General features: G+C 31.6%; 7 protein-coding genes across 20 annotated transcripts; 4 read left to right on the top strand and 3 right to left on the bottom strand.

Annotated features, from left to right (window-relative positions):
* Window positions 1–553: 553 nt before the first annotated feature.
* LOC113853842 (probable serine/threonine-protein kinase PBL7) lies at window positions 554–4600 on the bottom strand. 2 transcript variants are annotated; one of them, XM_027484510.1, is made up of 6 exons: window positions 4320–4600; window positions 2993–3231; window positions 2680–2815; window positions 1399–1657; window positions 1123–1255; window positions 554–941 (listed from the first exon to the last, which is right to left on the bottom strand). In XM_027484510.1, the coding sequence occupies exons 1-6, from the start codon at window positions 4471–4473 to the stop codon at window positions 666–668; spliced, it is 1197 nt and encodes a 398-aa protein (XP_027340311.1). In that variant the 5' UTR covers window positions 4474–4600; the 3' UTR covers window positions 554–665. The 2 variants fall into 2 exon arrangements, with proteins under 2 accessions (XP_027340311.1, XP_027340310.1); XM_027484509.1 differs by having other exon boundaries at window positions 2993–3237.
* Window positions 4601–6915: 2315 nt separating this feature from the next.
* LOC113855227 (multiprotein-bridging factor 1b) lies at window positions 6916–8884 on the bottom strand. The gene is made up of 4 exons (XM_027486775.1): window positions 8665–8884; window positions 8122–8205; window positions 7349–7431; window positions 6916–7233 (listed from the first exon to the last, which is right to left on the bottom strand). Exons 1-4 carry the CDS (start codon window positions 8804–8806, stop codon window positions 7114–7116), a joined length of 429 nt encoding a protein of 142 aa, XP_027342576.1. The 5' UTR covers window positions 8807–8884; the 3' UTR covers window positions 6916–7113.
* Window positions 8885–9669: 785 nt separating this feature from the next.
* Window positions 9670–17370, top strand: LOC113854848 (plant cysteine oxidase 4-like). Of its 5 annotated transcripts, XM_027486113.1 has the most exons (7): window positions 9670–9921; window positions 10055–10071; window positions 10609–10807; window positions 10980–11125; window positions 11248–11395; window positions 16052–16255; window positions 16380–16795. In XM_027486113.1, the coding sequence occupies exons 3-7, from the start codon at window positions 10705–10707 to the stop codon at window positions 16496–16498; spliced, it is 720 nt and encodes a 239-aa protein (XP_027341914.1). In that variant the 5' UTR covers window positions 9670–9921; window positions 10055–10071; window positions 10609–10704; the 3' UTR covers window positions 16499–16795. The 5 variants fall into 5 exon arrangements, with proteins under 5 accessions (XP_027341914.1, XP_027341915.1, XP_027341913.1 ...); XM_027486114.1 differs by having other exon boundaries at window positions 10055–10807; window positions 16380–17370; XM_027486112.1 differs by lacking the exon at window positions 10055–10071.
* Window positions 17371–24352: 6982 nt separating this feature from the next.
* Window positions 24353–30236, top strand: LOC113855877 (probable transcription factor KAN2). The gene is made up of 7 exons (XM_027487507.1): window positions 24353–24683; window positions 24913–24989; window positions 25309–25345; window positions 25480–25642; window positions 25736–25874; window positions 27688–27837; window positions 30213–30236. Exons 1-7 carry the CDS (start codon window positions 24353–24355, stop codon window positions 30234–30236), a joined length of 921 nt encoding a protein of 306 aa, XP_027343308.1.
* A 4006-nt stretch (window positions 30237–34242) lies between these two features.
* On the bottom strand, window positions 34243–37336 carry LOC113856506. Its single transcript, XM_027488339.1, has 3 exons — window positions 35512–37336; window positions 34577–35410; window positions 34243–34488 (listed from the first exon to the last, which is right to left on the bottom strand). Exons 1-3 carry the CDS (start codon window positions 36538–36540, stop codon window positions 34459–34461), a joined length of 1893 nt encoding a protein of 630 aa, XP_027344140.1. The 5' UTR covers window positions 36541–37336; the 3' UTR covers window positions 34243–34458.
* Window positions 37337–43691: 6355 nt separating this feature from the next.
* Window positions 43692–62202, top strand: LOC113853840 (probable serine/threonine-protein kinase SIS8). 9 transcript variants are annotated; one of them, XM_027484505.1, is made up of 17 exons: window positions 43783–44222; window positions 46220–46617; window positions 48239–48442; window positions 48735–48923; window positions 49194–49438; window positions 49975–50082; window positions 50286–50375; window positions 51434–51529; window positions 52848–52946; window positions 53663–53783; window positions 54653–54941; window positions 58970–59093; window positions 59190–59209; window positions 59464–59620; window positions 61111–61399; window positions 61487–61559; window positions 61643–62202. In XM_027484505.1, exons 2-17 carry the CDS (start codon window positions 46369–46371, stop codon window positions 61723–61725), a joined length of 2436 nt encoding a protein of 811 aa, XP_027340306.1. In that variant the 5' UTR covers window positions 43783–44222; window positions 46220–46368; the 3' UTR covers window positions 61726–62202. The 9 variants fall into 9 exon arrangements, with proteins under 9 accessions (XP_027340302.1, XP_027340306.1, XP_027340304.1 ...); XM_027484503.1 differs by having other exon boundaries at window positions 43885–44222; window positions 49194–49453; window positions 61643–61989; XM_027484502.1 differs by having other exon boundaries at window positions 43939–44222; window positions 48247–48442; window positions 49194–49453; window positions 61643–61968.
* A 1250-nt stretch (window positions 62203–63452) lies between these two features.
* Window positions 63453–64401, top strand: LOC113855878 (trihelix transcription factor ASIL1-like). The gene has a single exon (XM_027487508.1). The coding sequence runs from the start codon at window positions 63544–63546 to the stop codon at window positions 64399–64401; it is 858 nt and encodes a 285-aa protein (XP_027343309.1). The 5' UTR covers window positions 63453–63543.
* The last annotated feature ends 7047 nt before the right edge of the window (window positions 64402–71448 follow it).

The raw sequence follows: 71448 nt of genomic DNA on the forward strand, positions 1-71448 counted from the left end.
TAAAGTGATCTAAATTTCTATGACAATGACCATTGACTTGGGAGCATAGAAATATGGATCGATGATCGATTGTGGCAAAGCAATTGTCTAAACACGGATTCTTATTCACGTACTAGAATTAGAAATGGGGTTAAATATTTGAGAATCTTACATAGATTTCGTCAATCATATTTACATATTTAACCAAACATGTACTAATGATTTCTCCCATGATACGTTTAATAGTCTTCCACTTTCTATTCTTTTGCCATAATGCGGACTAGCAGTAGCAATATATGAACCTATGCCCCAGCCAGAAAATACGAGAATCCCCCAAAGGCATGTTGAATTATTATTATTTTCATTTTTGTTTTGTTGGTCTTCAAGGATACAATAATTGAATATTGAGAACCATAATGATTAGTAAAGCACCAAACAACCAACTATAATCCGGCTTATCTTATATTGGAACTTAAATGGAGATCCTTAAGAAGAACCTTCAATCACAAAGTAAAATATAAACAAGTCTAATATTTCATCAATTGAACCATATCAAGGGCACCATTTTTTCCCCTCTTCAAAAAGGCATCATATGGTTTAAGATTACAAAGAGGCTGCAACTACCAAGCCTACAAATCTAAGTTTGGTAACCGTGTACTTATCCTTCACTTAAATGTTGATAAAGATTACATATTTGCATTAACTTGATGTTGGGCCGGGGACAACTTAGGGGAATGGAAACTAGAGTAGCTGCCTACCATTGAGGTGGACCTGTGAGTCTTCACCAGTGGAACCAATGACTGCACAACATCTGCCATTAGTGGTCGATAATCCGCCTCTGGTTGCACGCACATTGCAGCAATTGCAGCTACCTGGACAACCTCTTTCATAGAGTACTGTCCCTCCAACGCAGGATCCATAATCTTTGCAACCTTTTCTCTATCAGTCAAAAGGGGCAAAGCCTAAACACAATAAGCACATGCAAGTTTGTTAGAAAGATCAAGTGCTGAAATACAAATGCAACTCAACTAATATTCTTCTTCCCATAAACGGAAATACTGGAATACCAATTGAACAAATAACTTTCACTGAGCAGTACAAAATCAACATAACTAGATTGGTGAAAAGAATTAACAAACACACCCACGAAACAAGAACACCTTCCCCAGGTGATCTCTTCATATCAACTGGCACTCGGCCAGTAAGCAGCTCCAAAAGTACCACACCATAACTGTAAACGTCTGATTTTGTTGTTAAATGCCCTGTTAGTGCATATCTGCACAATCAACCATTCCACAGTACAAAACATAAAATAATCATGAGATGAAATCACTCAAAGAACAACTCCTACAATAAAAACCAATATTTTACTAGCAGAATAAACAAAACAATTTTAACAGACTGAGTTAAGATTTGTACTCAGGGGCAACATATCCTTGGGTGCCCAAAACTCGAGTTGAAACATGTCCACCAGCTCTATCAGGTCCAAGCTTTGCCAATCCAAAATCAGAAACTTTAGCATGAAATTTCTTATCCAAGAGGATGTTGCTGCTCTTAAAATCCCTGTGAATCACTGGGGGACAGACATGTTCATGAAGATATTCCAAACCCTTAGCAGCTTCAAGTGCTACTCTTAATCGAGTTTCCCAATCCAACTTCATGGGAGTAACATTAGAATCTACAAGAAAATCAACACGTCAAAACCAACCCAAACATACAAATAACCAACAAAAGTTAGCAACCTTAGTTGCAGACACAACACCCTGGGAATTTTATACTAACTAGTTCACTATCTAAAGATTTTACAAGAAAATGGGAGGAGACAAAACAAGTTAATTGATGATGTTGTATTATCTGGAATAAGAGACTAACACTTAAAAAAAAGAAAAGAACAAAAAAGCTTCAAGACATACTCCAGAAATACAGAATACGAAACAATTATAACATTTTATTACAAATCATCACAGATATAAGAATCATTGCACCAGGTTCTGATCAAATTCTCATAATAGCTCAAATTGACAAACAAAGAATACAAATTTTATGCTAAACAATATACATGACCCATCAAACATTTCCTCTAATATGTCAGGCATTCTACATTTTCAATTTTCAATTTTCATCCTCATTCCACATAACTAGATGTTCTAGAGTTCAAATGTTAGTGTGGTGTAAAAGATAAGGCTTATGATGCATTGGTTCATACTTCATACATTCTGTAGACATTGGTTTGACGGATAGTAAATCGATTGCATATTGCTTTTGCTTATCATGTTGATTTTCATTTATTTATTTATAAATATTTCTGTACAAGGTATAGGTTAACACAAGAGTTCAGGAAGGAAAGGTGTTAACAAAGCGTGCTGCAAAATATGATGAATACAACATATTTATCTATCATCTAATACATTCCAAATATATTTGGAAAGTGTTGCTCATTCAGACTAAAAAACGGTTCTACTTTTATTTTTTCCTTGCTGAGCAGCTGGGGTGGACTAACATATGAAGGAAAGCAAAAGCAGAGATTGTTATATCAAAATTCCAGGGACATATGATATGTCTATCCTATCATGAGGATATGAGCTACTGACTGTCAGGTAAGAAAAACTATATGTAGCCTCATCCATTCACAGCATTCCAAATTAGCAAAGAACAAAAACTTCTCAGCATATATATATATATATATATATCATTACTTACTGCTGACAGGATAAAGATGTTCCTGCAGTCCACCATTTGCCATATATTCATATACCAGCAATTTATGATTATTATCAGAGCAGTACCCAAGCAATGCCAGCAGATAAGGAGAATGCAACCGACTTAGCAATTCCACCTACAGTGAGATGTAATTAACCAATTCAACTCAATCCCCAAAATGAATTGCATTTCCAAGCTATTGATTGCTATCTAATTTATTAACTCATGGTCATAAAAAGTATGAAGATTCATAATTTCCACAGTTTCTAGAAAAGAAACAGTACTGGCCAAAATGTTCTAAGAGGCAACAAACCTCTACTTTAAATTCTTCTTCTCCTTGCTTTCCTGCCTGATCCATGAATTTAATTGCAACTTTCCTGCCATCATTGAGCATCCCCCGGTAAACAAGTCCAAATCCGCCATGACCAATGACATTGGACTTGCTGAAGCCCCCCGTTGCTGAATGCAGCTGCTTGAAAGTGAACACCTGAAGTCCTTTTTCAGCAACAACTTGCAGATTTGCAAAGTCACTTTTCTCATTAAGGTTTGCATCTTCAACTAACATAAAGTGAACCATAATCTGTCAGTAAGTGGGCCATCGATTTACTCAATTAAGGTAGAAAAAGAAAAGACAAAATAGTTATAAAGTAAACAACCAAAAGTTACTTTCAAACCATTCAGTTTCAAAATTTGAAAATAAAAATCAAGAAATGGCAAATCATGATAACATTCAAGATATACTTCTTTTCTCTATCTATCCCTTTTCTTGAGTACTTTCGGATAGTTACAATACAAATGAGTAAATACACCCCAAAAGAAAAAATAAAATAAATGAATACCAAAGAACAAGCAGTATCAATATTGGGCATGGCATATTTCGCTTTTTTACAGTTGTAGAGATTGATATGTGATTGTCAAAATAAAATTGAATACAAAGGAAATACAAGGCCAGCTTGGCTTGAGAAAAAAATATTTTGTTTTCATTTCTTGTTTTAAAAAATAATTACAAAACCGTCACCTTTGTTCTCACTTATTTCATGTTGGCAATGATTTTGCATAGGAATGGCAATTTCACCATTGCCCGTGTCAATCTTTGAGAACAGGAAATAAAAAAAATAAAAAATACCATCTTTGTAATCATTTGTGAACTCAGAGGAGGAAACAGAAACCAAAATTTCAAACAGGCCTTAATATGTCCTGCTTGATATGCGAACATCACCAAATTTTTAGACAAGAAAGGAGCACATATAAATAGTACAAACAACACAGTTGCAACAAAAATCAGTTCAACAAATGTTCTAGTGCATTTCATTAGCCAAATTTTCCATTTTAAGATGAACATGCATGAAACTAAAAAAAAAAAAAAAAAACCAACCCCTCAAAAACACATTTTTTTTTCACCAATTTTCCTGAAAAAAATAATTGCCAAAATTTCCACTGGACCCAAATCCAGGAGGGAGAAAAATGCAAAAAAAGAAAAAAAGAAAAAAAGAAAAAAAGGAATACTACACAAAGAAACACCACCCCATTATAAGTGGCACAAAATCTAATACATCCCTTCAATCACTCTTTATTTCAGAGTGTAGAAAACAAAACCTTCCACTCTCTATTTTCTCACATTTTCACAAAGAGACCCAAACCTTTAAAGCTTTTGCGGAGCTTGGAGACCTTGTTGCGGATGTAGCAGTAGTATGCGAAAGCAACAACCAAAGCAAAAACAGCGATAGATGCAACCATTAAGATACCAACGAGAGCAACCTTTGCCTTCCTTCTATACCCATCATCTTCCTCCATTTCGAATTTTTTCTGAGGACCAAAAAAAAAACCCTAACCCTAGAAATGCTTAAAGCATGACGAGAAGAAGAGAAGCAAAATGTAATGGTTGCAGCTACGAAGTTTGAAGACACACTCTGACTCACTCTCCCTCCCTCTCTGTTCTTTTTCTCTGGCGCGTAGAACACTGATACTGATACTAACACTTTTTTTTGCTGTTTCGTCCCCATACTCATTGCAATTTTCCATTCCTTCAAGTATTTTAACAATATTTTCCTTCCTTCCTCTTATATGGACTAACGCTAACTCTCAATATGATACAAGATGTAATTGGTGGGGCAAAATAGTTTAGAACCAATTTTTAAAATATTTTTATTAATAAAAAATGTTTTCAAAAGTTCATTGATGAAAGGTTTAGGAGAGAGGGGTGAAATAGAAAATAAAAGAAACAGAGGAATTTGGTTGGATACTGTTTATATTTAGTACCTATGATTTATTTTTTTAAAACATGTAACTGCTTGTTTGGCCAACTTTCTAAAAAAGGTTTACAAAAAACAAGTGATTACTTTTCTGCAGTAATCCATCACTAAACATAGGCTTTGTATAATTAGCTATGCAAGAGAATATATTATTGAGGTAAAATACAATATTATATCTGGTTAAAAATGTAATAACAATTTTTTTTAAAAACTATAATAACTTGTTGATATAGTAATGGTATAATATTATTACTTTTATTTGATTTTATTAAGAAAAAAATAATATACAATATTAAAAGAACACAGGGTTGTTAATTTTAGACAAAAATCACTCACATTTGATAATGTCTCTCAAATAATTATTATTTGCTAAAAAATGTTAAAGGATAAAATTTAGGTATAATTTCTTTAATATTTTTCATATTATTTTTAAAATAAAATTATATAATTTATATAACGAAAGTTGACATTTGATATCAACATAGATTATGTAAAAATTAATTTTAATTAAAGAAAATATCAAAAAACTTTTTTAAAAAATACACTTAAATTTTGTTGATTATGAAATAGCTGTACAAGCAAACCTGCCAAAATGATTTAGGAAGATGAGTTAAAGATACAAAGCACTGAAAGCAGTATTAAAACAATTGGGCCTTTTTAGAATTTTAGAAAGAAGGATCCCCAAACTCCAAATAATATGAATGGAATGTGAAAGGAGAAAAGAAGGGAAATGTGAGGGGCGTTGGGATGCAAAGAAACAACGTTGCCGGCACTTTTATGAGGCTTGATTGGATGGATATCATTATATGAACCAAACACAAATAGGACAAAACTTGCCCATTCATTATGCCCTTGGGTCTCAGGTCTCACTCTACTGTGGAATGACCCTCATCAAACAAGCCCTCCCTTGAGTTAAAAATATATAATATGACAGTAATGTTTTTTGAAAATATTTAAAAATAATAAAAAATATATCTTTTAAATAAATTCAACTAAACATATGTAGGTAAAACAAGGTGCAATTATGATAACGACAATAATATGATACTGTGGAGAATTCTTGAACTTGAACTTCTATTTAATCAAATATGACTTACTACACCAAGAGATATGCCAATTAAAGCAGCATACTATGCTATTGTTTGTCCGATTTCTCGTTGAGGTATTTGTTGCTCATTCTTTTAATAAATTCTGCATTGAAGTATGCTTACATTCAAAATTCAAGTTTATTTTCTTCAAAGCAAATAAAAATCTACATATATTTTTTAAAAGATCATTCTTAATTTTGAGTGGGGTCGGCAAATCCTTTGTTGGACAGATACCTTCAACGCCGGAGAGGCCGGCAACACAGCTTGGATTTCTCTGATATGAGTTTCGGATTAAAACACAAAATACGCTTTATTTTTTTATATTAGAGGGAATATGATAGATTAAACTGCGTTGAGTTTTTTAAATAATTTTTATTTATTAATTATTTTTCAATTAAAAATAATTGAAAGAAGAAAAATTGTTTCTCTCCTAAACCAGCCTTTAATTGTTAACAAACATCATAACTAAAAACCAAAGACAAAGTAATAAACAAATAATGGTACCTAAGACACTAGATAACTCATGAACCAAAGACACTAAATTTTTCACAGTTGAAATTCAAAATATTTTATATTTCATTTTTAAAACAATAGTAGAATTTCATGGCATTCTTAGGTGAAAATTTATTTTCCTTTTGATGCCATTCGCATGTTAATTTTATAAACATATTTAGATTATCTCATGTTTCTTAATAACATGATATAATCATGTTAGAAACGCATTTTATATCAACTGTAATTAATAAGACCTACAGCCAATCAAGATGAGTTCGTATTGAATAAAAGTTATCTATTTCTTTTCACCATGATCATACGATCTTACTTATAACACGAGAAGATCCAAATTCCAAAATTTAAATCCTCGCAACACTAAAGCGTCCATATCATGAACACAGCATCACTGCACCAAGGTAAATTTATGCTGAAAATACATCTTTATTTATGAGAATACACAATGTTTCAACAAGTAAAAGAGTGCGGTTGCCACACTAGTTGTCTCTCCTGCATACACACATAATCAGCGTGCAAAAGCAACCAACCTGGGCAGTGACATAAAAACCTAAACTAGATACATATGCGTTAGATTTGCTTCCTTATTTCTTGCCACGCAGTTTGGCACCAAGGGCTCTCTCCAACTTGCCAATTATCTGCTGGTTTGGAATGGCTTTCCCTGACTCATACTCCTGGATCACTTGAGGCTTCTCATTGATCAGCTGCAAGCAATTGTGCTCTTCGTCAATAATCACAAACAATAAATGATGAAGATAAAGTCACACAGAATATATGTGGTGGGTAAGAGGGAGCAAGAGAAACAGAATAGAGCAATACTTGAGCAAGCTGAGACTGTGTAAGTTTCTTGTCCATCCGAGCCTGCATTATAGCTTTCTTGAGTTCAGTTGGTACCCGATCATCTGCGCACATAGGTTTAACTGGCATGAGCATTGAAGTAGGACGCGGTGCAAGTCACACACACACACACACAAATGAAATTTTGATCTTAGAAAGGATTAATAAAAGATCCTTCATTGAAGTTCAAAGCTATATCGATATAAAGCTCCTCTATTCTATCTATAACAATATGTTATCCAAGAATCTAAATAATTCAACCATTTTTTACATTCATAGAGCCAAGGTACACAACAGCGAAAAAAAGAAGATTGCCGATGCAATTATTAAATCAAGCAGATGGAAAACTATAATCTACACATTGTAGACAAGGCTCAGTTTTATAATTGCTGCAGTAAGATGATATTAAAATCTAATTTAGAACTTGCACATCAAGTAATAAGATGGGATATCAATTTGCACAAAAATGTTTGCTTAGAATTAGCCTTTGTTGATTCTGAATCCAATTGCACAAAAGAATATGAATTTTCCCTGTATGGAATGCTGAAAGATAATATTTTCATTAAATATTAAAAAAGTTAGCACAAAATAGCACAAGCAAATAAACTACTGTATAGCATGCAGCCAACCAAAACATGCTCCAAGCAAAAAATTTACTGTTGAATCCTCCAAAAAGCTGGAATGAGATTTTTTCAACGGTAGAAATTAGAAAATGTAAACAATTGAAATAATAAAATATATATAACTACACTCACGAGATAGATTCTCTGTATCATCATCCAACCTCTTAGTATTCAATGAAGTGCTACTAGAAGCAGATTTGTTCATTCCAGCATTATCTGCATAGAGCAACTCAACAATAAGCACTCTGACCAACCAGATACAAAATAGCCAATAAAGATGAAAGAGTGAGAAAGGTTCATAAATTTAACTCTGGTATATTAAAGCACCCACCGTGCTAAACGATCAACCCATAAGAAAATACCAATAACACGACCACCAAAATAAGTTATATTATTTATTAACTATTATAAGCAACGATAATATGAAAACCCCATACATTCCTGTTTCAGATAACTGATCAGCATCACGATTATCAACACATAAATCATCATCAAGTATAAAACCATAAAGAAAAAGGGGAAAATCATCAAGCATCAGTAAAAAGCAGTTGAGTTAATCCGAAATTATACAATGAACTCCGATCAAAAGCATAAAAGAATCAAACAATAAATTGATGAACATATTTTTCCTTAAAATCGAAACTAAGTAATCGTAGGGTTAGGGTTTTGGCCAACATTTTTTGATGGTATCGATTTCGGCGCCGGTGCGGCGGGCGGCGTTGACGGCTTTCTCGTCCTTGCGGGCGGCGGCGGTGGGAGCTTTCTTGCGGAGCACCACTGGTTCCCAATCCTGCGAGACAGGTCCTGCTCCTGACATTTTCCGAGGTTTGGTTTGCTTGTGTCGGAAACTGCTTCTTCTTAGCGTTGTTGGGTCGGTGAAGCCTTCTAGGGTTTCTGCGATGAGATTTGAATGTGGATAGTAGCGTGGGGCGCACGTCTGGGTCCCACCTATTTGGGCCCCTCACCTTATTGGGTTTGGGCTTTTTCGGTTCGAGTTTTATTGCATGATGTTGGTGAATTAATTATTCATGGAATTTCCATCCTAATGATAATAATCATAATATTATAAATGGGAATGAATATCGCCTTTCAAAAATAAAATAAAAAATAAAACTGGGGACGAATATGAAGGAACTCTAATTTTAAATACTAGAATGACTCATAGTAATTAGACTTAGTTACTAAGAGAGACAACAAAAGTGATAAAATTTGTTGACATTGAGAAGTGTAAAAACTAAAATATCAAAATTGCCTTTCATTATTTGTTTGGGAAATAATATTATTTTGAAGTAATTAATTTTTTTAAAAAACTTTCCTTACAAATTGATAAAAAATTTAAATGAATTCAATCAAATATGCAAAATGGTACCAAACATTATATAAAATTTTTTCAATTTATGATTTAGTTTTAGTTTAAATAAACACAACAGTGTTTTTTAAAATTTTATAGGATTTTAATAAAAATAATGTTAAACTATTAAATACAATTAATATAAATTTAAATAATTTCAATAATCAACTTTGTGTTAAAAATGTGTGTCACAGTCTATGAAATTGACTTTGCTAGCAAATGAAAGAAGCACCTAGAAGAATAACCAAGACAAAAATGAAATTATAGAAGAAACAAAAACAAAAAGTGAAGATGCCATGACCAAGACCCAGCTGGAGTTCAAAAAAATCATAGAAAAGTAATGTGCCTTTAACCTCAAAAATTAAAAAGGAAAAATAAATAATAAACAGTGTGATGACGTGTTGAAGATCTTCCTTGGGCCTCTCCATCGTCTCTTTTCACCTTCTTCATCTTTTCCCCTTCCTCATCCACGTTTTTTTTTTTTTTTACTTGGTGGCAATCCCTTCCTTACTCCAACCTCTTCTATCTTCGTCTACTTTTGCACAAGAACCTTCTTCTCCTCCCAGTAATGGGTTACACAGGTACGGTTCTCTCTCCTTAACTTTCTTCCATTTTCTGCTTCGCCTTTTTGCTTATTTTTTCTATTGGAATCTCATGCCCCATTTATGGTTCTCATCCAAAATTAATATTTTATGTGTTTTCTCGCCTTTTCAGCTCACGTCTTCTATTGGGTCAGTCTCTATTTTCCCAGTTTTTTGTTCACTGTTGTTCTGCAAAATTTTCCTGGTTTAACAGTGTATGCTATGCTTCTTTTGTTTCTGGGGGAAAATGAGCGCTTTGTTCTTGAAAAATCACATTGGATTCTGTAGCATTTGTACAAGAACGGAAGTGAAAAAATGATGAAGGGATTTAATTTTTATCTGTGCATAGTTTGTGGGGCTCGTTGTTTTGTACAGAAAAATGGACATTTTTTTATTTGTATGTGTGGAGAAACTATGGAGCAGAATGCGATTGAATCTCAGTGTTTTGGAATAAAATTTCTTGCTTCCCTAATGCTATATTTAGATCGAGTAGTGATTTGCTATTAGACTTCTTGTGATATCTATGAAGTAAAACTCATTTACTTTTGGCTCTGCTATCACTCTTTTCTTGTTCAATAGGCCCTTAAATTAGATTATCTGTGAGGGATCATCTGCAGCTATTCAGATTCATAACCATTGGTTTCATTCTGAGACTAAAATACAGTTATTATCCAATTGTATATCCAGTCCCTATTGCAATCGATAAGCTGCTTGCGAGGGTTTATCAGTGTGCTGAATTTGGGGATTTGTTCTGAGTAGATTAGTTGATCACACCTCTACAAGATGCCATATTATATACAGAGACTTTATAGGCTATGCAAAGCATCCTTTTCACCAAATGGACCTGTGTCAGAAGAAGCTGTTGCAAAAGTTTGTGAGAAGTTAGGTATGCTGATTTATGAGTCTTAAAATACACAATCACATCACACGTTAACTTCTTTATCATACTTTTGTTTCCCTTGGGGTTTTCTACATCAAATGATTTTGATCTTGCCACATAAAAGTTTTGTTGTCTAACTGAGAATTTTGCTATAACCTTTAATTTAATGTTGTTTCAGAAAAAATCAAGCCATCAGATGTAGGTCTTGAACAGGAGGCACAAATGGTTCGTACTTGGTCTAGTCAAATGCCTGAATGTAATGGGAACCATCAACCACCACCACCAATCAAATACCTGCATTTGTATGAATGTGACAGCTTCTCTGTAAGTATTAATTCTCAGAACTCTGTGTCGTTTCAGTCAGCAATTTTTATAAAATATGATTCTAAGATTCTTATATTGGGCATAGCTAACGAAGTATGATTAATAATTTTTATCTTTATCAGATAGGAATTTTTTGTATGCCCCCCTCATCTGTTATTCCTCTCCATAATCATCCTGGAATGACAGTCTTAAGCAAGCTCTTATATGGTTCAGTGTATGTAAAATCCTATGACTGGATCGATTTCCCTGGCCCAACTGATCCATCTGAAGGTTTGTTCTTTACAGCTTTTACATACTATTTTGTTGCTTAATCCAATTTTTAGTCCTCTGTATCTACGTGGTAATGCATCAAGTATTGAATGTGCTTTGGCTTCCCCTTCTTTGTCTTTATTCTGTCCAAAAAAAAAAAAAAAACTGGGACCATCATCCTTATTGATGTAGGACAAGATGATATTGTGTCATCATTCTCAAAAATAGTTTGTGCCCACATCCAGCTAAAAGGGAAAAAGCAAAGACCTGTGATTAAAAGTCAGCTGTTGATATCTGACTTGTTGATGTTGATATATAGTTAAATACATGCTCTCAGTTAAAACTCATAACTATTAGAGGCAGATTTGGGAGTGCTAAATTTGCTAGAAACTGTAAACTGACAGATTAAATGTTGGTGAATGAAAAACTATGGATAAAGGGTGTCAAAAAGGATAATTCGCTGTTACTTGTTTGATTCTTGCTCGATTCCTCTCTAGTGAAAAAGGCCTTCCTACTCATAAAAATTTAAGGCTACTTTGCTAAAGATGAAGTAATGGAACTTCCATGGTACAGCCTTACTTATGCTAATGTAACACGAACTTTAGTTCTTTATGCCTAAATTTTGCAAGAGGATGGCAGTTTGTCTTATTTAAAATTTAGCGATCAAGAAGCATGGTCTTTAGGTTTTTCTTCATATGCTAGTTTAACACCAACATTAAGAGAATTGAACTTCCCATGAGTTGATAAGCTCTTTCATTTTTCATTATCTCATTGGTCCAGGGATGACCAAGGCTATATATATATAAATATCAATACCTCAGCAGGTAAGCTACGGCCTACAAGGAATCCAGTATTGCACTCGAATGCACTCTGATGAAGTTTGGATTCACTAAAGGAATCTGAGAGGGGATAGGTATTATTGTGGCAGACAACCTAGAGGTTACCAGGACAAAATTAGGGATTCAGCATGGAATCCTTTGTATAATACTTGTGTCAAAATGTAATATGTACTGCATTTTTCTTTTAACAAGGTCTTTTATAGGCATATATAGCTTGATCACAAAATAAATTAATAAACTATGTTATAGAATTTTTCTAATTCTTATAGCCTCACAACATGATTTTAAATTTTAATTCTATCATAATTACCCTAAACCCCAATAAAATCATTATCTTCCTAAACTCTGAAGGCTTGTGGATATAAAACTTTATAATTTCTTGAAACACAGATACTAACTTTTTCTTTGAATGATTTATTGATAAACTGAAAACTACTTGAATGACATTGAAGAAGTGAAACTGGATCTACCAAAGATGTATAATTTCTTGATTCTTTGCTATTGGAGAAATTTCAATGTACAACAGTTTCATTCTCTAGACTTTATGGTTGCTTTCCAAGCTCTCCATATAGTACTTGCTTATTTTTGCTTCTAAGCATGTGTTGCAAATATTTGAATGTACACCAGAATTCATTAAATTCTTACTCTACTTCTTACCATGGCTTTTTAGATTAAATTCAGCTATGTCACCAATTGACAAAGGACAGAAGTGTGAAAGGAATAAGGAGTCTAGCTGTTGATGTATCATATTACCTAGAAATTACTAGATAGACATAGAAGGTATGGAGTTTACCAAAAATCTAGGAAAATTCTGATTATAATATCCATAAGTGGAATTGTTAAATATAAGTTATATCTTATTATGTTTGGAATCTTAATCTTGCAAGGTTGTTAGTTTTATTATGCTGAGCCAAGCTCTTGATCTAATTATTAGTATAATAGGTGTTAGAGCTTTGTATCATATCACATCTTATACCAAACTGTTTTTATATTATTTAGAGTATCCTATTCTCTTCCTCCTGCTATCAAAGAGACCAAAAGACAATACTTTTTATTTGGTGCTTGGTGGCTGTCTAAATATATCCTGATAGATACTGGTTTAGAGAATAGGAATTAACAGAAACAAGCAAAAAGAATTTTATTGAACAGACTTCTACTTCTCTAGATTAGGGAAACCTGAAGTGAAGACGAGTAAGGAAACTTACACTAAAAGATTCCAAGGATTTGAGAGCCTGGTCTTGCCCCACAACTGAATAACCTACTAGGCAACTAACTCGCTCCCTTTGCATTCCTGAGTCTATTTATAGCAATGTAACCAGTTTACTAACATGGATTTACCAACAAAGTCTACTCTAAACTAGCAAGGCCTAGCTAGCAGGCTGGCCCATGTGATTTGTTGGGCCCATCCTTATTTCTCCTAATGTAACCATTTATAATTGGAATTGGGTGCTAACAACACTGTGCCCAAAAGATTCACCTTGTCCACAAGGTGAAGGGCCTGGGAAGTCTTGTAATAGCTTCAAGGGATCCCACCAAGGTCCCATTTCTTGAAACATGAGCAGGAGTGCATGACTCAACATGAATGGAAAATGTGCTTGAGCTTGATAACATGAGGTCAGAATAAGTTTTCTGGGATTTCTTCAGCAAGATTGACTTGATTCTTAACTGTGCAACAAGCAACTGCATATCAACATGAATCTTCACAACATGTGTGAGCTCAAATTTGGATTTTCTAGTGGTGGTTGAGGTTGGCTGGGTTGCATAAGTCCCCTCGCCCCCTTTTTTATGCATGCCAAACTGTGGTGTGTGGATGAAGTTGGGTTCAGTTGAGAATTCTCCAGAGATGCCTTATGTATCTTTGAGAAAATCTTCCTTAACTTACTTGTACAATTGAATTTGGCTTTGTGAGCGTTACCCATTAAATAAGAAAAAGAGCTCAGCCTTTGCCTTATTCTCTCTGCCTCCATCTCTAAGATGCATGTCTTTGCCAAACTCTGTTGGGCCTGACCCATTAGTATTGGGAGAAAACTCCCTTCAGTAGTCAGAACCTAGTGCATTAGGTAAAAAAATTAATCAAATTTCTGTAATTCCAATTTTACCTCCTCCCTCCTATTTGCAAGCAATCTTTTCTTTACTTGATTATGACAATGTTTCAAAATAAAAAAATTTATCGTCTGATTATTGCCTGTCATTACCCTCTCTTTATTTCCAAGATGAAATTGCATTTGTTTCTCCATCTTGCAAGCCAAAAGATGGTTGTCACTACCCTTATTCACTGCTCTGTTTTGTGTTTGTTCCTTCTTCACCATTTACTGATCAGCTTTTTCCTCTGCCTTTCTTATCATAATGCTTATTCTTCTCACTTTTTTCTACTTCCACATTATCAGTCTATTCTTACTACCATGGTTCTGCTTTTTTTTTTTCTCCAAAAAACTTCATCTTCCCTTTGTTTTTCACACCCAAGATTCCCATTCCTCATCTTGGATGCAAGCTGATAGATTCAGATTATACTCAGGTTTGAACAGCTTGAGCACTGTCTTCTCAAACGTCCACCAAGTTGTGTTTTGATTGCCCATTTCCATTCAAGCTGCCAATTGAGAACACCACTTCTCAGAGCCCTCACAAACACAACGATTGGTAGCTTCTCTGCCTTGGGTGTCCCAGTGGCATCAAAGTTTTCCTCAATGTTTATCAACCACCTTTAAGCCTTCTGTCTTTCAAATGCTGTAATCATCATTGAAATTTAGTACTTGTGGCTCTAAGATCAAAGCTCTAATAATACTAGTTGATAGATGTGTCAGGAAATAGGATTTTTTTTCCTTGTTTGACGAGGGAGAGAATAGGAATTAACAAAGGAAAGAACAAAACTTCCATTGAACAAACCCTCTGGATTAGGGAAACCAAAAGTGCACGAGTAAGGAAACTTGCAGTAGAAGACTTTACGGATTGAGAGCCTGGTTACTCCCCCCATCTCAGCAATCAACTCACTTACTCCCTTGACATTCCTTGACTCTATTTGTAGAAACCTAGGCATTTAACTAACTTAACTCAAACAGCTAGGTCTACTCTCAATTACCAATGCCTAACTAACAGGGACTAGTCCACTTGATTTCTTGACTCCATTCTTATTTCTCCTAATGTGTACATTCATAATTGGATCTGGCACTAGACCTCTTCTGCTTGAATCATTTTTGCTTGATAGCTCAGCTAATTGAAGTTTTGAAGGTAGCATTTAATAAGCATTTACATGGATCAAAAGTGCAATTATACCCACTTTTGATTTGTCATGAGAATGAAACTAAAAAAAGCCAATACCCAGTAAAGTAAATATATGCGGAGTTAAAGAAGAGAAATCAACCTTTGTCATTGATCATTCACAATGGAGAGATACGTAGTCATTTTGCTTGATGCTCATAGTTACTCTGCCATATATAATGATACATTAGAGATTCAATCACCACAGATGCTGGGACATATTGTGCGTATCATTCAATGCAGCATGATATTTAATTCATCACTAGGCATAATTATAGTGTGCATAAAAACCAATTTACTATTTAATGTCTGTAATGTCTTAGCCAACAACACTTAATATTTACTTGTTTAAAATTTATTTCCTGATGAAAAAATAAAGATTTTTATTATCTTATTTCACCTACTTGCAGTCTTTTTTATCATTTTTTTTCATGGTAGGTTTCCTCTTAAAAATGCTATCTTTTTTACAGAATCGTGTCCCTTTTCAACCTCTTATCTCTCTTTTCCTCATCTGGGAATTGATAATAATGAATGATTAATAAATTTTAATTTATGGGCCCCACAACCAATTTGTTATTGACAGCTAGAGCAGCAAAGCTTGTCAAAGATACAGAGATGAGAGCACCGAGTCCAACAACAGTTCTTTATCCTACCCTTGGAGGAAACATTCATTGTTTTAGGGCAATAACTCCATGTGCTATCTTTGATGTATTATCTCCACCTTATTCCTCAGAACACGGTAGACACTGCACTTACTTCCGGAAATCCCAGAGGAAAGATCTTCCAGGTAATCTGATTTATATGCATGCACGCATGCATGCGTGCCTGCTTGAGTGATTGATGGTTTCACATGTGAATGTTGTGTTTTGTTAACCATACCATGTTATTTTCAACAATCATTTTAATTTCAGGTAATGCTCAATTGAATGGAATTACAGTTTCTGATGTGACATGGTTGGAAGAATTTCAGCCCCCCGATGACTTTGTGATCCGTAGAGGGTTGTATAAGGGTCCTGTCATTAAAACTTGAAGATTCTCTTGTTTTCTGTATTTTACCTTGAAAAAGAGTAGGTTACATTACAACAAAGAGAATTGTGGAACGAGTTGTCAGAAAGCCAATACAATAATATTTTATTCTTTTGGCTATGTCAGTTAGGCATTTGGTTTGTACATAACAATGCGGTGCTATTTGTAGTCTCTTTTAAGTCACTGACCTCAGCTTAATCCAGTAGATTAGTTACGGAATTTTAAAAAAGATGATGAGTGGGCTTATTAAATTTTGTTTCTTTATTGTTGAGAATAAGATACAATATCATATCATTTTTGTTTTATCTTTGTTTCTTTGCCATGTGTTTACTTGTGTATCTTATGCCATAGCTAAGTATCGAAGTTGGAGGGAAAGTAATTAGATCTGAAATGTTACTCTAATCTTGATTTTCTTGTGTGAATTATGGGTGCTTTTAAATACGCTATTAACGTGTTCGAAAGACTTTTCAAACTGTTCACAAAAGTTAATTGCGTATTTTCTTTTAAATATAACTAGCATATTTGCGTTTTATCCATTATACTGAGGTTAATTCCGTTCAACAAAATTTAGCCTCTGTTTTAAAATCAAATAATTCACATGTGCACTGATGAAAATTACACGTACTTTTGTAAATATATTGTTTGGATCAATTTAAATATATATTTTAGTATGTAATGATTTAAAATTAATTTTATTATATTCTAAATGAGTACTCATTATATGAATGTCATATTTTTAATATAAATTTCAAGCAAAATAATGGCACGTGCGTACTATTTTGTTCCCCGAACACATCTCTTACAACTGGATCCAGATAAGTGTCCTTTTAATCAAATATTATGATGTGTCAAACTTTATATAGTTTACGAAAAAAAGAAAATACCTAGTGTCACAATGAAAGTTAACTGAGACCACGTAGTTCTAGATTACTAAAAAAATATAAGTGTGAAAATCTTACATCGAAGAAAGTTAAATTACATGCAGATATAAGTTTTGCAACCAACTTAAACTGTACCAAGATGGACTGTTAAGTCAAATTTCTTTCCTGATTTTCATAATCAAAATACATTATCTATAGCTCAATTATTTCTTTTTTCCAGGGAAGGAATTTCTTGAGATTCTGACTTCTAATAAAGAAAGTTACAAAGCTACATATAAGATAGCCAGCATCAATTTGAGTAATAGCACGAAGTCTACAGCTAGTATTTTGAAGCCAAATGAACGATACTAGTAGCCAAAATTCTTGCAAAGTTTAACTAAGACCCTCCGCGAAACATGGGCATGTGATCAATTATGATCTCTCTAGTACAACTACACATCATGGCATTATTCTCTTTCTCTCTCTCTCTGTCTGTGTCTGTGTCTGTGTCATAATTTTCTTATGAAGGTTTGTATTTGCTTTGGCGAAAGAATCGCCGCAAAGGTAGGCATTGTATATGCAGACACACCCACGCGAGTATGTGAGAGAGAAAGCACTTAAACCTTGAAACGACCTAGAATCTTTCCATGCATTATTATTTTATGAGAAATCCAATCTCACAGATTACTAGGATGAGTAACAGCCAAAATTCTTAGACTTTGTAATCAGATACTTGATCGAGAACATGGGAAATAATGCTGAAAATTAGAAAGCTCATTTACAAAATTATGCTATAGAGGGCTCTAGTCTCCATAGGTCTATTCCATTATTTTTTTTAAAGACAAAATAAGTCTCACCACGTTTTAGAGGAATATTTGATCGTATATTATTTAGTCTAGTGGTTGGGTTGCATTTATATATTTATTCCAATATACTTCTTTATTGTTAGAATATGCTCTTAACTCCTAAAATAGATTTTTAGTTGCATTCTAACTATTAAGACGAGGAAATTTGGGTTCCATTGATTGGTCAAATTCATAAATTTCATATGGTATAGTTAGGATTGAAACTTTTTTTTATATGTACCAAGAGTTTCTCTCACCTGATAGAGGAAATTAACCTTTTTGAGACTAAGAGATCTGCAAAGTGGATACCTCTTTTAATAATTTTTCATATGCATGGCTAAAATTTAAACCTATGTCAACATATTTAAGGGATTCAATTATCTATCAATTACGCCAAACTTGGTTGGTTGGTTAAGATTCAAGATTAAATCCCATGCCATTTACATTTGTTAGCTATTAAAAGTAGCTTGCATGAAGAAAAGGAACCTTAGTATTATGGAAATCTAAGGACTATGAGAACCAATCTGGTACTAAAAGAAAAAGCAAATCTTTTAGAGCCTAGTGGAAAAGGTTATAATTATACTTGGAGAGAATAAAAGAATGATACCGTTTACATAACTATGATTTTACATTTATATATTTTTAGTACCTGATTATTGTATATATTTTCTTAGATTTTGTGTTGAGAAAATTAATATGACCCTTCCTAATATGCGCATCACTCATTTTCCTAAACAAATCCTAGACATCTAGTAACACTGCTAGCAGGGAGCAACTGTTTAAATATTACATATTCTCACGTAGGCACTATGCCTAATTATATACACATTGTTGCAGATACTATCTAGTAGGTAGAAACTAAGGAAGTAGGTTTTATGTTCTATTCCCCATGTTTTTTATATTGTTTTGTTTACGCTATTTCAATTTTATGCACAAATTAATTAGTATCAGAAAATGATATTCAAGCGTTATTTTCTCAAAACAATTATAGTGTGTTGGACCACCTCCCTTATAGTGTGCTGCTCTTCTATCGTGATGCAAATAGAGGAGGCAAGTGTGAATAACTACAAAAGAATTCCTGCAAAAAAAATTCCAACTTTCAAATCCATAGAAATTCTAGCAAAATAACAAGAGAGTGAAAACATTAATGCTTGGTTTGACTGAGGCAGTGCCATTTATATTATTGAGGTGCGAGTGAGTCACAGTTAGGTGGGTGACATAAGTCTCCTTGACCTTTCCTAATTGCCCTTGAGATGTCGGGTATTGGCAAAATGGTTAATTAGAGCCTAGGTGTAGGAGGTATTTCTCAGGATAGGTATAAAAATCCGGGTCAAATTGATCCATTTTATTGATAAAATTTGGATTCACTCGACCTGAGAGTTTGACCCATCTTTGATATTGAGCATGAAATTTTTTGGTCCGTCTAGCATAATGTGAAAGAAATTAGTAATTTAAATATAATTTTATTGTTAATTCAACATTAAGTGATATAATCATTATAGAATTTGGTTTTAAGAATAACCACAACTACAATTAGAAGTGACAAACTAAGTCAATTATATAATATTAGTCTAATTAAGTTTGTTAAAATATAGACCTCAAACTTTACATTTTTTACTCAAATTAATTTTAAATTTTTTATTCAATTCATCTAAACTTTTCTTTGATTGAGTTCGAATTGGTCTTGACTCGTTTTGGTATGCAAGTTTGGCTCGAGTTTGAGTTTTAATTTGTAACCTATATAAAATATAATTTCTTTTGCTCAATTAATGAAACTTGAAGTCCGAATCAGGTTAAGTAGCTAATTTTACTACGTCTAACAACAATGGATTCATGATAAAAAAAAAAATTATCGCAGCTGTAAGAAACAAATATGTAAAATATGAAGGAAAATAATTATTATAACAGATAAGGGAAGAAAATGACTTCACTACTATTACAGATATAAAATATATGCGCACAAAGTGACTGCAATAGACCAAGCAAATTGAGTGAATTATATATACAAAATTAATAATTAAATGGGAAGGTGGTAGACCTTTGCCAACGGGCAAAAGATGTTATCATATAATAAAACCTGTAATTCTGAGAAAGATTCTTTGCTTCTCTGCAAGTGTTTCTAAAATATAGAACATGTCAACTCCCATGCACAGAAAATGACAAACAATAAAGTTTTTGTAAAAGTCGGTACGTAGAGCTAAGAGAATTCTCTTTTTTTCTTGCAAATCCGCACGAGAACCAATTTCTTCTCTCCTGCGTAGCCTTTCCAATCCAATCACTTTGTTTAATCCTTCGAATATTTGTCTTCATTAAGTTTCTCTCTCCCTATGAGTCCTCCAACGCGCGTAAAAATGCGTTCACACTAATCTATAGGCAAATTTAGGTGTCTTGTAGCCAAAACCTAATCCTTGAAAATGATTCCTCATTGGGACCTACACTCTACAAGGGATTGAATAAATATATAATCACCATGATCTCATGACAAATGGCTCAAATTCTCTCTAAGATGCTGGAGAAAGTAATTCCTTGGACAATAGGGAAGACGATTTACAAATGAGACAATGTTGGGGAATATCAAATATGAGACAAGTTTGTTTTATATATTTACCATGCATGCATAATCTTGCATTTTAGTCATTTTGGCTATCGTTTTTACCCTATATCCTCTCCCCAATACTTTTTAATGTACGTTTGAAAATGAAGTTCAGAGTTCAAATCACATGCATGCATACACACATATCAGATTTACTAACCATTAACTTAAGGTTTTTTTTAAGTGAGATTTTAGAGAAAAAAAAGAAGAAGAAGGGATGATGATATTTTTTTAAAATTAAGAAAATTATATAAAATATTGATAATAAATAAATAAAATGTTAAATTTATATTATTTTTATTTTTAAAAATTAGTTAGAGGTATTAATTGAAAATAACAATTTATCCTCCTCTTTTCTTTTAAAATTTCGCTCTCAAATATAATTTAAAGATATTGATTAAAAAATAAAAAAATAAAAAAATATTCAGTGTTTATTTTTCAATATCGTTAGAAGTATTTAATACAGTGTAGCTCCTTAACTAGTCCTTAGTGTACTTGTTAATGTGTGTATATAATTGTTTTGATTCGTAGAATTTTAGGTTATGCAACGTTGGTCCTCTTTCCTGCGCGCAGCTCTAGAAAAGATAGGTGTGCGACTTGTTGATTGGATCCACAGGGAAAAGAAATCATGGGTTGAGTGCAAGATTTTATCTTAATGTTCAAGTTATCATTTTTATTAGCAATATTAATTTGTTGCCATACTCACTTGAAACACTATCAGCTGGGTTCTTGTATCATGTTCGCGGTGGAAGAAATATGCAACTACTTACATCACCTAAAAATTGCATCTAACAACCAAGGTCTTTTCAACATTTATATTTGATTATCTATATTATAACATATAGAGAAGCAAAAGAAACACCCGCGATTCTATTAATGATGGTGGCTACTACAAATGAAGTCAAGCAACAACTTTACATGAACGGTGACAAGTTTTCCCTTTGTTGGCCACACTATCTAATCAATCGTTGTAGCTACCTTCTGTGTTAATTTTCTTTCCTACGCTTCGCTTACTAGGGAGCCAAATTTTCTTTTTCATAACCGTAGCCATCATAAAATGATCAGAATTTGATCATAGAGATTAATGAGATTATTGTAAACATTTTCTTGGACATACAAGCATTCATAGTTTTGGAGTTCAAAGAAGCATATAGGACAAAATACTTTTGCCCCTACATGATCTTTACCCCTATCATTGCCAATGTCTCCAATATTAATAATTAGTTAAGACATACTGACATGAAAATTTCGAGGTTAGTATATCATATATATATATATATATATATATATTGGTTAAATTTACGCTTAGGGATTTGAAGTTCATTATATTAGTATAGAACTTGCTAGGTATTTTCCTTTTCCTAATAGAAAAAGAGAGACAAGAATCGAAACGTGTGAACCAAAAAAAACAAAAAAACTAAATATCTTACCAGCAAGACAAAACTTTGAAATGACTAAAACATCTTCGTATTCAAGTAAGACACTTAGTGGGTCGTGTGTTCAGTCATAGGCCAGGAATAGGATAAATTTATAACTAATCTATTTACGTGTTATCTGATAAATTATACTCAACATATATAGAATTATTGGGTGGCTATAATATGTGTTACCTCTATGTTTATGCTTTGTACGGGCTATAGTAAAAGAATTAAACACGTCCTTAATTAGGTAAATTTTTTATAGTTATTATTTCTTTTCCAAATTTCTCAGAAAATTGATAAAAAATAGTTTTACAAAAATTCAAAGTAAATTAAAGACATAGTAAACCAGTTAAGTTATGTATAAAACTGCATCTAAAATGACTGTAAATTAACCAGAATAGAAAGAAAAGGATTGGAAGGCGATAGAATGACAGTAATTAATATTGAGAAAAACAAGAGTAAGAATTTAAGTTGAGAAATGAATGTCTTTGTGGACTAGAGCTCAATGGTATCAATTAATCTTGGTCAATATATATACCCTTCAAAACTGATGTTACTATGGCTTCAACATAAGAATATTTTTATAACAAAAACAAACGGTAGCTGTTATTAACAGAGGTCAACTAATAGTATTAGTAATAAAGATCATCTTGGAGAGGTAGGCAAGAGGGAAATTGGAAGAGGGAGGGGGACACAACCTGTCAAAGAAAAATTGGAAAAATAAAAGGGTTAAACAAATCACATGATTCTCAATAGTCCAAAATAAGGGTCATATGTGTGCCTTTGATCTCTATGTTAGCTCTGGCTAGCTACTTGCTAATTCAAATGTTTAAAATCAAAATGTTAAAATATTATAAATTAGAGAAATACAAGTGGTTTTGTCCGACCATCGTCTTCTACATGTAAAATATTTTATTATATTTGAATATACTAATTTGTGAGAATATTTGATTTGATGTGCGATGACTAATGGTATTTTATGCTTAATTTCCTTACATTCCAACGATAAGTCCCACTTGCTAATAATGCACCTTGAGCTTCTTAAAACAGAAAAGAACCTTACCACGCAATCTCTCTCTGAGCACGTATATAGGGTTTCCTTCATCAACAGATATTATTGGATCTATTAACACAAACGGATTCAACAATACTTCACTTGCAACACTGGATATGATTGAATCACCCTCTTCTTCTTTTGATCAGTTGCAAAACTGATTAATTTAGGGGTCTTCAAAAGAATTGGCTTTGTTGGATCTTGGAAACAAGCTTTGGCTTCTGTTGAATCTGTGGTTCGGTCGCAGTTATATCTTTGGAGGGGATACTAAAGGCTGCTATTAAACTTCATCATCACCAATGGTTTGCACAAAAACTACTTCATTACTTCTCTCGTTATATATATGTCTCTGGCATCTTATGAGCAATTCAAACTGTTTAGTTTTGCCCGTCAACATGTTCTTAATCTTATAGAATGACATAATGTTGACCTATCTTTTAGGAATAACCATTTCTATTTGGCTTCAAGTCTTGACTTCTCTTGGTTTTGGATCTCATCTTTTGTAGCACTTGAATTTAGAAAGGATATAATTAATTTCCTTTCAGAATACTTAATTATTCATCTAGTTAATCATGGAAAGTTCAAATGTGAGCTCTAGACATCTATCCATACCTTTAATTTTTTTTTAAAAGTAAAGAGTACTATATACAAAAAAAAAAAAACAAAAAAAACAAAAAAAAATGTTGAGCACAAGCAAACACAGTAAAGAATTAAACCTATATAGGTCAAGTACTACACTTACACTTAGATAGGTATCTTGTATATACGTGTGTTGAAATTGTAGATTATATTGGTCAGTGTGGAATTTCAAGACCTAGGAAAAAGCAAAGACTTTAAATAATTTTATGGCACAAATGTAAGAAGACAGCTAGTTCTTCTAAAACATCATATATGGTGTCTTCAAAATCAGTACAACCAATTAAAACACATTTATTTTTGCCCACATATATGTAACATAATATCTTGGCTAGCTAGTATATATAAATAATTTTATCCTCTCTGAATAAGCATTTTTCGTGTGTTCATGACCTTCACTCTATACCAGGAAAAAAGGAGTATTTAGAAGAATTATTACTTAAACAGAAATGGCTGATGAGAGAACTTGTATATCTGAAGAAGACAAGAGTGAAGGTAGCAAACCCTCTTCTCCAAGTCTTAGAAAACGTTCATTCTTTGACTTGAACGAAGAAGCTGTGGATGATGGAGATGATACAATAAGTGATGGTCCCCTCAGTAACAATGACATATCATCTCAAGAAGGTAATTTGAATAGCAATAATAACTCAAGTGATGAAGGGAAAGACCGTCCGACTACGGTTAGACAATATGTGCGTTCCAAAATGCCAAGACTCCGTTGGACTCCTGATCTCCATTTAGCTTTTGTTCATGCTGTTGAGAGGCTTGGTGGACAGGAAAGTAAGTGTAACTCACTTCACCCTTATGATAACTTACTTCAGGTGATGAATATTCTGATTAATTATTTCCCGTGTTCAACTTATTTTTTTTATTGAGGAATATAAGAAGTATTTTAACCTGAAAAGCTTCCAAAGACTTTTATTTCTTAAAATTAATTCATTCCCAAACATGTTATAAATTTTTCTTCTTTTCTAACCTTACATTTTCATTAACCACATATTGGGTACAGGAGCAACTCCCAAGTTGGTTCTCCAGTTGATGAATGTGAGAGGACTTAGCATTGCACATGTAAAGAGCCATTTGCAGGTATATAAACTCATGTATACGACACTTTTTGAGTGAATAATTTGATTATTTTTGTTATATAAATGCTTATGTTATAAAATTGACCATTTAGAATAAGTTAAAAAATATTTTATTTTAATAAATTATAACAAATAATTTATTAAAATAAAATAAAAATAAAATCATAAATTATTTATAATTTTTTTAAAACGTCCCTCTAATTAATTGATTTTAATTTGTTGCTTACTCCAGTTAATTAGAAACAGGTCCTTTAATTGCCAAATAATTTTTTTAATTCGACCTTCATGTAAGGCATTAATTATATTTTTTTGGAATTCAGATGTATCGAAGTAAAAAGCTTGATGAGTCTGGCCAAGGTGAATTTTCAAAACCTTGATGTTGTTAGCATAACAATGTTAATTTTGAGCAAATTATTGCACGTGGCATGCCTATTTCATGTCTCCAATGGTTTACTCATGCATAATCGATTATTCACTGCGTTTTATTTCAGTTTTATCACAAAATAGGGCAATGCAAGGAAGGGATCATATTATGGATATGTATGAAAGATTTAATGTCTCACAACACTTTGGGGTTGATAACGGGCACTTTCTGCCATCATCTCTGCTAACAAAACAACCACCTTATGAAATCAATGATCATGGCTCTTCAAGGTATATATAGAAATAAAAATCCTGTGTGAAATTTAATTAATTGTATCTAAGCATAGTTAAAGTTTTGATATAACTTTGATGTTCTTTCGGTAGATTACACCCGGCAGGGTTTTTCAATAGTCACATGATGATAAGATCAAGTTCGGTGTGGGACAAAGAATTATATAATTATCATTATCAACGTAGTTCCTGCACTCCTAGCTGCACCGGCCACACCAAGTTTGATGCTGAGGTAAAAAACTGCTACATTAATTGCTCACATTTTTGCTTGCAATCGGAATTATTAGATTAATTTGCATATAATGAGGGGTAGGAAAATTAAAATATTTTCTCACATAATCTTTTCCCTAATTCAACATTTTTAAAAAACTCCCACGTTTAATTTTTTTTATGAAAATATATAAATTAATTTTAACTTATAATTTTTTGTCATAAATATTTTCTAAGAATTTATTCAAATTAGTTTTATATACAACTAACTTTATTACACGAGTACCCGTACTTACCTTTTAACCCCCAATTTAAACACACACACACACAGAAGTCTCTCAATTATTCTTAGATGGATTTATTTATTTTTAACCAAATTCTTAGAATATAGACAATTTTTTTTTACGAATACTGGTAACATAACTTAGAACATATTTGATTTCTATTTTTTTAAAAATTATGTTTTCAAAAATAAAATATAATACAAATTTGTTATTTAACCAATAAAATACACTGACTTATTCATGATCAGATTCGAACGAAGAGAGATTGTAATTCGATAAGTATATTATGCGGTCAAAGTGTATAATTTCAATAAGATTATATTATAATTTTATAAGAAATAATCACGTATAATATTAGTCATTTCGAAGATATGTTTCAGAAAAATGCAAACATAACAAAATAATTTCTAAATTTATTTGTACAAACTTTGAAAGGAAGTTTTCCTCCACTACCTCTTCCTATATATATATATATATCAGTTGAATGGTGGAATACTGATTAATTATTTGAGTTAATATTTGTGAAAAATTGAGACACGTCAATTTTTCTGATTTTTTATACTAAATTTTATATTTGTTATATATTATAATAATTTTAAAATTTATTTATTAACAAAAACGTATTCAACTTAATATATTATATCAAGGTTTAAAATTTAAAATAATTTAGAATTAAATTTTAAAAATTTGTTTGAAAGAAATTAAAATTATAAACCGGAAAAGATAAAATAAAGGCCTAAGATTGGGAAAGGTATATGACTTAATGAAGATGAAAATAAATCTTAACGATACTCTCACGTTAGAATGATATCAATTAAAATTTATAACAAAAATTAGTATTTATTAAGAATTTAATTTTATATTTGTCTTTATTAGTATAGATTTTTTTTTAAGAAATAAACTGTTAGTATAGGCATTGTAAATTTATACAAAGAAAATAATTTATATCAACAAATAACTTTTTAGTGTATATATATATATATATATATATATATATATATATATATCATTAAAACATTAAATGTTAGTATAATACATTATTTATCATAAACTTTCAAAATCTATACCAATAGTTTTCTTTTTTATATATATAGACAAAGATTATAAAAGTTATCCTAATGTGTGGCATTTTTTGTTTATTAGTAGATGACAATTTTTTTACAGTGTAAAAGAATATTTATATTATTACACAAGAATCAATTAAGACAACAGTTTCTACATTCAATTGTCAAAATATAATAATTTTTTCTTCTTTCTTTAACTCTCGCCCGCTTCAATTTGGAGCTTGACAATAATAGAATGTGTACTATTGTTTGCAAGGTTCCTGATCAGTTGTTTCAAATCTTTGTACACCTTCCATCTTTTATGAAAAATATGTTTGACTCTAGAATCTCTACAACATTTATATGATATATAAATTAATTGAACAATAACAATTTTGAATCTGCTTGTAATGCAATCTTATTTGTTATCTGGTTAATTTATTTAGATTCATTTGGCTGATACATTTTGCATTAGTTAAAGTAATGGTTACTTTCTTTTGAGTTGTAGGTTCATGATTTGAAAAATCAAATTTCAGAATTCGCAAATCAAGTTCAAGTATCAAAACAAACCTACTTCAAAGCTCAGTTAGAAAAGTTGAATGAGAAGAAAGAATCACCAAGTTTCTTGGAGCTAAAGCTAAGTCAAGATTCAGAAAAAGTAAGCGATCACCGTATGAACAGAGAATTAATAAGTGAACAAGAAATCAACACAAGACTTTCTCTTTCGTTGTTCTCTTCTTCTTCCTCAAATTCATCGCAACGAGTACAATGTGGTGAAAAGTATAAAGGCAATACTCAAGTTCAGAATTTGTGTTTGCAAAATTACGCGCCAAGAAATTGTTTAGGTTGAGTACTTACTAGGATCTTAGCATGTCAAATAGACTATATAGGAATGATATCTTTTTAAGTACTTGCTTTACCAAAACAAACATGCATGCACGGACCTTTAATTGGTTCATGCAAGTAATTTTAATTATATTGGACTTATTTGAATAGATGACATTGAGTCATTAGTAACTTTAGATCCTAGAAGGGTCGCCTAAAGTATAGATGTTCAAGGAATATTTTACTTCAGGTTTAGAGTAAAATTAATAAATCACAAATTAAATTTAATAGAGTTGGCTTAGTTTAATTTTAAAAAATAATTAATTTACGATAAATCAACATGATTAAATTAATTGGATTAGTTTGCAATTAAAGACACCGGTTTAATAGAAAATGTAATATTTTGAAAAGTTTAAAAATAAAATGTAAAAATGAGTAATTCGGTTGGTTCAAATTTAAAATAAAAAATCTAAGATATGAACTGATTGCAAGTACTTTGATTTTGGTTTCAATTATAATTAACTAATTAATTAAACCAGTCTGAAATAATTTAATTGATTTGGTTTGAAATATTGGTTTCATCAGACGAATCTCATTCGATGAACTCTGCTAACTCACATCAAAGCTCACCTAGAAAGGTAAACGAGAATAAACGTCAGCTAGTTTCCTAGAGTAAAAGGAAAATTAAAATTATAGAAAAATTAGAGATCACCAAATGGAATCGAGACTTTCTTTTACACTGTTCTTTTAATCCTCAAATTCAATGCAATGAACACAATATGGTCAAAAACATAAAGACAATACTCAAATTTAAAGTATCTTTACAAAATTATTAACCAAGATTTTTGAGGTTTAACCATATCAAATATATCATAGGAATAAGATCTTTAAAGTACTTGCATTGCCAGAACACATGCGCATGAACCTTGCTTAATTTTCATACAAAATAAAAATAATATATTAAATTTGTTTTAATGTAATCTACGCTAGAATTAGAGAGTGAACTAATGCCATTTAATTTGAATTCATGACATTCACTCAAACGTAAAATTTAACCATAAATTGTTTGCTTACAAATTCATTTTTCATATGACAATTATATACTTATCCATTTTTCATACTATTTTATATAATTAGATTAGATATATCTTATGATGAGTTATTGCAATTGGTAGTTTAAACTTTTGTTAATTTTCCATTAACTTCACCTAGTACACTAAATAAAGTAATTGTTTTTAGATTTATATCAAGAAAATTTTATCTTTTGAACAATAAGATAATATACACAACATGAAAATTACTTTTTATCCTATGACAATATATTAACAATAAATCCAAATAAACAGTATTAAAGTTGATAAATTACTCATGTGACAACAAAATAGTATGACAAATGATATATCTTTTATTGTTGTATTCTATGATCTTTTAGTTCTTATCACAGATAAATCTCAAAGTTCTCAACGTTTATAGTGGCTTTTTTTTTTCCTTGTTGGTGCATTATTAAATGGTTTTGCCATCAATATTAAAATGCTCATAGTTGGTCATGTATTACTTGGTCTTGGCATGGGATATTGTAATTTGGTAAGAACTAGCATAGTAGATAACATGTGCTTTTAAGTTTTAATGCTTGAATTTAAAATAAAAAAATTGGTACTTAGCCTAAATTGTTATTTTCTTTTTTTACATTATAATAGTCCATTCCAATGTATTTACCTGAAATGACTCTATTAAATATTAGAGGAGCAATTCAATATTGGATTTCAAATGATGATCACAATAGGCATCTTGGTTGCAAATCTTATAAAGTATGCAACTGCCAAGCATGAAAATGGATAGAGTTTTTTTGGGTATTGAGTTTTTCCAGCAATCATATTGTATCTAGAATCCCTTTTCTTAAATGACACACCAAACTCCATGATTAAAAGAGGATAACATGAAAAAATTGAGGCAAACTTACAAAAGATTCATGACACAAATAATATTGATGAAGAGTACCGAGTTTCTCATTGATGCTAGTGAGGCAGCATAAAAAGGTGAACCACCCATGGAAGAGCATTTCACAACCAAAGTATAAGCCTCAACTCACTTTCTGCTCCTTCATTACATTTTTTCAACAACTCATAAGTATCAATATCATCATGTTTTATGCACTTGTTCTTTTCAAGAATTTGGGCTTTGATAATGATGTTTATCTTATGTTTGCAGTTATCACAGATGGTGTTAATCTAATTCTATTTTTACAGTGGACAAGTTTGGACAAAAGATATTATTCTTTGAAGGAGGAATTCAAATGCTTATTTGTTAAGTAAAAATATGTATCAAATTATTTAATTTTTCACAATGATCATATATTAGCTAGTGATTTAATATACAAATATAAAATGAAAATGATTGATGTAATAAAAATCACAATCTTTACTTGTAGATTGTTATTGGAGTTATGATTATGATTGTTTTAAAGTTGCGTGTAAGTGGTGAAGGTTTGTTTAGGAAAGGAGAAGCAAATCTCTTATTTTTTATTTGTCCATATGTTACAGCTTATGCTTCGTCTTAGGTCCATTAGGATACTTGGTTCCAAGTGAAATATACTCTCTTGAGATTTGATTTACTGTAAGCTATTAATGTTGTTGTGAGCATGTTTGTTCACTTTTGTTATTGCTCAAGTCTTTCTATCATGCTTTGCCACTTAAAGTTTAATCCCTTCTTTTTCTTTGTTTGTTTTGTGGTCATCATGACAATCTTTGTTTCTTTTTTTTCTTTTTTTTCCTTTTCTTTTTACTGGTGACAAAATGTATAGAAATTGAAGAAATGAATAGAGTATGAAAGTAAAATTAATTTTGGGATAAATTCATTACTAATGATGTTGTCATTGGTAGTTATAATCATGAAAGCACCCATGAAGTTTTATTTTTTCAATAGTTTTTTTAAAAATTTAATTAAATGAAAGTATTTTTGTTTAAACATATTTGTTTAAAAGAATAAGTATATATTTTCATTAAAAAAATAATCCTATTTAAATCAAGAACATTTAGAGGATAATAAAGTTAACTCAATGCACATACTTTTTTTTTTCACAAATATATAACTTTATCCATGGCTATATTTAAAGAGAGTAATACATATATTATTTACACAGGTTATAGTATAATAAAACCTAATGTACTAATATATCTGAAAATACAACATAAAAATTCTTAAATCTTATAATTGAGTAGTTGATTGCATGCACAGAAAGCAATAAGTATAAATAATACTTTTTTATTTATTTATTTTTTAAAACTAAGATGTATACATTATTTTTATAGGCAAATAATTTTACTATGTAAAAATAATTTGACTTCAATAAAGCACATTTTAATTCTAATTTAATAACAGAAAGCCCTCTATTTAAAGAAAAAATAAGTCAATTATTCTTAAGTTAGTATTTTTTTTTAAATCTGTTGAAATACTTGATTATTTTTAATAAAAATTAAAAATATTGATGTAATTTAATTACGTCCACCTTTTTATTTTTTATTTTTAATTTATTATTTAAATAATAGAATACATTCAAAATACATATGTTTCATGTTATATCATGTACTTAATTAGAATGTATATTTTCAATAACTAACATCTTATTATAAACCTTTATAAGAAATTGTGATGTTGCAAGATATTATAGTTTATTTGAAGTAATATATTTTTTAAAAATATAAATGTTACAAGAACAATTTCTACATTTATTGGAATAAACTTTGCAAGGAAGAATATTCTTCCACCGTCTTATTTATTTTTTATTAATTTTCTTGATACGTCTATTAATTTTTTGTTTAAATTTTTATAATTATTTTAATTTTGTAACGTTTAAATCATTTAGTCAATCAAATGTTAACACGTAAAACTATCTAATCCAATTATTTAACAAATTATATCTATTGAAACTCAAACTCACCACTTCGTTGTTAGTGTACTTTTGTCTTCTATAGCAAAACAAAATCAATAATGACTTACTTAAAATAAACCTAAAAAGATAGATTAATATCGCAAATAAATATTTCATACATTCATTTTAAATTTAATTAAATATATAAATAAATGAGTTTAGCTCTGGTGCATTATTATTAGCGTATAAATATTTACATTATTAACCAATTAAAGAGCTATTGTGTATATTAAAAATTTTAAACACAAATTAATATCCACTGTAAGTTTAAAGAGCTCATGTGCTAGAATGTTTCTTAGATGAACACTTTTTATACACAGTTGAGGTATTATAGTTGCAACATGCAAGAACTACTTTCGCCTCCATGCCAAAATAGTACAACCACCAACCAAAGTCAACCAACCGAACATGAATTATAGGACTTGTTCTAAGGTTAGTTTGTTTGTTAGTATGATCTTGTTTTTAACTGACTTGGGTCAGTGAAGTTAATAAGTATATAGGAAATTTTTATTCAAATCTCGAATAGCCTGTAGTTCATAAACTGTACATAGATTATGGTAACTAAACTATGTAATCTACTCTCTTTTTATTTCACTACTGCTCAACTTAAAAGCTATCAAACAGTACATAAGCCGAACAAAAATATGTATTTACTGAAACTAAAAATGCACGAAACAAAAGAGAATCTTCTTGGATTCGCTCCCATCAATGTCTTCAGGCATTGCCTAAGACATGTCACATACACTTCCTTTTTAGTATACTGTGCACAACAAACTTCAATACTTCATTTTAGTCAGGTCATTTGAATTTTGATTTGAATTTTGAAAGGGCAACTTTCCTCTTGAACTGCATATTACATTGATATTGGTTTGATCACAACTCAGACAAAATTTACCTTTGATCTGCTTAAATTAAGAGCAATACACACAAAGAAATTAATTAAATTCAACACACAAGAAAGACTGCTTTTCTCTAAAAAAAAGTAATCTATGCAATTAATAATACAACCTGTTAAATTTTAAAAAGCAAATATTTTAATTTATATTTACTAAATGAAAAAAAGGATACTAGCAACAGGCAACAGGCAACAGGCAACAGGTTAGAGCTTTGATCATCTCTAAAGTATAATTTGTATTTCTACCTGTCACTCAATATATTTGTTTACATGGACTTTGAGCTAACATCTTCCATACTCAGCCGCATCATTTTCTTCACAAGACAACATAGATCTAGCCACCGCCGCCGCCACAACCGCCACCATGCCCTCCACCACCGCCACCGTCACCACCAAGTCCACTTAAACCACGATTTCGTTTCCTATGCTTGTGGGAATTGTCATCCCCACAAGAAAAAATGATCATTGCTGCAACCGAAAGAGACAGGAAGATCATTCCCAGCCAAAATAAGGCCACAGAGTCATAGCTAACTGCTGCTTCTCCGTGGCCACCGTGAAATGTAGCAATGGATTCTCTGGCCATGGAAGCTTCTCTTTCACAACACTTAAGAGCTATATCTCTATATACTCAAAAATCCGATCAGGGTCCTTATGACCCCTTGATAATCTGAAAGTTAGCTATCACACTAACTTGGTCAACAACTTCTAGTGTTTTTATTATTTAGATAATTAATAGAATTAAAGGTGCATAAAAAATAGTAGTGAAATCTGGGATGGGTTATATTAGATAGTCTTTTTCATTTTGTTGCCCTGTTGGGTTTGATAGTTTACCAACCAAAAGTTGGGTGGAAAGATATTTCATGTGAATAAATAATCGTGTAAAGCAGTGAAATAGGGAATCAGATCCTAACATTTTGGTGGAGAACGGGACTCTTGCAACGTGTCCAATTAATTAAAGTTATTTATTTATTTTTGTTTACCGCTTAAAGACGAAACTGTTGCAATGTATGGAAACAGATTACTTCCGTTTTTTGAGCAATTACAAATTGATATGTATGTATATACAGTATGTGATATTCAATGTAATTGTTTTATTTTTTATTTATTTTCTATAAAATTTTTAAAATTATACCTTAAAGTTAAAAATGATAAGTGAAAAAATGAACACATAAAGATTGTTATTAAAATATATTTATAAATAACATTAAAAGATTTACCAAAGCAGCTTTATGTGGTGTAGTCTGCCTCTTCATGCAAATTTTATTTATTTTATATTTTCATTTCGGCTTAAGGGTAAATTTGAAAACCAAACCACGATATGTACGTAAAAGTTAAAAATATTTTTGTGAATTTAATTTGGTCGCCAGTATCTGATATAGCTGGAACAGTATCACGTTAAAGATTGATGCAACTTACAAAGAGAGAAATTTTTATTGAAACAAAAATTTACAAGATACAATAGGCAACAGTGGTTTACAGCTTCGGTTATGTACACTCATGGATACAGAAGCAAAAGGGGACCAACAAGAAGGATGGGAAAACAGAACATTAACACACAAATTACATAACCAAAAATGTGCATTTCACCAGGCATTCAGATTATGAAAAGTCTTCTTTTCTCTCCGTAAAGTTCAAGCTTCTGGGGGTAGTGTTCGTAGTTCCTGAAAAAATTTGAAGCCTTTATGTACGTAGTTCCCAACATTATTACTACATACACAAAACATGCACAAAAAATAGTAATACAGTTACCTCAGGGAGCTGCAGATGTCCATGATATACATTGGAAGATTTAACAATTGTTTCCCACTTAGGATATGGTGATGGTGTCTTGTGAGTTTGACTTCGTGCATGACTGTTTGCCATAAGGTTAGACCGTGAATTAATGTTCCTTTTGGAAATTGTAGGCAAAATACGCTTAAGCCAAGACTCTGATGGAGCTTTTAGTGAAGGAAGGACAAGAGGAAGTCGAAAACAGCTTGTATCAGATATTTCTGGATGGCCTAACTTCATAAAATATTGGCTTTCTAAGTCAATTTTCCCATTATTTCCTATCTTTGAGCTGGCCAAAGTACACTTTGTAGGACTTGAAATCACAACCAAATCCTGATATAAGTCACTTTGTTGGTTGCCAGCCTTGGTCAGTCCTTGCTTTTCTATGTATACTTTCTTGGAATTTTTTTTCATTTCCATTTTCATGTCATTGATAGAATTTCCTGAACTTTCAGGTTGTAATGCTGCCTTCACATCCATAACATCCAAGCGTTTGCTATTCTCACATGAAGAATCTATTGAAGGATTATTATAAATGCCACTATCTGTTCTCAAGGCCTCAATATCACCCCCTATGTGATTGGTTTGAGACTTAACTTTATGTACAGAGTCAACATGTAGTGTTTTCTCAACAATAGGGCTTTCATAACTAGAATCACGTTGTGTGCTCTCACAGGACACTAAATTGTTGCAACCTCTTTGATGTGGATCAGTGCCAAGTTTAGATTTTACATGAATACCCAAAACTTCTTTTTCTTCTGTAAAGCCAGAATGGGAATCTATTGATTTTTTCCAATTAGGAGTTCTACCATGCTGCAGAATAAGATTGGTGAAAAAAAAGATAGCAAAAGCTGAAGAGAAACGATAACAAAAAAGACAGAAAAGTGGATAGTGTCAAATCATTAAATCAATACCTCTTTTGTAGATTCAGTGTGAGAAGCATCTGATTTAGCTTGCATTCCATGAACTGCATTTCTTTGAACCTTATCGACCATTCTTAATCCAGTTACTGGATTCAAAAGGCAGAACCGAGGAAATAGGCTACAGACTGTGGTTGTGTAGTTTTCAGATTCATCGCAATCATCACTTTCATCTTCACTTTCTTCCTTACCAATAATATCTAGGTTGTAATGTGTCAAAGCTTTTGGTCTATGCTGATTAAGGGTCACATCTTTTTTTATCTGCTTTTGTTGTTCTTGTCCAACAAGTGCTTTCTTGGAAGCATAGTGAGGTGCTTCAGATATCATTGCCTTTGCTGCAGGCAAGAACCTATCAATCATGAAATTACGATCTTCCTGTTCACTAGAGAAACTTCCAAATGGTTGGACCTCTTTCTCATCCCATCCACTCAAACCACTCACACTACAGCTCATGAAGAATGATTCAGCCCTAGAAAGTGTATCAAGAGCATCTACATAGGCCTCATTTCCATCATCTGAGTCAGAACTTTCCTTCTCCTTAGTTTCCTCTTTAGAGCTTTCATCATATTTTGTTACTTTTTTAACCAAAGTTGCTACATTTTGAGAGTTTTTTTTAACCAAAGTCAAAACTCTACCAGAATCTTGTTCCTTAATTTTTGATACCCTCCCAGGTGGAATGTTTGGAGTGATTGGAGGCTGCCCAATAGCTTGTGTCTGTAATTTGCTTTCATCTTTGGGTCTTCCTGGAGCCTTCTCCCATATAAAAGGAACAGTTCCAGCATGCCTCACTGGACCTGAATTTAACTCTGATTTGTAAGAAGGAGCAGGTTGAAGTCTAGCTATTGAATTATCAATGTTCCTTTTGTTGTCTGTTTCAGAGGTCACTGTTGATGAGAACCGCCTTACTGACAAAAGTGGTTGATTAAAATTTAACTGTTTTTCTTCCATTAGATCTTTGAGTATCATGGAACTTGATTCTGTAAAACACCATAATCGAATCAAATTGACACTCAAACCTGACATTATTATAGTGAAAAGGATGTCCTCAGGGCAAATTTTATTTCAAAAGTAGGGAATAGAACCACAGAGCCCAAAATGTTCTAATTGACAAATGATGATACAAGAAAATTGCAAAAAGTGGAGTTAATTGGAATAAAAACAATCCAGCAGAGGCCAACTAAACCGCTTAATGGTTAGTCAGCATTTAAAAATTGATTGATGAGATATAACTACATAAGTTATGCATTATGCGTTTAAAAGAAAAACATGTACCAATCTTTTCAATCTTATAGCTATATGGCTATATTCATATATAAAAAAAAAAATAGACGAATGATCAAGAGTAATTGAAATTTCAGTGAGAAATGATAAAACAATTTCAAGATTTTAGAACAATCAAATCAAGCCAAACCATCAAAGAAATGGAAATTTTAGTTTTGTCAGTTAGTTAGAGCTAAGGCCATCATTCATTCAAGAACAAAGATTTGATGGTGGCTTTAGAAGAATAAAGAAGCATTCTTATTTTCAGAACAAAGATTCACTGTACCATTCATGGCCATGTGCCAAGACCAAGAAACTCCAACACACACATGCACCCGAACAGAAAGAGAAAGAGTTCAGTAAAAGAACCTTAGAAAAACGACTAGACCCAGGAATCAACTCACTTTCTTCCTGTGGAAAGCTAATGAATTGGACCTTCTAAGCACCCCAATAGAATATAGAAGCAGAAGCAATTTCGTGTCTTGCACAAGAATATCAGATAAAGAAGACAAAGAAAGGAATTGGTTTTGAGAATAAACTATTTTGTACGCTTATGTTTAATGCTTTGTTGCAGAAGTGAGTAATAAATCCTTCTCTTCTTCTTTATTTATTATATCATTGAATTTTATATGACATAAAAAAATTAAAATAAAATTTAATTGCATACATTCTGATCATTTTAATGTTCCTCGAGATTTTTGCGCTATCATTTAATAAGGAACATATGTGGTGATAAGCATGAGTTTGGTACGTCCGAGTACATATAAAATTGATCCTTAAGAATGAAAAGAGTTGAAAAGGACAAAAAGGCCAACCCTGCTTTACGTGTTCCATTATTGAGCGAATGATCTTCTCCATTACATTTGCAACTCACTTCCTTTTTCTGATTCTATTTCCTTCTCGTTTTTTCATTTTAATCTTCTGTTTATTTTCTTGCTAGTAAAATTAGGAATATACTAAATCAAAGTCTGTGGGATAACCCTTTTTTTATGCAATGATGATAAGGAATGAAAGAAGCCGACTCACAAAGCAAATAACATTTGCTAAAAATGGGATTCTTTCATCTCCATATTATGTTCAACATTTTACAATAATTTGAAAGTGTACCTATCCAATGTACAAGACACTTAAACAGTGTTTTATTATTATTTGAATTTTTGAATGACAGTCCATAAGTTAAAAATGGAGGTTGGTTCAAATACTATATATAACATCAAAATGTTAATTTCGCGTTCGATACTCGATATGGTTTTTAGCTCTGCAAGTATAACTATCGGTGGTCCGAACTTTTGCAGGTTCTGAACGGCAGTGAATAGATTCCTTCTGAATATATACTATGAAATATGAATATAGTTATAATTGCTTAGCCAAAATAATGAGAACAGAGCTGAAATAATTCTACTAAATTAATTTCACTAGAAAACAACATATAAGTGAATAATTAATTAGAAAATACGTATTTAGTTGGATTTCACTTTCTACAAGTGTCACCAAATAAAAATAACACGTTTCCTCACTTAAGACGATACACGTGATACTTTCAAGTATGATAATGAGAAGTGTGTAGTGAGTAATCATGCATTTTAATGATTTAAAAAACAATATTTTGAAAATACGTTGTCAAATACCCTTGTTGTTGCAATAGCACGTCATGAAAAGCAAACTAAAATTTTATTTAAAAATGATATGAAATAATTAGGATGGGGATGAATTTAAGGTGAGGTCTGGGGAGGTGGCAATGAAATGATTTAACCAGATGTTATTCTTGTTAAAAATCTATCAGTAACTCATCCTATAGTTTTTTTTTCTTATTATAATTTACTTAAAGAGTATTAGTTTCACTATTCAACTAAATCGTTTCTCGTAAACATATTATAATTTTTTTAACGTATATACAATAAAAATTTATGTAAATAAAAAATAGATATATGTATTAATATTTATAAATATTAATACTATTAAAAAAATAAAAGTAATAAAGCAATATCAACAGAATTATTCTTTTACATTCAAAAACTCATATACTTTCTAATTCAAATTTTATCTATTTATCAATGGAGCTTCGATTGTAGCTAAATCTAAAGAGAACTTATTATATTCATGCATTCCTTCTACACTAAGGTTAGCCCTATTAATTATATGATTTATATCAACTTAGATATTAATTATACAAATTTCACTATCAACTACGGATTAGTTAAAATTGAAAGCTATAGTATTACTATTTAACGCGGTAAATCAAATACATTTTACGTACCAAGCAGTTAAGAAAAATTTATAAAGAATAAGAATTATTGAAACTTGCATATTGAAAGATTAATCGGCCCAAATAACTATGAGCGACCATAATAATATAGGTTTCTTCCCTTGATTCAATCTGTAACCTTCCTTAGCAAATAGCAAATTCATTTTTTATAGTGCCCTTATCAAACTAAGTTACCAAGGTATCATGCATAGTACTCAATAGAGGGCGTATGAAAAAAATTAATAATAAAAGTTAAAATTAATTCAAAAATATATTTTTTTATTATAAGAATTTTTTAATAAATAATTTAATTTTTACAATTTTTTATATCATATTAATATTTTCAAAAAAAAGTTCTTGTAAGGTTTCCTTCTCACCCCATGAGATCCCTTTTCTCATTTTCTCCTAAATGTAAGTTTTTTTACGATAAGATAAAAATAAAAGAGGAATGATATTAAATGTATTTGTTAATACACTTTATTATTAATTAAAATTTATTAAAAAACTATTTAAAAATATTTTCTCTGTCCAATTTAAGAATGGACAACCTACACTCATGATCGAAATCAAGTCAACCAATAGTGGGTGAGTTCAATCGGTTGTCGAGTTATATAAATTTAAAAAAAATTGATTTAAAATAATTAACTTCGGTCAGACACAATTTCAAAAAATTAATTTTGTGCTCACTTTTCACATTTAATCTTTTTTAAACATCTTTACTCTCAAGAACTTTTTGACTTGCCTTCATCTTTCTATTTTATTTTTTTAAAATTCTAACCTCTACGTCAGTCACCAACATGACCAACACACCCAATCACTATTTATTTGATTTCAATGGTTCAACAGCGACAAATGGTGATGTGATAGTGTTTAGATTCTCAACAAGGTGAAGCTTTACGAGCTTAGATTGTGGCAAGGTGTTGAGCAAGTTGCTTTGATTCTCCCAATGGTGGTTTGATTTACTCGTTGGTGATTTGATTCCATTTGCTGGTGGTTAAACTTGAGGCGAAGACCAAACTCGTTTCAATTCACTTGTCTAACTCGTAACAAGCTTAATTCAAAATTGCCCAATCTAAGACAACAATTAGTCCAATATAGTTCTTAGTTTGCTGTATTCTATTTTCATTGATTTGAAGTTTATAAGCATGAACTTCACCATTGCACAATCCTACTTCAACCAAACAAGGAAAGTTACTTTTCTTATTTCTATTTCCTCTCCCCTTGTCTGGTCATTATATGGTTGCGATGGTAAACATGTTGATGAAGATTTGATTCTTCATCATGTATATTAAGAATATTTTATTTTAAAAAGTAAAACTAACTTCAGAATTTATAATTTTATCCCTTTTAAAAGTTATCAATGTAACAATATATCTATAAAGTATACTTTGGAAGAGGAAGGAAAAAAAAAACTTCACTTAATATTATCCATTAATATAATTCTTTATCTATTTTAATTAAAGAATCAACTAACCTTAATATTTTAAAAATTTACAATCAACACTACTGTATAGAAAGTCCCTACCTGCGTGGAATGATTTTAAAATAAAATATTGTGGCGTAGCCTCCTTTTCATTTTACTAGGTCGATTTCAAATTGGTTCTCAGTATTTATTTTATTGATTGAGATCTCATTCATCTGGTGTTGGTGTTGGTATCAGAAAAGTAGTAACGTGTTGAAAAGCCAGTCAAATATTAATCATTCAAGAATCTCAAATAATTGAATGCTAATTTGACTTAACATCCAAGTTATAAATTTTAATTAGTTTATATGACTTATATAACACTTCGTCAAAATCAGAAGTGACTAATAACAGAAGTTGAGTGTAGTTAGATTTTCATAAAATTAATACATATATCGTATCACAATTCAAAATCTTATTAGGAAGGATGTCTACATCTACATATATAATATGTGTTAATATGTTATATTACACGTTTCCGCCTATCTTTCATCATTCTTTATAAGATTCAAAATTTCTTTCCATTGTAATGTTAATTGCAACGTCGACACTATTTTTTTAAATATATATATATATATATATATATTTAAATGAATTTTTAAAAATAAAAAATTTTAAATTTGCATAAGCGGACGGAACTCCTCTTGTCTCCTTCTCCTCCTCTACCTTCACTTCTATCCAACTCATGTTAATAGAATGATCAAGAGTTTATACATATATATATATATATATATATATATATATATATATATATATATATATTAAAAGAATGTTTATTAACGTCGAAATTTAAACTTCTAAAAATAGTAAATTTTAATTGAAAATAAAATATTTATTTTATTAAAAAAATAAAAATATTTTTATTGAATAATTATTATTATTTCAACTGAACTCAAAAGATTGAGATTGATTTTTTTAAATATATATATATATATATATATATATATATATATATATATATATCAACGATTATCTTTTATTTAAACACTTTACTTGAACCGTAAATATAGTAAGTAACGGAGTATTCAGGTGTTAATCTTTACTTTATATAGCCATTCCTATAACTACCACTATACTTCTGTTACGGTATAACCAGCACTATATTTGGATCGACGCTGCTGCCTAATTTTGAGTATGTGCTGCTGCAACTTTACCACAAAGGAAAAGTGTGGAGGAACTATATTCACATCGAACTTTCCATGTGTAAAATGGCTTTGACAACCACACCCCACAAAAGGATATACTTATTATCTTCAGCATTTTGTTGGCCAAAGCATGGGCAAAACAAACCAATTTCCAGTGGCACCTATGCTTAGGAGTCTAATTATTACATACTGAAGTGTTAGTATGACCCTTTATATGAATTTAAGTCATAAGTCAAAATCTACGTGTTCAAAATTGAAAAGGGAAAATGAAAAAGTTAATAGTTATGTGATATGTCACTGAAAAAAGATGATATATAGACTCTTTGACATAGTTGCTTTGGAATTTATTCCCTTTCAAAAGTTGTTAGACAAAATTTCCATGTGGAAGCCAATTTTCAATAAAAAAGAATAATAATTGGTTTTGGTGAAGCAATAAATTGACTGGGCAAGGCCTCTCACAATACAGGAAAAGTCTCCCAGCTTGTAGACCATACTCCTAAAAGCATAATAATTTCTGCCGTTTTAAGCCTATGATTCAATTATTTTAAAAATTAAAAAATCAATTTTAGAGAACTATTTGCCAAAAAAATTATAAATATGAGTATCAACATAATACAATATTCAAAATCAATTATTATTATAAATGTAACTGCTTTTTAAAAAACATGCTTGCTAATTATAGAAGAGATTTTAATTAACCACGCAAGTATACGCGTGCAAAGATATTTTTGTATAAAAAGTCAGCTAACTACGGAATATTTCTTGGCTAGATTAGTTAGCTATGGAATTTTAGTTAATACGAAAGATGTTATGGTTAATCTGTAGCAAATTTTCAACCTGAAAACTTACAAAAGTTAGTTAGAAACTTTTATTCCACGTTCAATCTGTAGCTATTTAGCAAAATGGTAGAAACCTATCATACCAATTGAATAATTAATAATTAATATAATTTAGATACATAACTTTTTTTATCTCAAAAGAAATTCTATTTATGCCAACGTTACCCATTAGTCCTTCGTATAAAAATTTAATGCATAACAAATGGAAAATAGAAGTTATTTATCTTAAAATATTTAAGAAACCTAATTATATTCATTTATCATTGCTTGCAAATGATGAACTATATTTAGATTCTAAACTATACATTATAAGTTAATGGTTTACAAAATCTTAGAAATTGTTCAATAATATCTTAAAAATTGAAGTTGAACTGTGCTTTTAGTTTTTAGTTTAAAATGTGTGAGATTTAAATTTATATTTTTTATTTTGAGTGTAATGTGATATTTTTACTTAAAAAATTTACTTACTTTAACAAAATTAATTGTTTAAAAAATATTTGAAAAAATTAAAATTATACCTACTTTTAAATTAGAGAAATTAATAATGCAATTAAACTAAAGCTGAAAAATATGAAATGAACAAAGTATAAAAACTGATTTTATATATATAAAATACGACAAGAGGGATAAAAAAAATGCCAAATATGACAACCAATTAACATAGTCCCATATTAATTCCCCACGTGCGTGTTAGCTTGATGAATGTTTGGACTGGTTGGAGTCCATTGACCTTAGGGTCCACCAAGATTGTACCTACTGGTACCAAATGACTCCTCATACATACTCCAAGTCTTGGGTAGCATTTGTAGAAATATATTATACATGCACATGCCAAGAAATTATTTATTTATTTCTATGTCAATTGAACTAAAACAAAAACTCCTCTTTAAAATTTGTATAGTTCTAAGGAAGTGTTTTCAAACCAGTGTGATGTATTTAAAATAATTAATTTTCCATACGCTGATTTAAATTTTATATTCGGGTAGTTAAGATAAATTCATTTTAATGATTCTTAAAATACAGTAATTATTTATAATTATTGTTTGAATTACAATACCTTTTAGCTACTTTTGAAAAAATAGTTATGCATCTAATGTTTGTTGTTCATGTGCACTTAAGATCAAAGAAAGTATAGTCAATGATCACAATATGGAATGAAAATGAATTAGTGTGTGTACGCAAATTTATTTATATATGTAAAAGGAAAATAAATGAGAAGGTGGATGCGTGGTGAGTGATGATTATTGAATGACGATAAAGAATAATGAATGAAAAAAGATTTTATTAAGGAGGGAAAAAGCTAGAGGGAATAGCATAATAGTTTTGACGCGTAAGAAGTTGTGGATGTTGGTGAGCCAACCCTTTTGCTAGCTGGCTGTCGGGGAGAGGTCCCCAGATCCCTCTCGCACTGCACGTGACTCACCCCCTCCCTTCCCCCCTCTCTCTCTCTCTCTCTCTCTCTCTCTCTCTCTCACTCTTCTCCTCAACTCTCTGAAACAAAGACCCCATCGCTTTCTTCTGCCATCAATCCAAAACCCAAAACTCATCTCCCTCTCCCTCTCTCTCTCTCTCTCTCTCTCTCTCTCTCTCTCTCTCTCATTTCCTCGTTTCAGTTACTATTTCCTCTTTCTCTCTCTACTTTTTGTATTGGCGTGTATGTGTAACATGATTTCACGGTCTTCGTAGTTAATTCAGATTCTAATGCGATTGGACGCGAAGCTAGATTTGAACTCAAATGCTTGGATCTGCTGCAGGTGAATCCATTACTACTTTTATCTCTATGATCATTTTGTTTACGGTTTTACTCGTTTTATTGCTTGCGATTTCAATTCGGTTGTGTTTGTTTCTTGTTTCTGACAGCTTAGCATTTTCACTGAAGGCATTGTTCTCTCTCTTGGCATTGGCTGTTTGATATGCTTTTTCGAAGAAATAGATTTTTTGATTTTCTTAATTTTTGTGATTTACTGTGAATGGAGTTGAGTCTGTGTGTGATATAAGTAGGTGCTGTGTTTGATCCGAATGTGTGTGTTTTTCATTGTTATTATGAAACTATTGGTTTTGAAAATTGGAGTAGAATACTTGAAGGCTGAACTCCGGGATTTTGCTCTATTTGGTGGTTGAATTGAATTCTACAGGCATTGTTTTAAACAGGTTATGGTATTTGTTTTCAAACCTTTTACTGCTGCTATGATTTTCATGTAAATCAGGATAGGTGAGAGTATTTTTCCATGCTAGGAAGTTTCTGAGTTGTACTTTTGTTGTAGAAGTAACTAATTCAGTCCTTGTGCCCCACTTGATAGTGTTATTGACTTATTGTTATCTTTTCTGTTTTTGTTTTTTCTCAGTAATACTGATTGAATTCTAGAAATACATAATTAAACAAATACAAGGAAGTGGTTTAAAATCAAAAGAATCCTGAGTTCTCCCTTTCATTTGGTTTTAAACAAGTATAAAAACCATAAAGAGGAATGAGAATGTATGGAAAATGTGAAAACAAAGTTGATTATGGGAAGAGAATACTTGGCGTTGAGTAGGGATAATCAATTTAGCTGGAAATTGTATTAACAGTACTGTTCAAAATGAACATACTTGAAAGAAGTGAAAAATAGAAGAACATCTTTGGTATATCTAATAAAGGGTCATCAAAAATAATTTTGGTGACTTTATTTTATGCCAAGAGTTTTCCTTAGGATGTGCAATGCATTTTATGGACAACAAATTGTAAAGAGTGATAATGGTACTAATGATGTGTCCTATGTTTATGCCCTATTGTTTGATCTTAAGGTAGCAGATTCCTTCATGCTTCTGTGGAGCTTACATTACTGATTTGCTTACAATGTTTTCCTACAAACTGTTGTTAGTCAAATGTAAGGTGATTGAGTTACTGTTTGCCTTGGCACACTAGAGGAATATACTATGAGCTAGTAAACAGTCTGAACATTATAAACAAATTAATATAGAAATTATAAGAATTCCATTGTGGTGGATGCAATAGCATTTGGAGTTACAATTGTAAATAATGAATACATGGGAATGGAAGTTTCTGTCATTAGCAGATTATATGCAAAGGTGTGAATGTTAGATATTTGTCATTCACAAGAATGGTTTGATTATGAGAATATTCCACACTTAACAGTATAACTTTGTCCACATCTTCAATGCTGAAGATATCTTCAATGCTGAAGATATGTTCTGCCCTTTAACCTAGATATTTGATATTCCTCATATAAGTCTTTGTCATCGTGTGGTGATTCCTTTGTGTGCATTTTTTAATAGTAAGAAAGTGCTGAGTTGGAATTGACCTATAGAAGGTCTCAATAGTCAACTTTTATCATTACAGGTTCAAAACCAATATTTATAGGTGGCATACTAATGATAATGATATGTTGGAATGGAAAAACTTGCAGAAAGATGTTTACTCTGGTATATGGATCATTTGAACTGAGATAGTCATTGCTTCATCATGTTCTATAAGCTCATTGTAGTGATGATATCAGTTGTGAAATTTATCTCCTATGGTTTCTTTGGGGTCTTGGGATCATCTAAGTGAATGATCCATTAGTGTCATGGGATTTGTGCGCTGTGGAGCTAGGGAAATTTTAACAAATTTGCTACTCGTTTTGTATAGTAATTTTTTTACTTTTGGTTGTAATGCTTCAGTTTCAATGGTTATGATTTTGAAAATTTTCAATCCTTTTCTTTACTGATGTTGTTTTATCATTTTAATACGTCACATCCTTGTTATTTGCAGGTTACATGGCCTCCAGCTTGAAACAGTTGGAGTTACTGAAATATATATTTCAGTGATTTTGTATTTTAAGAACTACCTTTACCCAGCATATGTCTCTTATGGGTTAAGAAGTGTGGCGAAATGGTTTTTCATTCCAAATATATAAGAACATGGAGGAGACACGAGAAGATGCAGGGCCGGCAGAGCAAGGGCCATCTAATGTGTTGTGGTGGCCATCAGATTTCGTTGAAAATTTTGGATCTGTTTCTTTGGGTTCTCAAGATGAGACCTCAAGTAATAAAGAATCTCCTAGACATTCTGTCGAAGATGTTTTGTCACCTCAGAGAGCATCACAAACTCTCTGGTGCACTGGAATGCTTTCAGAACCAATACCAAATGGTTTTTATTCAGTCATTCCGGTGAGCATTGATTTATACATTACCTTCTTAGTGCAGATGTCTATTTACTCTTGCTATAGTTGTTTGGAAACTTTTTTTTTTTTTGCATACAATTATTGCTAAAAATTGATACTTTAAGAGAGATATACCTAAGTTGTAAGATTTCTTTTGCTTTTGCTTTTGCTTTGTTGCAAATTCCAAAGTCTCCATCATAATTTTGATTTGTTCTGTTATTTTGTTAGTTCTTGCACTCATTCTGTTTACAATTAAGTATGATAAATTCCTGGTATGATGCTTAAGGATGATTTAGGCCCAAAAAGATGATAAACTGACAATTATTTTTCACTAATTGATAATAATTGAGTTGGACCTTCTAATTCTATTTACATGGAAGAAAACGATCCTATCAAATGTCCATTGGCAATAGTTTTTATTGTTTTGATGAGTTTTTATTTTTCTATTTGTATCTTACATGGAATGGTAGGAATGGGTGGGTATATCTTTGAAGATATTTGGTTTTGGTGGGGAAAGCCTCTGGATTATTGGATTATAGGATATCAGATTGATGTGGTGTATTATGATGTGGTACAAAATAATAATCCAATGTTCCTGTTTATACTAAGAATTTGGTCAAGTACTGGTATATCAATACTAGTACAAGCCCAAGCCCACTAATACAACAAGGGTAATAACCCTAATTAAATCAGGAGACATATCTGGAAACATGGTTAAATTAAGAACATCTCCTTAGATTGCTACCTCAATTAGATTACTAATTGATGTTACAATATACTTTGACTAATCTAAAGATATTTTAAAAATATTCCAACTTGTTTTATTGTAGCCAGTATCTATTAGAGGGGTGGGGCCATCATGGGATTTCATCCAAATAATAGAGCATGTTGAGAAGTGTGCTGCTGCATTACTCAAGGGAGATGCTGGTGAACACTCTTTGACACTCTTTTCAATACTATTATTGGGTGAAACCTTGTATAGGTCCGTCACTATCTTCTTTCTAGTCTCTTAAAAATTGTTGCAAGGACCAACTTTTCTCAAAGCTTAAGCTATTAGGTGGAGCACAGGTTCAAAAAATGATTTTATGTAATTCTTTTTACCAAAAATGAAAAAAGAGAAGACCACTCGGTGAAGCAAAGGTTTTGTGCATGTATGATGGTTACACAGAACTTAGTTTTTTAGTGCAAGTGCTCAAGTTATATATATTGTAGGGATAACATTAATGAGCTTCCACAGCTACTTGTTAAAGATTGTTTGTTGCATTACTCAAATGTTTGTGGTGTTTGATACAAGAGGTCTATAATTAGTGGAGCTGAAGTTACATGCGTGTGTTATTGTAGATTAACTGAACACTAAGTTCAGTAATGTTTTTTATGGAAGCTGATCCTATTATAGCGTGTTCTGTCAAATATAAGTGGTTTGTCAAATTCTTATGGTTACTTAGCTGTACCAGCCTTTCTTATGTAGTGATAGAGTCTTACAGTATTGTTCAATAACTTCTGCTCATTCATGGGTTGTGGCATGTATTGTTGTTTGAGTTTGTTGGCGGTATCTTGACTATTGGGTGTCTAACTAAATTTATTATTCCAACTCATTGTATTATATTACTTAATATGATAATGTGCAGGAAACAAGACTGAAGGAACTTTTTGATGGCATTCCTACCTTGGACGAGCTTCATGCTTTGGGTGGAGAGGGTTTTAAGGCTGACATCATTCTTGTGGATTCAGAGAAAGATAAAAAACTATCCATGTTGAAGCAACTGATTGTGGCATTAGTTAGAGGATTAAACTCAAATCCAGCTGCAATAATTAAGAAGATAGCTGGATTAGTATGTATTTTACTATATCTTGTTGTGTAGCTCTTGTTTTGTGTATAACGATATCCTAACATATTATTGTGCTTCAGTTAACTTTTCCTTGTTAGTAATACTCAGCTACTGCTTTGTTTTGAAAAAATCATTTCTTTATAATTATTAGTTCCAAGTCTAATGGTGGGCATTACAGGGATTCAATCAAATATGTGTGGGAACTTTCTTTTCTTCAAATTTGTTTAATATTTAGATTATTTCTAAGCGTTGTTTAAGGTGTTTTATGTTTATTTTGACCTCCATTTCTGGACAGGTTTCTGATTTTTATAAGCGGTCCAATGTGGAAAGTCCAGCAAAAGCTGCTTTAGATGAAACCTCTCACATGTTTGAGAATCGAGGTGTCCAGATGCTGGGGCAAATAAAGCATGGTTCATGCCGCCCTCGAGCTATCTTATTTAAAGTGTTAGCTGATACTGTAGGTCTTGAAAGTAGGCTCGTGGTGGTAAGCTCTGATTTCTGTTGGTGGGCTCAATTGCACTTTACCATACACTGTATACACTTGACTACAAGTTTACTTATGTTTGAATATATTTAAAAATTACAATGCACTCAGTAAAAGAATTAATGGTAAATTCTCAATGTTTACTAGTTTGCTACTCTCTTCTCACCTAGTAGGATAAGGGCTTGGTTTGTTGTTGATGCAGTTGTTTTTTGTTTACCATCATATCTAATTTTATATGGATATGTCTTGCACCTCCATTCTCTTTATCAGGGCTTGCCAAATGATGGAGCTGTTGAATGTCAAGACTCATACAAGCATATGTCTGTGATAGTTGTATTAAATTCTGTGGAAATGCTGGTTGATCTTATGCGATTTCCAGGCCAATTATTACCACGATCAACCAAGGCAGTTCTTATGACTCACATTTCTGCAGCAGGAGAGAGTGATTCAGCAGAAAATGATTCTTGTGATTCACCATTAGAACCAAACAGTCCTTTATTTGGGGTTTCAGAGAGGTTAGATCCTAACAGGTTTGAAAACTGTTGTTATTGTTGTTTGGGCTTGCTTATGCTTATGTTCCCTTTAAATTTAATTATGATCCCCACTAGTTAATTACAACAATGTTATTGTTGTAGTAACATTGTTGTAGTTATTAAATTGCTGCAATAATTTTGTTGTATCACTTTTTTCTTTCCTTGATATGTTATTGAGGCATGTTATCTCCAAGTCAGCAAAAAGGGGATTGTCATAAAATTTTATGTGATGGAAAAATGGCATGACCACATCAGCATCCAATTGATGGAGACTTAATTGTATCAAATAGGATAACAGTGTCATAAAGCCTTGAATTTTTTGTCCTTTTGATTATGCATTTGCCAAATACTTGCCAAGTTGATCTTATGTTTGGTCAAATACAACTTTCCTAAATTCTCAATAATAAATGAATTGTGAGGTTGTGGCTACAAACCCTGTGGACCTCTGTTTATATCTTTTCTTCCAGCTACAAAAGTTGTCAATTAATTGGATAGGTTTTCTTTGTTCTCCCTTACAGTGCTGAGAAAGAGGAAAACCTCCAATTCAATAGAAGATTTGAAGCATCTTCAAATGTAACGGGCCTTTCCTTGAGAAACATGATGTTTCGATCAAATAGCACTTTGAGGTAATAGTAATACTTTCCATTGCTTATCCAGACTTGTTTCACATTGGCTTTTGGTCATTGTTTTCAATTCAATTGGAGATGTTCTACTTTTACATTCATTACTTTTGTTATGTATAATTTGTGAAACTACTTTTGACTAGAATATCTAAAAGATGTACAGTACCAACTGTTTCTTGTTTGAATGGTTTTGTCAATCATCTCAGTTTGTCTCATAGTGAACCCAACATTGCAACTGCTTTTGGTCGGCGTAGTCGTAGAAAGGTCATTGCCGAGCAGAGGACAGCTAGTTCAAGGTTATGCATAATTCTTTTTTTGTTTTGGACTGATATGAGTATTCATAAGCTAGGTTTAGGTTCACTACACATGATCTATATTACCAATTTTATTTTCAAAATTTTAATCAGTAATGGATAATATTAATATGTTGATTCTGACATGCTGTTGGATCTGCTTTGCTTACATATCTTCTTTTCAGTGCTATTAGATGCCTTTATAATATGCTGACTATTTTTGGTCTTGTATAACTTTTCAGAATTAGACTTGAAAGATTTTTGTACTACCATCTAATATTCAAATATCTGAAACTTTGACTTTTGGTTATTTGTTGATATCTAATTTTTCTAAAAATCAGCATCTCAGAGATCGACACAATAATCTCTGTTCATTTAATGGCCGTATCAATAAAAATCAGTCTAAGAATTTAATCATGGTACTAGTGTATTAAGTTTGTTCATTTTGGGGTTTGTGTACATACTCCTGCATATCTCTGCTTTTTCCAACATGCCTTCTATTGGTGGAAGAGGACTCTTCTGTTGGCTGAAAACTGATACACACTCTCATCACTGATTGATCCTGGGACATGCCAATTTTGTCTTTCTAACTAATATATGTATATATTATTCTTTTTGTGAATTTAGTGGCAAGGTATTTGATAAGAACCATTTTTTCTATCAGTATCTATACAATCTCTAAGCTGTATAGAATAACTATAAATTTTAAAATTTATATTAAGTCCTTTGTGTCTCAAATATTTGGAAAAGACTCCTCTAAAATGAGCTTGTGTCTAGAGTGAGCAAGAAATGCTATAGGCCATTAATTTGAAATGCATTGTGATCTTGACCACTCAAATATTGAGGAAGACACAGCTTTCTCACTTTAGAGGAGCTTTTCCCAAATATTTTTGGTTAGTACTTGCCAATTTTGTATCCTAAAGGCTGAAATGATCTGTGTACATGTTATCATTTTGCATTTAGTGGCAAGGATATCTATATGGTCTCCAAATTGTACATACTAATTTTCAATATTTTTGCTCAGTCTTCTTTTTGTATTTGAAATATTTCTGGTTTTGCAGTCCAGAACATCCATCATTTCGAGCACGTGGACGGTCCATGCTTAGTGGTGATAGGACGTCATTTAGAGATTTTGTTGATGATCAAGCTACATCAAGGTTTTCACCTTTATAATCCTTTAATATTTGCTTAGACTGTTATGCAAAGTTATATGGCCTTACATCTTTTAGCAAGTCTCATACGGTTTAATTAGTTGCTATCTATTTTATTTATTTTTCGGTTTTTGGGTTCTCCATATGATCTGAATGAAAAGCACTTGCTAATAATTTTTTCCTTAGCCAAGCTTGTTTTGCCCTTTGATGCTTTTCACTTTATTTATTATTATGAAACAATTTATCAGTGTATATACCTGACTTCTACATATTTATAGATTTAATGATGTTATGTTAGCCTTATCCACTAAGTGAGGTTAGTTACATGGATCACAAGATACTTTGGCCTGGGTAAAGAACTCACTTCTCAATGATATTGTCCACGAGATTCCTTTGTATAATTTCCTTCAAGTTCTTGTTAGCCTCCCTCTACCACTTTTCAGAAAGTCCTTTATTTTTGTCAAATCACCTTAATCGATTTTTTGTCATTTTGTCCTCAATAGATGAAGTTATGCTGAGATTCATTGAGAAAAAATTGTGACACGAGAACAATGTATTGTATTTATGAAACCACTTGGGCTATGAAACCAACAGATTTAGTATTGTAATTATTTACATTTTTACTAGATGCCACATAGTATTGTAATATTGTAGTAATCACGTATAAAAACTTTCAACAAGTTTGAGCAACCATTGTTAAATATTTTCACATTCAGTCTCTTTGTATGTTCAAGAATGTGTTGCCATCATATTTGACAACTTGGGCTATGAAACCAACAGATTTAGTATTGTAATTATTTACATTTTTACTAGATGCCACATAGTATTGTAATATTGTAGTAATCGCGTATAAAAACTTTTAACAAGTTTGAGCAACCATTGTTAAATATTTTCACATTCAGTCTCTTTGTATGTTCAAGAATGTGTTGCCATCATATTTGACAAGGCGCAGAACTAATAAATAAATAGAAAAAATGATAATACCTTAATTATCATCACTCTAGATGGTGGGGGTGGACTGGGGACTGTTGAAATGATTTGTTTTTCTGCTCACAATTTGTTGTTGTGGGTTGTTATACATCCCTTAATGCAAGTGTGTTTTTCCTCTACAACATTTATTGAACTGAATGGGTTTTAAGTAGGATGAATAGGAGAGACTGGCATTGACTTAATTTCCTCTTGTTCTTTACTATGAGCATCTGTGGAATAATATTAGATTGTTGAATTTTGTCCTTGTTCTTTGTTATCTCATGATATCTTTATATATATATATATATATATATATATATAAATGATTCCTAAGAGGAGTTTGTCCATTTTTCAGATCCAGTTATAAGTCAGATGGTGCATCCTCGTCAGAAGCTCGTAGAATAAGAAGAAGAAGCATCAGCATTACACCCGAGATTGGTGATGATATCGTAAGGTTGATTGTTGTTCTAAGATGCTTCTGGATTTGTATTTGCTTCATTGTAAAGGGTGCTGTCCTTGTTATATTGTGTTATCTGCTTTGAACTGTTTGAGTGAATTACTGAAGTTCCATTTTTTTAGCATTTTTTCTTCTACATGTCTCCTTTGTTTCGGACATATGCATGCTCATATGTGTTCCTTAATATGTTAAAGATGATAGCTTCCCTAGATCATTCATTTTAGAGGGCTTGCTTATGTTTTTCTCTTTTAGTTATTTGGCTTTTCTGTTGGGTTAACAGAGGAGACTGTTACCTGGTTTCATTGTTTTTCTCTGCTTGTTATTTAGCCTTTTCTCTCCTTTTAAAGAGGATTCCTTATCCATGATCCCAGTACATTACTACATTTTTTATAGATATTTTTATGTAATATAAAAATGCATTGGGTCTCAATTGCTTGATCAGTCAATCTTTGCTTGTATTCCAACTTCAAAATGAATTGTTTTGTTAGATTTTTATGAGTAGAGGTTTGATTGTTCTGTCTGGTTCCTGCTAAATAACTAATGCTGATAATGCATGAATGTGATACATACTTGTGTCAAGTGCATTAGTGATCCTTTATTTCCAATTTTCATCGTGCATAGTCATTTGTTATTTTAATTTTTTAATGTGTTATATGTTCGCTGATTTGCAAGTTGTTTGACTACTGTAATAACTCAGGATTTATTCACTGTAGGGCTGTACGGGCAATGAATGAAACACTGAAGCAAAATCGTCTTCTGAGAGAACGAGGGGATGATAACTCATTTTCCCATTCTCCAAACAATAGTAGTAGTGATGCAAATCTTCAGGAAAATGTATGCATTATTTTGGTAGCAGTGGAGTATGCTATTATTTAAACTCTCTGTCTCTGCCTGTGCATCTTTCGGCATCTCATCAAACTCTTTATATGTTGCTCCTAATCTATATCTTTGTTCTATTGTTTCGATAGTTACTTACGATGAACATGCCCATCATTTTGTTGATTGATTCACATCTCTTTTCGTATCTGTCTCATAAATAATTCTGAGTATAGCAAATTACTTAAGAGTTGTGGATGGAAAAATGTCATCTTAAGAAATTTCTTTTCTCTGTGCTAATATTTCTTGATTTGATTTGCAAGTAAAATATTTTCAGTGATGAGTCAGAAATAGAAAAATTATGAGAAATCAATATAAACGCACAAATATTACATAATTACATGCAACAAAGCAGAAGATAAGGCAGAAAGCCATTTGTTATTTCGGTGATTAATATGGCAGAAAAGTAGAAATGTTAGGGAAGATTATATGATGTATCCAAAACAGGGGCAGTGTTGAAGTAAAATTGATTATATAATGTATAGTATGAGATCAATAAGGTCTTGATGTTAGAAGAAAATGGTTTTGTGGTTTGTGCTAGGGTGTCGTGCATCAGGTTTTCATATGGCTTCCAACTGCAGCTTGTTAAAATTTAATGGTTGTATAGAAGCTAGTATCTTGTGAATTGTGTGTGCTTTTTGTTGTTGATGGTTATAGTATTGACGTGTGGCTTGGTCTAAAAAATAGTTAGATTAGCTTTTGTTTCAAAACATGAAGTTCATCTTCTCCCTTTTGTTTTTCAAAAGCAGGGGAGGGGTTTCTTTGGTTATTCAGTTTAATTTAAATATCTTCAAGTTCTACATGTAATTCTGATTCTGTTATGGCAGGTGACAAATTTCCATCTTGATGGTCATGATGAAAGATCTGCGCAATATTCTTGTCAGCGTGACCAAGGAACTTCACAGAAGGCCATGTCGTTACCATCTTCACCACATGATTATAGAGTTCAAGCTTCTGAGAGAGGCGGACCATCAAGATACGGAGTGAATGATGAAATGGAATCAACTTGGAATAAAGTACTTGAATCTCCAATGTTCAATAATAAACCTCTGTTACCATATGAAGAATGGAATATTGACTTTTCTGAATTAACAGTTGGAACTCGTGTAGGGATTGGTAAGTATTACCTCTTGAAGTTACTAAATTCACATGATTTATGATCTGCCCAAATAACGATTCGATATCATTTATATGGTATATGATCCAAATTGTATACAAGGCTAAGAGTCCAATTGAATTTCAAAGATGATTTTGAATCATTTTATCTGGCTAAATCACACAGCAAGTTTTTTATGCAGCTGGATTTCTACATTTCTGTGTTGGGTTGTGACAGATCTGATTATATCTGTCTGTATGTTTCTGTGTTGAGTTTGTGACAGATCTGATCTTGATCTCTCACATCACAGCCAATGGGAAAAAATTGGTGGAGAGCCTTATAAAACCTTAAATACTAAATATACTTTTCCCACTTCAAAGCAATGGACCTTCCATTTATTTTCTTTTATCTTTTTTTTTTTTCATTTTTTTATGTCATCAATTTGAAGGCTTGGGTTTGTCTAGGAATTTGGGTCAAATTTAAGTAACATAAAACCATAAAAGAAAAGGAGTAGAAGAAAATTAAGCACTGTTAAGTTTCAGTCAAGGTAGTAGTGAATTGGGAAGTTGGAAAGAAAGAAGATAGTTAATGTTAGTAAAGGAATCAAACCTAGATAATTATTGTAGAGGAATCAGAAAACTAACCAAATATAATGATTAAAGAAATCCAGCTCAAGGAATTCATAAAGAAAGAAATCAGAATTAGATGCTTAACATACTAGGAAAAACAAAGTGAATGTTATATATCATTCTACTATCATTATTACAATTTTGAGTATTTTCTAATTTGTTATATATTGTTCAATATGATACCTTTCAATTCATAGTTTAAACTGCAAGGAAATGATGCTTCTCATCTTTGTTGTCTAGTTGCTTTATAAACCCATGTCTTTTTTTAAGGTGTTTTTTGTTTGGCTTGTGCTATTTCTGGATAATGCAACTTTGGTGCCTGTTTACTTTTTATTTTATATCTCCAGTGTGCTTTCTCTTGAGACACTTCAAACTCATTGTAGATGAAGGACAGTAAGTTCAGTAAAGAATGATAGAAGACATTTGATTCCCTTGTGTAATATCCTTTATTTATTTAAATAATTTTTCTCTAAAGAAAAATATCAATATCAATATGATGTGATTAAAATAAGTAAAAAATAAACAAATATAGAAAGGATTTTCATATGTAAAATAATAATTATCGAAAATGAGCAAAACTTTAAAACTTCATATATATAAATCTCATTTGTAATAGAACTGAGGATATAATTTTGAGATTATTAATTTCCAATTACTGGAAAGCTAAAATTTCTATATTAACAATTAATTGTTAAATATTAGACATGTGCTTTGAATTGTCATTTACAATAGATTTATTAAAATACTTTAAGTTCTCATTAGAAACTTAATCAATGTAATTACATTATTCTAAATAACCGGTCCTAACAAAGCAGTTTCCTTTCTACCATCCCTTGTGAGTATGATCCTAGAACGGATCAATCTTTTATACTAAAAAATATTTGTAAGGGTGAGTATCTTTCACCCCACAAAATAATTATTTCATAAAATAAAAATAAAGCAAAAACATCTCTGATACAACATATAATAAATATACATAATCCACTCTTAACAAGTTTAACCAAACAATATTATTCATATATATCATTCATCATTTAATTTTACACATTTCATTTCTTATTTATTCAAACAACAGTTACTCATGCATCTTATTTCACACTTAATCAGACATCATTATCCAATCAAATTCAATATCTGAACTTATACCATTGACTTATTCATACAATTTTCAATCAAACGAAATTTATCCACATTCATTACTTCATATTATACCAACATTCATTCATCACTCAATCAATTAATGTCCATTTCTCCTTTATCAACACAATCACCCATTTTCTCAACTCATGCCACCTTAATCATTCTAATTCCAACATATTCATCAAATAAGAGTACTTCTAGGTACTCACGACCCCCAAATTGCTGCTAACATATTCTTTCTAGTTACGAAGAATTTACGCAACATGGATAGTTGCTAGTAAGCTAAACCACACAAGATACAACGTGCGGGTTCACAGCCTCCAGACAAAGGTATAGCTAGGAGTTTGGTTAAGAAATGAGTGTGAGACCTATAAATGCATCTCACTTTTATATCTTGTACACATCAGTGAACTACATTTACTACTCTCATTCCTTCCATATTTTCATAATCAACTATAAACCTTGTATCTCCAGTGTATTCCCTGAACTATCCATATAGTATCTTAATAGTGGCACATCAAGTTATTCTATTCTAATACATATGTTGCAAACACACTAATCGATATACTACAACATGCGTTATAATCTTATCCGTCTGTGTATTAAAATGCATATATTATAATCCCACTAATCGGTGTATTTGTGACACGTACTAGTATCCTTTTCTCACATAATCAATTTTATATTTCTCAGAGATTCTTTAATATTCATACTTATTCAAACTTAACCCAACTCACACATACTGAGACGATACCTTTTATATCATTCTCACATAATAGCAAGCTTTTTAATTATGTATATAATCATTAGTTCAATACAATAATCATGTTCTGTACTTTTAGCACATATTCACAAGACAGTAACATAGTATCACACAATTCCATACAATATGTCAAGGGTCGGACATCTTTGGACTCAGTCCAAATCATGCAATCCAGAATATATTGTCGAAGATCACATTCTTTCGGTTTTAATAAAATCTTCTAGCCTAAAATTCAGCATATTTCACTTTTTCACCATTCAACACATATTATAAAAAAAATAATAACTTACCCATAAAATTATTTAACTCATTCTTACTCGTGACTATTTATAATAGACTTCATCTCAAGTGATTTTAAACAGATCAAAAATCTTTTATACCAAAAATTCATTTTAAACTTATATAGTTTCAAGAAAACTTAATGAATTTACTTTTTAAAATAAGATAGCCCCTTTCTCTCAAGATTAATAAACATATTTAGATAGAACTTAGAGTTCATGAGTAACTCCCCTTTACCTAGAAATAGATCTCAATAAGTTAGTTCTTTGTGTGCTCTAGAGAGAAACTCCATGTCTCGACCAAAAATATTACCCAAGGACTAGATTTCTTCCTAACATCACAAGATAGATTACTATTATGAAAGAGTGACTAGAGAAATAGGAACGAAATTCAAGAGATGAGCTCTGGAAACTTATTTATATTCAAGTGGAATGGACGTTTGAGCTCAGATCCAAAGGAGATACAGAGTTATTGGAGGTTTTCTCTAGGAAGGGAGAAAGAGAGAGAGAGAGAACAAAGACAATGGAGAGTGAAAGATGATTTAGTTGAAAATGAAGCTTTTAAGGTGAAAGTTCTTTAAATATTTCTCAAACTCACGACTTTTTCGCTACAACAAAAAAATTAGAAAGTTTTCTTACTTTGCTCTCTATCATCTCTCGCTACAACAAGAGATCCTCGCTAAAGCGAGAAATTCTAGCTACAACGAGAATGCTGTTGGGTCATCCTTATCCACTTCTCGTTACAGCGAGACCCTCTCGCTACAGTGAAAGAGCTACAGAGAGTCTGATTCTGGATAACTTGTCTCTGAATAGCAAGATATCTTGCAGTTCACATTAATTAAACATTCATAATTTCATACAACATGCACAAATAACTAATATAAAATGCAATAATAATAAATAACAAAATGAGTGTGTTACACCTTGGGGTATAAAACCTTTGGAATATGCTATTTTGTGTTTTGGGTTCCCTTGGGGTATAAATTAGCTTGAAACAATTGATTTTAGGTTTCAATTGGTACAAGATGGAAATCTCTTGTGGAGATTTGCTTTGTTAGAAAGGAGTGGATATATTTAGTTGTAGTGCATATGTGAAATGCAATTTTAAGCAGAAACTGCTATTCAACTTTAGAAAAATTATTGTATTTATGGTCAGTTACTGTTTCAATGGATTGTTCTTGACTGATGATCTAGTAAAAAAATAGTTGCTTGATCATGGATGTATTGTTCTTTCTCAGGTTTCTTTGGAGAAGTCTTCCGTGGCATATGGAATGGCACAGACGTTGCAATCAAGGTTTTTCTAGAGCAAGATTTAACTGCTGAAAATATGGAAGATTTCTGCAATGAAATATCTATACTGAGGTATCTCACCATTGGTTTGTCAGCGTCTTTCTGTTCTATCCAACCTTTTCTGACTCTTTCTTTTCTTTTTGAATTTTGGTATTTATTTTCCTACAGTCGGCTCCGACATCCTAATGGTATTCTCCAACATCCTTGCTTTTATTAGTTGTGACTTTCACATTATTCTTGATCATTTTGGTTTTTAGATATGCTAATTAATGGAATGAAACCTGAATTGTTCTGTTTTATTTTTTGAACTGGAATAATTATTTTAATAAAATTTTCCTTACTCAGAAGTAATGAGAATAATATTATGCATTCTTGATTATAACAAACATGTAGCTTCCTTTGAGTTCTGCTGTTATTTATTGAATGGTGAAACTGTATGCAGTTATATTGTTTCTCGGTGCTTGCACAAAGCCTCCCCGCTTGTCAATGGTTACAGAATATATGGAGATGGGATCATTGTATTACTTGATACATTTGAGTGGCCAAAAGAAAAAGCTTAGTTGGCGGAGAAGACTAAGAATGTTGCGTGACATATGCAAGTAAGTGTTATGGTTACTCATACTTTTCAGAATCTTATCCTTTTCATCGGCATTTATGTTCAACAGGTGTTACACGGTAATCACTGCTTCATTGCCTTCCAATACATCATAAAATTGCGCTGTTCACTCTGTTTCCCTTGAGATTCTGATAAATCAGTCATTTGTCTGTGTTAAACTTTTTTTTGTTATTGAATGTAGATGGTGATAAAATAAATATTTGTTCAATTAACCTTGGAATATTGAGATGAAAGGAACCCATAGTGAAAAGGAAATAATGCCTTTCCCCGCTATTGAAAGATAACTAGGATTCGAGAAATGATTGGAACATACTGACACTTTCCTTTCAATACGTTATTATTGGGTGAAAATGTGAAATCTCATGTGGATCTCACTAAATAACTTAGGCTCAGTCTCTATTAGTTGGCCCATGGAATTTTGCCCTATATGGGAGAATATTGGAGTGACAAATAGTGTGTTGCTAGCTTTTCTCCTGAGATTTACTGCTCTTTTCAAGTTTTGAGCTTTATTTATAAACTATCACCAGTTACAAAAGCTAGATGACCTACAATTTCAGTCAAGCCATTATTTGTTGAAGTGAAATTGTGGTGTCAAATTTCATGTATTATCTCTTTTCTTTTCTTAATAGTAATTTGGGAGAGGATGTAGTACCCAATGATAACTGGATTAGACTGGCTGATTTGACAAAAAACTTGTTAACTTTTAGTGTGCCTAGTTGCTTAAACCCAGAAGAAAACTTTGTAACGAAGAATTGGAGCAAAACTGAGTGAACTGGTAAGAACTGATTGTTCATTGGTTTAAAACGGTATTTTCTAGTGAAGGCTAAAACAGTCCATGCGACAAGGACAACCGAACAAGTTTCTGCCTGTTTTAAGGATTGGTGCTGGCAGTCTAAATGTAAGATGACGAACTTGGTGGATGCTGGTCCAGATGCCAGTGCCAGATGTGATGATCCAAACAGCATTTTCTGCACGCCTTTCGGAACTACTGTCAGCACATTGCAAACACTAGTCTTATATTGCATTGGTGTTTTGTTCAGAGGTGGCCTGATCCCACGGCACATTGTCTGGTCGCTTATGGCCTCATTGGGGACGACCGTTCCTCTTTTTGATGCAATCAACGGCAGCATTAAAAACTTAGAATACGATGAAAGCAGTAAAAGTGATAACCTATTAGAAGTGAGCTTTCTAGGGGTATTGTTAATTCACTTTTTAGATTGGGCTTTCTTTTCAAAGAGAGAGAGTTATTGAATTGACCTAGTTTTATGAAGTCGGGATTTTTATTTGGATAATATCATTTCATTTTGTTATTTAATACTTATAATTTGTTTAAAATTCATTTATTCTCATCTCTTTAATCACAATCTAAGTAAACATTGAAATTAGCCTATTTCAAATGTTAGTTGTTCCATGATACTGGAAAAATTACATTTGATCTGTCAATATTAATGAGAAAAACCCGCTTGTGTGTAGGGGTTTGATGTGCATACACCGTATGAAGATTATTCACCGTGATGTAAAAAGTGCAAATTGTCTAGTGAATAAGCATTGGACCGTGAAAATATGTGATTTTGGGCTTTCAAGAATAATAACAGACTCTCCCATGAGAGATTCTTCATCAGCTGGAACTCCAGAATGGATGGCTCCTGAGCTTATTCGAAATGAACCATTCACTGAAAAATGTGATATCTTTAGCCTTGGGGTGATAATGTGGGAACTGTGCACCTTGAACAGACCATGGGAAGGCGTGCCACCTGAGAGGGTATATTCTACATATTGCTTTTGTTTTGAGATTTCTGTTTCTGTCATGTGCCTATTGAAAATTTGTCTACTTTTCTCTGCTCATCAGGTAGTTTATTCCGTTGCAAATGAGGGTTCCAGATTGGACATTCCAGAAGGCCCTCTAGGCAGGCTAATTTCAGGTCCCTGCCCCTATCCTTATTACACGTTTGTATCAGAACTCAACCATCTGCTTTAGCTTAATTACTTCTGTTTCTTTCTGCAGACTGTTGGGCAGAATCCCATGAGCGCCCAAGTTGTGAGGAGATTCTTTCTCGTTTGGTGGACATTGAGTACTCATTGTGCTGATGCATTTTATATCTTCTGTACATAGAAAACATTGGGTAGAGTTGGTACATTGTATTATCGGCTGTTGTTGTGGACTCGTGAATTTTGTTCTTTTTCTCAGAAGACGTGGAAATGAATCAATACTCGTTGTCTTACCCCTGTGCTGCAAACTCGTCTCTTTTGGCGGCAATGAGAGGAAGATTAGTTCAATCCATCTCTATAAACCAATTTCTATGCAATGAAATGAGCGACTCTATTTCTAGTCTGAATGCAGAACATTATTCTCGAGTAAAAAATTGGACATCATTTTTACAGATGAAAATGTAATCGAGGAAAAAGAAATAAGCCAAAAAAATGGCATGATGTCAGTAGTAAGTTCTACGCATTGATGAACAACTTGTTTCTTACAGCCCTACCTGTTTAGCTTCGGAGTTTTTCGGAGTATATAACAATTCAGTGATGGATTCGCCGCCTATTTAATGCATTTTCAAAGTAGTCGCATGAACTCACCCTCACCTCTATACTTACGTCGCCCTTCGGATAATAATTCTCCCTCAACTGTACATTTGGTATTTTGAGGCAAAGAAGTCATGAACATAAATAAGGATTTTCTTCATTGTATACCATTCTTCTAGCAAGCTAACAGTTGGAGGTGAGAGACTCTTATGGTTCATATCTTCGTCTAGTGATGGTCAGAAATTCTTGACTTAGGGTGCCAATTCATCACTGAATAAATAAATAATGTTCAAATATTATAATTATTCGCTTTTATACCTACATTTTTAAAATATTCCTACGAGTGGAGATTAAAAGGTCAGAGGACGAAGTCATACGATTATAACATGCTGAGTCAAAATACCAATGATTATTACTTGGAGTGGTTACTAGGACAGTAGAGTTGTTACCAGAATGAGAAAGCTTTAGTTTAAGGAAAGATTCAACATCTCGAAAGATATTTGGGTCAGAGGAGGAACCATTAATAACATTAGTAGTAGCGAACAAACTTGGAGGAACTGGGACGAGGTTAAGACTGATTTTGACCAAATCTTGACAAATAGACTGATTTCAGTAACTGTCAGAATCAATGACTGAAAATCAAATTCTATCAATCAAATAGACTAAATTACATAAGTACAATAATTAGATCAAGACATTGAGAAGCAAATAAGAGTAAACTCAAATTTTGGTTTTAATAAACTTGAAAATAGACATTGGTCTCCAATAATGTAAAATTGTATCTAAGTTGCTGATAATTAAAAAAGTCGATTATTCTTTAAACACGAGCTAAATTAGTCTTTAAGGATGACTGATATAATTACTATTTGTAATTCTTTAGAAATTAAATTTGTTATATTTTCACTGACTGAAATTAACGTGTTCGTCACCAATTTTTATAAATATGAATTTGAGATATGTTCAACCATCAAGTATCAACAGTTGGACATCAATATAAAAATTATGGTCTTGAATATAAATCCAACAAAAGTGTAGCTAGCCACTGCTGAATCTGGTGCAATTTCAAGCCCAAGAACGCAACTCTCACTTCCGCCCCATCCAGTCCCCAATAAAGGGGATTAGCTTGGACCATTTAAAGCCCATCATAATACATTCCCCATTTGTCCAAACCTCATCACGGATCAAACAATTCGAAACTGGCTTTGGCCCACGGGCTATCCCATTGCAACCAACCCAAAAAAAAACAAAAAAACACTGCTTCCCGCACGTTAATCGCCCAACGTCGTAGCACATTGGCAAAGGTTCCTCTGAACAAACCGAACTCACCGTAACACCAAAGACCACCGTTCCAAAACACACGCTCTCACAACCACACCGCGCATAATGGACTCCCTCGCCGGAGCTCCGCCGCACATCGTCGCACCTCTGTCGTCGCGACCGTCGCCGTTCCCCGGCCGGGAAGATTGCTGGTCGGAGGACGCCACGTTCACGCTCATCGACGCATGGGGCGAACGCTACCTCGAACTTAACCGCGGCAACCTCCGTCAGAAGCACTGGCAAGAGGTCGCCGACGCCGTCAACGCCCGCCACGGCCACGTGAGCAGCAAGGCGCACCGCACCGACGTGCAGTGCAAGAACCGAATCGACACGCTCAAAAAGAAGTACAAGATCGAGAAGGCTAGGGTTTCCGATGCCGGCGATTCCGCCACCGCCTGGCCGTTCTTCCTCCAACTCGATTTCCTCATCGGAGACACTTTTCCGGCGAAGAAGCCCTCGCCGCCGGCAATCACCGGCAATCGGTGGAACACTCCTCCGGCGAAGTCCCCGTCCTGGGCGCTCGTCCCGGTCGGTCCTCGATCCGGCACGCAGAAGCGGCCGGCGGGGAAGGCGACGTCGCCGGCGAGTGTGGACAATTCGTACTTCCGGCGGAATTTCTCTGCCTTTGCGGCGGCGGAAGCGGACAGTGAAAATTCGAATGGCTCGAAATGGAGCAGTGAGAGTAAAAAGAGGAGGAAGAGGAAGAGGGAATTTGGGTACAGAGATGTTGCAGAAGCGTTAGAGAGGTTTGGGGAGATATACGAAAGAGTGGAAGAAGCGAAGCAGAGGCAAATGGTGGAGTTGGAGAAACAGAGAATGCAATTTGCTAAGGATTTGGAGTGCCAGAGGATGCAGCTCTTCATGGAAACGCAGGTTCGCTTGCAAAGAATCAATGCCTCCAAGCGTTCTTCTGCGCCTGGTTAGCCTCTTTCATGTTTCTTTTAGGAGGTTATGTTATTCTGCGTTGTTTCATTGTTTAGTTTTTGTGTTATCTTAATAGTTTATTATTGTTGTATGTTATTTACGTGCTGTTGTGCAATTGCAATTAATTCTTTCTAATTATTATGTTTACTTAAAGGTAGCAATATTCTGTGCATGTTTGATTCTCGCTTGGATCTATCACTGATATAACTCTACACTTTTGTTATGAAATTTGCTTGAAAAGTTGGTTTGAGTGCTTCCTAGTACTTAGGTTTTATCTGTTTTTTTGGCATCTGATTTGAAGTAAAATGTAGCAGTTTTGGCATGCCAAACTGGGTTTTGATCTTTTGTGTAAATGTAAAGTCTTTTCTTTGCTAATAAGACAAATGGTTTAATTCCACGTATCCTAAACACAAATTTGGTGAACTCAACACTCATTCAAGTGTTTGTACTATGATATATTTGCCTTCTCTCTGTAAACCTAAAAAAACCTATTGCTACTTCGTCAATAAGCCTTCACATCTATTTATAGGTCACATTTTTCAAAGGAGAGTAAAGTAGGATGTTATTGCAAGTTTGTTGGGGGAAAAGGTTGGCAACATTTTAGACATGTGAAATTGTTAAGAATTAAGGCAGTAAGACTGAGCAGAAAATGGACACATTTTGAGTTGATGGGATGGGATGGGATGTAAAGTACATCTTACTGCTATAAGATAAAATTTTCTACCATCTCTACAGATCTCAAAACATACCTTTTGCCTAAGAATTTCTGCCTCGTCAAAAAGAGCTGCAAGAAAATCAGTGATGGATATAGTTTTGTACTAGAGATTATTATGATTGATTGACTTGTATCAAATGCTGCATATAGCTCTGAAATGATTGAAAGTATTAAAAGAAAACCATCTCACCCGTACTTGGTTGTAAATCTAAGGGTTGTAGTATCATGGAGTTTCATTGGTCAATACTGTTGTTTATTCAACACTTTTTCATGCTTATTATGATGTAAAATGGGAAATTTTATTATAATTGTTGTTAAGAATGTGTATTATTAGTCTGCTGGTTTAGGTTTCACACTTAGTTATAATTATGATGTATAGCAGCCTTTAAAAACAAAGAAAAGGTTAAGTTTTTGTAACCATTGTTACCTAGTTTATGGCCTGCGCCTTAGTTTTTTATTTTTTATTTTTTTGTCTCTGCATATATCTTTGGTTTAATTTATTTTAAAGAAATAGTTTATTTTTTTAATTTGTAAGAAAATTTTGAAACATCATTTCTCAAAATTAAACGATTCTTAATCAAGCCCAAGTCCTTATATAGAAGAAATCTCGCTATCAAATAAAAAAAAAAGATTTATTTCTTCTAAGTAAATGTTAATCAACCCCTTTTAAGATAATTGTTAAGGATTTAAAAATAAAATATATCGAATAGGAAATAAAGATTTTTAAGTTTCTGATACATTAAATATACTTTATAATTTTTTAATTTCTAAACAAGTTACTTTATCACTCATCATCTAGAACCCTTTTTCTATTACATGGTTAATCCTTCTCTTTCTTTGTCTTAGCATAACTTCAGGTTTCACTGACATGGCTTTGTTTTATTGTGTATTATTGTTTCTGCCTTGTTCATGATAATCGAATCTCATGATTATATTTCTCTCTCCCCAAACAGATAGCTTCACATAGCAAGCGGAGATGGACACTTGAGAAGAATAGATAGATAGATTAAACCCTTGGACATGGGGGCATTTTTAGCCCTTCTTTTTTAATGAAAAAGGAATTTAGGAAATGTAATTTCAAAGGTTCAAAATTGATTGTGTTTAGAATTTTAATAGTGCAATACTTTCTTTATGTGAAGTAAATTTACTTTATGTCACCTTTGAGAAACACAAGAAAATGAGCAAAGCGATTTTGAATTCTCAAAACTTTTTCTGTTTGTGTGGGCTTTCCAAAAATTTCTTGTGTTAAATTCGAATTTTTTTTATGGTGATAGTTGTTTGTTGGCTTGGTTCAAGATCATGATAGTTGTTGGTTTTGCATATTATAGACATTTGTTTTTTGTCAGAACAAATTATAGGCATTTGGATCTTCTTCTTTTTTGTTCGGAAAAGATAAACAGAGCATGAAGCTCACAACTTCAACTAAACCATGAACAGATTGTCTAACCCGGTCCACTTTGCGATGATAATTCTGTAGATATGTATTTTTTGTACCATTTTTGCTATTTATACAACTTTTTTTATCACTTATAAAATTTAATTTTCAAAAGTATCTTCGATACATTTCAAAAGTTATATTCCTAATATATTTTCAGAATTTAATTTGTAGAACATATAAAAGCACTTTCAAAAATAAAATTTCAGAAGTGCTTTACCTTTTTTTTTGCAATTTAATTTTTGAAAAGGTAGGTATAAAATCACTTCAAAAAATTAAATTATAAAATTGATTTACAAATTATTTTTAAAATTTAATTTCTAAATTAGTAACACACTTTGAAAAATAAATTCTAAAAATATATAAAGAAGCGGTACGAATAGCAAAATGGAAATGCTCCTGATATACCCAATTGTTTTCAAACATTTGAGAAATTGAAATGCTCTTGATAAAAAAAAATTGACATGCTCGCTAATCAAATGCCTTGCGATTGGTATTATAGAAAGGCATATATTAATGCATTAATTGAGAAATTAAAAGTAATTTTGTTGTAAAAAATAATAAATATATCTTTTTTAATTTTTTAATGCAATTCAGCATAATTTTTGATAAAAAAAAAAACCCTAGCCATATGAAAAATTTATATGTGCAATGCTTTAAACGATTTTATTTTTAATTTTTTGGTTTGCGTTGCAATTGCAATAAAACAATTTCCACATCTGCTTTTAAAATATTTTCAATCTATCAACTTCAAACGTGATTCTCCCCCTCTTTTGGTCAGAGACATTACTCCCCTTCAACGCTACTTTTTGAGTTACATACTTTTTAGTAAATTATTTACACAAAATTTATTTTACACTCTTCTGCAACTATACAAGAGTGTATAAGCTCCGAATAATTTCAATGGATCAAGATATTTTGAGAAGTATTGAATTAGTTTATATTTAAAGTTTATTTTTAAGTTTAAATTTTCAAAATGCAAATTAATACTTTGGCCTTTTTGTTTGCAATAAAATAAAAAAATGAACATTATATATAATTAATCATTGGATTAAAAATTATTACCTAAAAATTAAAATATATTTTTTAAAACAAAAGAAATATATAAATATGATATTATGTTATACAAAACGTTATTGATGGATATTATTAATATATATATATAACTCTTAGCAAAATTATAGATTTAAAAGCCTAGGGTCAGGTTTAGAGAACTAAAGGGTGATCCAAACCCATCTTTGATCACCTCAAATCAAATTTTTGAAACTCAAATTCATCAAAATTAATTTCAGACTGGATTGAATCAGTGAAACAATAAAAGTTTGTCATTGACCTAACCTAATGTGAGATTGCATTTGGGAATTGTGTAAAAGAATTTGGTTAGTGAATTCATCCTAATCCTAATTATCTATAGTATAAGTGCAAAGTTTTCCCTCAAATTGAGTGGGAAGATTTTTGTTAATTGACTACAAATAAATTTTCAGATAAAATTGGATACATCTAACTCAAAGATATTAAATTATAAGTAATGTGGAGGGTAGGGATAACACATGCAGAAGACACTTCAGGATTCAAGTTGGGTTACTTATCTGAAGGGATTGAGCATGAGCTTATATAGAGTAAGGGTGCAAATGAGTGACGAATGCTTGATAAGAGAAATTTGTTGTTTCCTTGGTGGATTTCGCCTAAACCATATTTTTAGCCGCTAATAGCATTCAGCCATAAATTTTTAGAATACAATATGAAAGTTTAATCTTCTGAGAATTGTATTTTATTTGACCAATCTGGAACATGAAAAATGAAGACATTTATCCCACTTGATCATAGATTACTAAACTCGATCACAAAAGGTAGAATGGAAATTAGGATATATAGAGGATTTGTAGGAACTTAATTATATGTTGGCTATATAATCAGTTATTAATAATTTGTTTAAGTTTGGCATGTCATACATTTATTTTTTTCATTTTAAAAATTAAGATCTCTAAGGAGTTGTTTGAAAGGAGGTTTTTAGAAGAGATAGGAGGGGAGGACATATTTTTTAATTTTAAATTAAAAGAATTATATGTTATTTACCATGACAAATACATTATTAATATATTAAATATTTGTTAAGATATTAATTATATATTTTATTTTTAAAAAATATTAATTTTAAATATATTTATTTAAAATATAAATTTATGTCCTTCCCTCTTAAATTTCTCTTCCCAAAATAGAGATATAGTTCTGAGAATATTATCAAAAACAAATTATTTCAGCTATTACGTTTAAGAAAATGTTTTATGATCACTAAAAGTCTTAGGTAATTCATTTATATTTACAATGTATTTTTAGATTATGTATGTAAAAACAATAAAGATATTAATATACAATATCACATGAGATAGTTTTTTTGTTAGTTTAAATAATGACATTTATTACCTTTAATACCCCAATTTGTAGAGTATTATGATTTTCAGGACTCTACCACAGCAGCAGAGTCTAATTTATTACTTGTCTTCATGTTGAGCCGAACTATTACTGTCACAGTGTCACTGACCCTTTACACAATTGAATTAATTTTTCCGAATGAAAAGAAAATGACATTGTCATCACCTTTTTATACAATGGAAACAAAAAGAAGAAGAAAAACAATAACTAACAATGACCGTTTCATTATCCATAGTCTCAATTGCAATCGATTTTAACAATCATTTTTTTTAACGTGTATTCTAATATACATGTTAAAATAGTAAATTTTTATTAAAGATATAATATTTAATATTATTAATATATTAAATTTTATGATATTTTATTATTTATAACAAATATTTATTATATATTTAGTTTCTATTGTGTGTTCTTAAACCTAAGTTAGAAAATTTGTTTAATAAAATGGTAGGTAGTTTTAATTTCATAAACACAAAAGCTTAGACATGCTTAGTAATATTGAGAATTTTTTACTGCCATTCTAAGACATGAGACTAGACCCACTTGGAAAGAGGGCAACAGGGTAGAAGGTTCAACAATTAAAGGCTGCAGTGGTACGGGAGAATTCAACATGAAACGTTTGAATGTAAAGAAAGCTTGTGGTTGTGGAAAACACCCTATTGAAAAAAAGAACAAGAACATGCATAAAGCTTTGTAAAATATTACTAAAATAATAAGAAAGAAAATGTAAAAGAAACAGGGTGGGGGTAAGAAAATGTGAGGATGAGCAGAAGAATAAGGGAGAAAGTTTTACCATAATGAGTAGAAATCTGACGAATTGAAATTCAATACATTGATCATATCTATTACTGCTGTAGACAAACAGTTCAGGATCTTCTGCACCTGAAAAATATATAAGTACAGTAAAATGCACTTATCACCCAAAGTTTCAATGGGACAGATTTTTTATAATTGTTTAAAGTTTATTTAATAATAAATAAATACTTTTATTAAAAATTAAAATACATATTAAAAATATGATTAAATAAATCGCAAACGCAAAGTTTCAATAAGTAGGAAAGAAATAGTATTTAATTTCTAGAGACAAATTTCGACCCTTAAATACTGCTAAAAATTATAAAATACAAAATATTAAAATAACTTTTAGTAATACAATATTTATCTAATAGGAATTAAATTATAAATATAAATTTTAAAAATTATATTAATAGAGAATATCATACTAATATTTAATAAATTAATAATATGTTTTTATATTTTATATTCACAAAATTATTTATTAATACAATATATTATATTATATTATTAATATAAGCTCACAAAAACTATACCAATAACATAATTTTATTAGAAATAATTTATACTAATAAATACTAATTTAATATTAACTTATAAATAAATAATTTTTTTATAATATTCAAAATATATAATAATAAAACTACGTACAATAGATATATAGCTATATATATATAAGGTCTCAGGATATTGTTATTCTTATTCTTATAATATTCACTAGTATATTTTTGTGTGTATTGCATGTATAAATTTTTAAAATGTAATTGAAATTTTAAAATATATTAAATAAAATAAAAATAAGAGATAAAAGCGTTATTATTGTCAAACAACAACAATATAGATGACAAGAGATGTATTGATTATTATCAATAATGAGAATTTGATTTATATATAAAAATAAATTAAGAGTGTGTTTCATAAAATATTTAAGTTGGCTTGTAGATTATCTGACTAACTTATAAGCTATAAGCACATTTGATCAAAATAATGGTTTTTAGTAAGCCAGTTTATTTCATTATCTTCTAGCATTTTTCATATGTTACTTGAAATGGTATTTGATCTTATAGATTTTTTTTTTTTTTTCACTTTTGTTTTACTATTTAATACAATTTTCTTTTATCATAATAATATCATTGTAAAATATTAGATGATGGATTTATTTTATTTATTAATTTTAAATATTATAATAAAATGTAATTTAAACGATGTTGGATATGAAATTTTAATTATTGTATTTTTCTATTTTTTAGATTATTTTAAATATTACATCATTTAATTCAACAAATTATCTTACTAACTTTAAACTAAAAGGAAACTTTTAAATTTTCTTGTAATTTTTAAATTTCAGCTAGTTTATATATATATATATATATATATATATATATCAATTTAAAAATGCGCTTAAAAATACAAACAAAACTTAAAACTATCGCTTTCTAGTACTAAAAAATATTTTTCTTAGTTTTATCTAAAGAACAGATATAAGACGAATGAAATGATTTGTTTAGAAGTTAATAATTACGCTTAAAAGATTTCAAAACAAAAATGAGGCTTGTCGTGTTTCTCATGAATGATTGAAGCCTCCCACATTCAATTTGTTCAACCTTTTTTTAAGAAAAACTGTCCGAAGTCATTCAAAAAGTCAAATAATATACTTAGAAACATGAAT

The sequence above is a fragment of the Abrus precatorius genome, unplaced genomic scaffold, assembly GCF_003935025.1.
Source record: "Abrus precatorius isolate BTA unplaced genomic scaffold, Abrus_2018 Scaffold11, whole genome shotgun sequence".
NCBI classification, from domain to species: domain Eukaryota; kingdom Viridiplantae; phylum Streptophyta; class Magnoliopsida; order Fabales; family Fabaceae; genus Abrus; species Abrus precatorius.

Bases quoted from the DNA above. Each gene is read 5' to 3' on its own strand.
- LOC113854848 (XM_027486114.1), top strand. From the start codon at position 10,705: ATGCCATATTATATACAGAGACTTTATAGGCTATGCAAAGCATCCTTT. The intron at 11,396-16,051 runs GTTTGTTCTTTA...TGTTATTGACAG, and splicing joins CCCAACTGATCCATCTGAAG to CTAGAGCAGCAAAGCTTGTC. The intron at 16,256-16,379 runs GTAATCTGATTT...TTTTAATTTCAG, and splicing joins CCAGAGGAAAGATCTTCCAG to GTAATGCTCAATTGAATGGA.
- LOC113853842 (XM_027484509.1), bottom strand. From the start codon at position 4,473: ATGGAGGAAGATGATGGGTATAGAAGGAAGGCAAAGGTTGCTCTCGTT. The intron at 1,658-2,679 runs GTAAGTAATGAT...ATTTTCTTGTAG, and splicing joins ACATCTTTATCCTGTCAGCA to ATTCTAATGTTACTCCCATG. The intron at 942-1,122 runs GTGTGTTTGTTA...TATTGTGTTTAG, and splicing joins AAGGTGTTCTTGTTTCGTGG to GCTTTGCCCCTTTTGACTGA.
- LOC113856506 (XM_027488339.1), bottom strand. From the start codon at position 36,540: ATGTCAGGTTTGAGTGTCAATTTGATTCGATTATGGTGTTTTACAGAA. The intron at 35,411-35,511 runs GTATTGATTTAA...CTTATTCTGCAG, and splicing joins ACACTGAATCTACAAAAGAG to CATGGTAGAACTCCTAATTG. The intron at 34,489-34,576 runs GTAACTGTATTA...AAATTTTTTCAG, and splicing joins GACATCTGCAGCTCCCTGAG to GAACTACGAACACTACCCCC.
- LOC113853840 (XM_027484500.1), top strand. From the start codon at position 46,369: ATGGAGGAGACACGAGAAGATGCAGGGCCGGCAGAGCAAGGGCCATCT. The intron at 46,618-48,238 runs GTGAGCATTGAT...GATAATGTGCAG, and splicing joins GTTTTTATTCAGTCATTCCG to GAAACAAGACTGAAGGAACT. The intron at 48,443-48,734 runs GTATGTATTTTA...ATTTCTGGACAG, and splicing joins TTAAGAAGATAGCTGGATTA to GTTTCTGATTTTTATAAGCG.
- LOC113855878 (XM_027487508.1), top strand. From the start codon at position 63,544: ATGGACTCCCTCGCCGGAGCTCCGCCGCACATCGTCGCACCTCTGTCG.
- LOC113855877 (XM_027487507.1), top strand. From the start codon at position 24,353: ATGGCTGATGAGAGAACTTGTATATCTGAAGAAGACAAGAGTGAAGGT. The intron at 24,990-25,308 runs GTATATAAACTC...TTTGGAATTCAG, and splicing joins ATGTAAAGAGCCATTTGCAG to ATGTATCGAAGTAAAAAGCT. The intron at 25,346-25,479 runs GTGAATTTTCAA...GTTTTATTTCAG, and splicing joins GCTTGATGAGTCTGGCCAAG to TTTTATCACAAAATAGGGCA.
- LOC113855227 (XM_027486775.1), bottom strand. From the start codon at position 8,806: ATGTCAGGAGCAGGACCTGTCTCGCAGGATTGGGAACCAGTGGTGCTC. The intron at 7,432-8,121 runs GTGAGTGTAGTT...CTATGTGCGCAG, and splicing joins TGATACAGAGAATCTATCTC to ATGATCGGGTACCAACTGAA. The intron at 7,234-7,348 runs GTATTGCTCTAT...AATTGCTTGCAG, and splicing joins CACAGTCTCAGCTTGCTCAA to CTGATCAATGAGAAGCCTCA.